Source organism: Ictidomys tridecemlineatus, chromosome 16 (assembly GCF_052094955.1).
Source record: "Ictidomys tridecemlineatus isolate mIctTri1 chromosome 16, mIctTri1.hap1, whole genome shotgun sequence".
Taxonomy (NCBI): Eukaryota; Metazoa; Chordata; class Mammalia; order Rodentia; family Sciuridae; genus Ictidomys; species Ictidomys tridecemlineatus.
The window spans coordinates 24,194,015-24,266,103 of NC_135492.1; the positions used below are offsets into that span (position 1 = coordinate 24,194,015).

The following is a 72,089-nucleotide window of genomic DNA, read 5'->3' on the forward strand; positions in this document are numbered from 1 at the left end:
ACCAGCAACTGCTCTAGGTCCTGTTGGAAGGTGACAGTCACACACCTACACACAGCATCCTAAGGGGAGACTGTGGAAACAGGAATTCTGACCCTTCATTGTTCATGAAGACTCACCAGTGTCAGAACTTTGAATATTTTATTTTGAGACAGGGTCTTGCTAAGAGGCCAACTGTGTCCTCTGACTTGAGATCCTCCTGAAGCAGCCTCCCAAATGCCTGGCCTTGCAGACATGTGCTACCAAACCTTGTACTTTCCTTATTAAACAAATGCATGGCTGCTGGTTACCTCCCTCCAGTGATGTGTGTGATATCACAACCCAAACAATAAAAACCCCACACAATTCCAAAGCTCAAGTCTGACTCTGGCTGTGAGAGGTCATGTGATGGGAAGGGATTCCAGGGAGAGAGAGAGACATCAGCTCAGAATAAGTAGGTTCCTTGGTTTTCATGGCAGAATAGAACTTGATTTGTCAGGTGCATGGATACACCTATTTAGAAAAGCAGATGCACATTCAGGAAAGAACGTGAGGAGCCGGGGATGAGGTCAGTAGTGAGGTCAGTAGTGTGCTTGCCCTGCATGCACAAGGTCCCAGGTTCAATCCCCAGCACCACAAGAAGAAAGAAAGGAAAAAATGTGAGATAACCCTAAAGAGAGAGACAGCAAATAAGTGGTCTGAGGTGTTGCTATTTGGAGAGGGACATTTAACTGGAGCTGGACTAAGGATGGGGCCAGATCAGACTTCTGCAATTTCTCACCCATTTTTCTAACCTTGCTTACATCATGGTAGTATTTGGGGGTACAGGAAGCTGGTCTAGGAGAAATGCTGCATTGCAGGGAGTTGCTTTTTCATAAATCTCATCTTTATTTTTAAAAATAGTTTTTAGTTGGACAGGATACCTTTATTTTACATATTTCTATTTAATGTGGTGCTGAGGATTGAACCCAGTGCCTCACAGGTGCTAGGCAGGTGCTCTGTCACTGAGCCCCAACCCCAGTACCTTGTTTTTAATTTCAAATATTTTGTGGGCATTCCTGCATTCTGGTGATTTATGAATCTTTTCCTTTGAGGTTCAGAGTAACTTTCTTTTTGGTATCTCAACATTTCTGCCCCAACCAGACGTGTTCCACAGTTCTTTATGGACCTCAAGTGTTGCTAGAGGAATGATTAAATGGTGATTTAGTTATCAAAGCAAATAGGGCAGTGTTTTCAAGAGAGAAGTTTTAAGAAAATGCTCATTATTAGATTTCTATTTTTACTTATGTATTTAGCCATGGACTCATATGGATTTGCAGTGATCCACAAACCAGCAGATTTCAGAAACTTTTCATGTTGACAACTCTTTTCAAATGGTTTCATTCGGATTGAGGCACATTTGACTGAGGGTAAATATGAAGATGCTTTTAAAGTGCTCATGAATTTTCCTGGCTAGAATATTGCAGAGGGTTTTGCCAGTTTTCTCACCACTTTGTTTATATCATTGGTGTTGAAAAACCTCCCAGATGCAAGGAATGCACCCAGAGGCAAGCTCCTGCAGCTGGACACCCACAGACCCCCACACCCACTGATCCAATTTTCCATCCCCCATTAATTGGGTGTCCGGTGCTGTTGGATTGTTAATTATTGGGTAAAACCCAGTGTTTTGTCCCCAAGGAGCCCAAGGTCTAGCTTGTTGGTTATTGGAACCACTGGGTTGGTTATTCACTTTTCCTTGCCTCTCAAGACAAATCTGAGCTCCATCCAGGAACCCAAATTTAGTGGAACCGGTAATTTAGGAAAATTTCACATTTTGGTGAAGAAAAGTAACAGCAATAATAATGAATCATTTCCCTCATGGAGGAAGAAGGGGTTCTGACCCCAGGGGTCCCTGGCTCTTTCCCTCTTCTCAGACACATAATCTTCTCCTCATTTTGGGGAAGACAACTGTGTACTGCTCATCCCTGGAATCCTGGGCATGTGCCTTGACCTTCTCAGTTTTCCTTCAAGAGAAATATTCCCATTTCATAAATGCAGCAAAACTCGTCCCCCAAATACCTGGGCTGCTGTTACTGAGAAGCAAATGTAAAAAATACTGAAAATGAGGGCTGGGGCTGAGGCTCGGCTGTAGAGTGCTTGCCAAGCACATGGGAGTCCCTGGGTTCCATCCTCAGCACCACAGAAAAAGGAATGGATAGAATAAAGTTATTGGGTCCAACTCTAATAGAAAAAACTATTTTAAAAAATAAATACTGAAAAGGCAACATATTCTAGCAATTAGCGAAATGCCAATTAAAACTGCACTGAGCTTCTCTTTCACTCCAGTTACTATAGCAATTATCAAGAATACAGTAACAATAAATTGGTGAGGATGTGGGGGACAGGGAATGCTCACACCTTGTTGGAGAAACTGCACATTGTTGCAACCCCTCTGGAAAGCAGGATGGAGATTCCTCAAGAAACTAGGACTGGAACCACCCTCTGACTCAATTATACCTCTCCACAGAATATGTCCAGAGGATTTAAAATCAGCATACTACAGGGACACAGCCACATTAATGTTCATGGTAGCACAACTCACACTAGCTAAGCTATGGAGCCAGCCTAAATGCCCACCAACAGATGAATAGATAGAGAAATTGTGGTGTGTATACACAGTGGAATATTACTCAGCTTTAAAAAAGGATGACTTCATAACACTGGCCAGTAAATGAATGGATCTGGAGATTATCATGCTAAAGTAAAATAAGGCAATCCCCCAAAACCAAAGGGCACATGTTTTCCCTGATATGTGTTATCCACGTCACAAGGAATGGGGGTCCAGAAGAGAAGTTCACTAGATGTGAGAAAGGGGGAGCAACAGGAATGGAGGGGACATAAGAACAGGAAAGAGAGTAGCATGAAGTGACCATAAAGTTTCTATTTAATTGTATGAAAATACCTAAGTGAATCCACCCATCCTGCCACCCACACAAATGGGGTCCTAAGGAGAATAAGGTATATTTTATGTTTGGAGAAGTTTACCACAATGGACTCTATGGTCATGTATATCTAAGATGAACCAATAGAACAGAAGAAGATAAACAGTACTGAAAAGGACCATGGGACCAAATTGATAGCATCATAGCCGGATGAGGAAATGTCTTTAGGTACATTCCAGAAATTTCTAAACCGCTCCCCCATTGGATGCTGTCAAAGGTGTTGGAGCCTGTGGGAAGGTGGAGGTTCAGGGCGCTGCATGGAGAAGAAAGGACCCCCCCCTTCATCTGCAGGTGTCCCAGGGGGCAGGTAACCTCGAGGCCTCCACGGTTAACTAAGGCAGAGAGGAGCAGGTTGCATTGAGTCCATAGAGTTATTTTCCAAATTAGGAAAATCTGGAGTTGTCTTTCCTGGACTCCCAGTAAAACGCAAATTGTTTTTCATTAAGAGAGAGACCCTTGCGCCCCTCTTAAGGAGAAGTCTTCTCTGTATTATGTGACTTTTTGCACCACTGAATTGGGGGGACAAGACCAGAGCTCTCTTTGGAAACACATCAGCTTTGTTTGCATAAGACAAGCAGGTAGGGTCTCTCTCTTTTTTTTTCTTGATAAGTGCAGCATATTCAGCTGATACTAAGGATGCACACCTGGACAGGGTGTCTCTGGTTTTGGGAGGAGGCAGGATCCCATTGCCTGGGAACCAGGGAGAGCACCCAGGATGGCCTTGATCTGTGCAAGGCTGTTATCCTGTGGCCACTGCAGGTATTTCTCTCAAAAAGAAAGAAAAAAAAAAGTGGCATACGCCTGTCATTGCAGCGGCTGGGGAGGCTGAGGCAGGAGGATGGGGAATTCAAAGCCAGCTTCAGCAAAAGCAAGGTGCTAAGCAACTCAGTGAGACCCTGTCTCTCTAAACAATATTCAAACTAGGGCTGGGGACGGGGCTCAGAGGTCAAGTCCTCTGAATTCAATGCCCAGTGTCCAGAGAGTGCGGGAGCCCGGGTGCAGCTGGGGTTTACCCAGGTCTGCGCTCTCAGGGTCTCTTCTGTGCTGATCTCCTTACTCTGCCTCCAGCCTCAACGTGGGCTCCAGATAGATTCAACTCAGCTGGAGGAACATCAGCGCTCATGCTGCCAACCTGGTCGGAGCCTCCTCCAGGGCGCCTGCCAGGCCCAGTCGAGAGCCTCCACCACTGGGCAGTTCCCAAGGGGCGAAAGGCCAGTTCTGCTTGGAGAATTTTGCACAGATGAACAGAGGACAAGTCAGCACCCGAAGACGCTCTGGGTGGTCTTATTATAGGAGGAGGCCCAGGTGGGGAAACTGTCAAGAAATGACTTCAATTTCCTAACATCAAAACCCAACAGAACTTAGAATTCTGGTCATTCTAACCCTGACCCAATGCCCAGACCTCAAAAGGAAAAGAAAAAAGTTGCACCCAAACCCTGCCATTCTTGTTTCCTCCTTGCCTGGAGCAGATATCACCCCCTGTCACTCAAAAAGAAGGCTCTCTGGGCTCAGGCTGTGGAGAGCGGAGACTGACTGGTTCCCTGTCCAATCGGAAGCCCCGTGCTGAGCGCTGTCCAATCCTGAGCGTAGCCAGCAGCAGGGGGCGGGCCTCCGCGCTCGGAATGGGATTTATTTCTCCGCGGTCCTGGGTTCCACTCAGATTCCTGCAGTTGGACTCAGGCTTCGCTCGTGCCCAGTATCCCGGGTGGCTCTGCCATGCAGGAGCCGAAGCTCCCCAGGGCAGGCTTGGGGGCTGGGCACCAGGGGATGGTGAGTGTGCAGTGGCACCTGGTGCCTGGACAGGGAGGCTCAGGAGGGAGGCGGGGCAGGGAGTCCATCTGGCGGGACCCACTGTGTAGGGAACCCGAGTTGGCGGACCCTGACTCCGAGGGCTCTCTGCAACCACAGGCCTGAGCCCATTGGGGACAGTGCCCCTCTGTCCCCCTGGCTAGCCGGGTGGAGAATTTGATAGTGGCGGAGACTCCTGGCAGCCTCCCATCCCCTGGGGCAGCCTCAGCCCCTGCTCAAGTCCTATCTCTGTGGCAGGTGAGGGAGGCAGCCTGGCGTCTTCCCGGGCTGTGGTGATTGACAGGTGGCAGCACTAGAAGAATCAAATCTCCAAGCCAGCGGATGGCACACACCTGTCATTCCCAGCAGCTGGGGGTGTGGGCTGATGCAGGAGGATTGCGAGGTGAAGGCCAGCCTCCCCAAGTTGGTGAGGCACTTAGAGACTCAGGGAGACCCTGCCTCAAAATCAAATGCAAACTAGGGCTGGGGATGTGGCTCAGTGGTGGAGTGCCCCTGAGTTCAATGCCCGGCACCCCCCCTCCCCCCAAAAAAAAATCATATTTCCAAACACCATTTTCCTGCAGGAGGGAAGCTGCGGTGAACAGGGACCTTGCCTATTCCTAAACTAGTTTTGTGGAGTTTATTTATTTATTATTATTATTTCTTTTGGTGGTTGTTGTGTTTTGGTAGTTAACAGAAGGGTGCTTTACCACTGAGCTTTCTCCCTGGTAGTTTTTAGTGTTTATTCTGCCCGCTGGTCTAGCTAAGTTGCTGAGATTGGCCTGGTTAGGGTTTGATTTATAATGACTTTTCCGTTGCAATTAAGTGCATGATTTTTACAACCACGTGGTTTCGTGGGTGGACTCTGTTGACGTGGTGATTCCGTGATGACAATTGTAACAGAACAGCTTCACAATGCACGCGTTAGGAAATAACTTCTTATTATTTTTTTCTCTTATAATTTTCTGCTCTTATACTTCAAAAGTTTCTTGGTTAAGTTTACATATATTTAACTTTGTGGATGAATTTTAGGATTGGGTGCTTCCATTAAGAGTAAAGCATGCTGGATTGTTTATTAGTGCATCAGAGTTACACATAACACCACCTGCATATGGCACCCGTGTAAAACTGATCCATGGTATTTAACACTATTTTTAAGCTGAATATTCCGTATTATCCTGGTCCTATGAACTGATTGCAGCAAGTCTCTGTGGACTGCATTTCCTAGGGGTCTGGTGCCCTCTGCGACATTTTTCTGGTCTTGGTTTGGCTCTGCCTGACACAGGGATCCCACACCTGGCTCATCTGAGGTCTCCTGAGCGTCTGGTACATATCAGCCACATGTGGACTTATGAGCAGGTGCATTTAGGGAAAGAAGTTTCTCAGGGGAACATGTGACTGCCCTGCGGCTGAGAGGAGTCTCCTTATCCAGAAGCCACTTCAGATGTTCCCTCATCCTGGCTCCTGTGGACCCTGGAACAGCGATGGGCATGCAGCCATTTATGAACACACTAGTTCAAGTTCCTTTGGAAATGCATCCAGAGTGGTTGTTAGCTTTTAAAGAACTCCATTCTATTTTTTAAAATGGCTGCACTAAACTGATATTCTAGCCCCATGTGAGGGGGTGTCTTTCTCCATACCCACGTCATTGGAGGACTAGTTCCTTTACCTATTTGATAGGAGCCTTTCCCACAGCTGGAGTCGGGCTGCAGAAGGTCTCCTACTTGGCTGGTGACTGAATTCCTGATGCAATTTGTTAGAAGCCAGGCTGCCTGTGCCCACTGCAGGAAGGTGGTGTGAGCCTGTTCTAGAAAGAAACAGGGTTTTGACCCCTTTTGCTGCACTCCTGGTGTGGATTGTAGCACAGGGAATACTCAGACATCAATGTGACGCCCCCTCCTTTGTGATCCAGGGAGATATGCACATGTGCAGTTGCCCTTGCTCACAAAGCTTCGTGGGTTAGGACAGAGTCCATTAGATGGGAAAAATGTTGGGACCCTGAGTGCCTGGAGATCCTTCTTCCAGAAAAAACTGGCTAGACCTGGAGTTATTGCTGAGGTTGGGGGGAGAGGGCTCAGGCTGGCTGCTGGGTGGACTGCATTTGTCCTGTCTACCCTTGGGGACTGGCTGGGGAGGAGCTCAACTGTTAGCAGCCACAGTTTGCAGATCATGCTGCAAATCCCTTCTAGGGATAAACTGGGACTTGACCTCACTCCCCTTCTGCCCTGGTCCCATGAAAGATAAAGATCATGACCCTCCACAGCCATTGAAAATCTCCCCCTTTCTCTCGTCCTGATACTTGTGTATATCCAGCTCTTTCTTCTATGAGCACCAGACAAATTGTGTTTCCAGCTACAAGTTATTTCGTGTCCCATGTGCTCCATTTGTGATGCCAATCAGTTTTCCTCTACTCTGGGTGCCACTGGATGGGGGTATTCTATCCCAATTATGTGGCACATGGCTCAAGGCAGGACTAATGCCCACGTGTCCCCCATCTTTGCCTGCCCTTTGGATGGTAGATTTTCTGAGTGGTCCAATGCATAGGTCTCTCCGTCCATGTATAACTTTATTTAAGAGGGACTCAGAACAGAAGTAGGTGTTTATTTGCTGTATCCATCTGTGAAGGGAATCCAGGAGCCTCCTATTCTGGTGTAATTTTGAAATATAATTCTACTCAATATTTGCTTCCTTGGGATGCTGGAGTGTAATCCAGTACCACACACGTCCTGCACCCAAGCCCTACCAGTGCTCTGCGCCTCCAGTTCCCACACCTCCCTTCACGTTGGGTTGTCTGTTCATTCATATCAAATCCTCTGCTGGAGATGGTGGCATTTAGCTAGGCCTTTTCAGTGCACTTCACAATAAAATTGACATTTACATACATATGCAGTCATCTATGAAATTTCTGCATTGTGATTTTTTTGGTCCTCAAATTACTGCAATATGATAATTTTATAACATGCATTAGTGCCTGGTAATGATAGCTCCTGCTTTTGCTCTTAGAGTTCAGAATTCCTGGCTAATTTCATATGGATTTAACCTTCCAGGAGAATTTTCAAACTGTTTGCTTTGGTCCCTTCTTCAATGGAAAGGAAACCATGGTGAAATTTTGATGGGGTGTTATCCTAGACGAACCTGAGGAAAGCCATTCTCTTTATAATGAGGAGTCCTATCATCTATACCCAGGATGTTCAATTCAGTCTTTTGCTGATCTGAATTTGTTTTTTTTTCAAATTCTGCAGATGTACTATTTAAGTATGCTTATATGTGAAATGTGACATTTATGTGACAGCTATATAAAACTGACATGGTGTTTCATAGTATTGGTCAAACTGTATGCAATATGGCAAACAAAATGTGGCTGATTGCCAGAAATGGTTATTTTCCATAGTTTATTATTTATCTATTACCAAATGGACATCCTCTGGAACCAGGCTATGGAGGAGTGTGCTGTGTCCCCATATGGACAGGTGTCCACATCTGTTTCTGTGGACCTTCATGATAACCCCACATGTTCTTCAACACTGTCTCCATTTGTGTTCAATGTGACTTTATGGTGCAGTCCCTCCTTTCTAAAGACGTTGATTGCTTTGTGATGAAGGGACATGTAGATACCTGCTATTTCAAGGGGCTGTTCACGGCTCTTGCCTGTGTTTCTCTCACAATCTCTGTTCTCCTTTCTTAGAAGAGTTGGGTTAAAGGTGAGGCAATTGGTTTCTTTCATCTGTCACTTCTCCTTGTTCTCTTTAATGGAGTCATTTGAGGAATAGAATTTTTTTTCACATATACAATGTATAAATTTAAAAATATTTTTTTCTGTAACTTTGGAAAGGACTTTTTTTCATTCTTTTTTTTCCTTTTGTGAAACTGGGGATTGGAAGCAGGGTGTCCTATTACTGAACACTATTCTCAGTCCTTTTAAAATTTTTATTTAAAAAAATTTAATTTTTTCTTAATTTTTAAAAATTACTACTGCCTATTTATTTTTAAATTTAGGCAGGGTTTCACTCGGTTGCTAGGGTAAGCTTTACAATTGTGATCCCCCTGCCTTAGCCTCCAGACCAATGAATATATCAGGTATGCAGCACCAAATGCATCCTATCTCAGTTAGTAGTTTGTTTGTTTGTTTTCTTTTTTTCTAGATGTTTTTTAGATCATGATTTTTTTGTTTTTTTTTATTATTTTTTTTAAATACACGACAACAGTGGAATGCATTATAATCCTTATTTCACATAGAGCACAATTTTTCATATTTCTGTATATAATGTATGTTCACATCAATTTATGCCATTCTACATGGACTTTTTTGCATTACAACTCTTAATACACATATATATCACAATTGTTCTTCTCTCTTTGTATATAAGGTATGTTGACACCCAATTCAAGTCTTCATACATGAACTTTGTATAAAGATGTCCATCACATTCCATCATCCTTGCTAATCCCCTGTGTCCTCCCTTTCCCCTCTGCCCTATTTAGAATTCATCTATTCCTCCCATGCTCCCCTCCCTAACCCACTATGAGTCAGCCTCCTTATATCAGAGAAAACATTCGGCATTTTTTTTGGGGGGGGATTGGCTGACTTCACCTAGATTTATCTTCTCCAACTCCATCCATTTACATGCAAGTGGCATGATTTTGTTCTTTTTTAATGATGAGTAATATTGCATTGTGTATATGAGCCACATTTTTTTATCCGGTATAGTGCTTTTGGTAGTATGGTCATTTTGATAATATTAATGCTGCCTATTCAAGATCAAGTTAAATCTTTCCATCTTCTAAGGTCTTTGATTACTCTTTAGTATTTCATAGTTTTCAGTGTATAGATCCTTCACCTCTTGTTGATTCCCAAGTATCCTTTTTAATTGAGGATATTGTGAATGGGGTAGGTTTTCTCTTTTCTCTCTCAGAGGATTTGTCACTGATATACAGAAATGCCTTTGATTTATGGGTGTTGATTTTATATCCTGCTACTTTGCTGAATTCTAGTTCTAGAAGTTTTCTAGTGGAGCTTTTTGAGTCTTCTAGGTACAGAATCATATCATCAGCATTGTTTTAAGAACTATATTGAATAGAAGTGTGAGAGAGGGCATCCCTGTCTTGTTTCCAATTATAGAGGATAATGCCTTCAGTTTTTCTCCATTTAGAATGATGTTGGCCTGAGACTTGGCATAGAGAGCCTTAAAATGTTGAGGGAAGTTCCTGTTATCCCTAGTTTTTCTAGTGTTTTGAACATGAAGGGGTGCTGTATTTTGTCAAATGCTTTTTATGCATTTGTGGAGATGATCATAAGGTTCTTATCTTTAAATCTGCTGATGTGCTGAATTACATTTATTGATATCTGTATGTAGAACCAACCTTGCAAACCTGGGATGAATCCCACTTGATCATGATGAACCATCTTTTTGATATGTTTTTGTATTTGATTTGCCAGAATTTTAACTCAGAATTTTTGCTTCTGCTTTTTAGAGGTATTGGTCTGAAGTACACTTTCTTTTCTGTGTTTGTCTGATTTTAGCATCAAGGAGATATTGGCCTCATAGAGTGAGTTTGGAAGTGGTCCCTCCTTTTCTATTTCATGGAATAATTTGAGTAGTATTGGTGTTAGTTCTTCTTTGAAGGTCTTGTATCCATTGAGTCCTGGGATTTATTTATTTTTGGTTGATAGACTTTTGTTGGTGTCTTCTATTTCATTGCTTGAAAATGATCTGTTTAACTTACTCAGTTTGTGTAAGTCACATGATTCTAGACATTTGTTGATGACTTCAATATTTTCTGTTTTATCGCAGTACAAATTTTCAAAATAATTTCTAATTATCTTCTGTATTTCTCTAGTGTTCAGGGTGATATTTCCTTTTTCATAATGGATTTAAGTAATTGGAGTATTTCTCTCCTCCTCTACAGTAGCATGGATAAGGTTTTATCAAATGTATTTGTTTTTCAAAGAGCCAACATTTCATTTTGAAAATTTTTTAAAAAATTGAAAATATATGGCAGCGGAATACATTGCAATTCTTATTACACATATACAGCACAATTTTTCCTATCTCTGTATATAAAGTAGGTTGACATCAATTCGTGTGTTCATATGTGTACTTTGGATAATGATGTATATTGTATTAAACCATCCTTGCTAATCCCTTTCCCCTCCCTATTCCTCCCACCCCTCTGCCCTAAATAGAATTCATCTATTCCTCCCTTGCTCCCCCTCCCTACCCCGCTATGAGTCAGCCTCCTTATATCAGAGAAAACATTCGGCATTTGTTATTTCTTATTTGTCTAACTTCACTTAGCATTATCTTCTCTAATGTCATCCATTTACCTTCAAATGCCATGATTTTATTTTCTTTTATTGGTGAGTAATTTTATTGGTGAATAATTTTATTGCTGAGTAAATATTCCATTGTGTACAACTGCCATGTTTTCTTTATCCATTCATCCACTGAAGGGCATCTATGTTGGCTCCACAGTTTAATTCTTGTGAATTTTGCTGCTAAAAACATCGTGACTGTGTCCCTGTAGTATGCTGTTTTTAAGTCCTTTAGGTATAGACCAGGGAGTGGGATAGCTGGGTCAAATGGTGGTACCATTCCCAGTCACTTTGTCAATTTTTATTTGCTTCTTTTGTTCCAATTTCATTGATCTCGCCTCTGATTTTAATTATTTTCTGTTCTTTACTGTTTTTGGTGTTGATTAATTGTTTTTCCAATGGCTTTGAAATATAATTTTAGGTCATTTATTTGACTTTTTCTTTTTTTAAGGAATGAACTCCATGCAATAAACTTTCCTCTTAGTAATGCCTTCATAGTGTCCCAGAGATTTGGATATATTGTATCTGTGTCCTCATTCACTTCTAAGAATTTTAAAATCTCCTCTTTGATGTTTTCTGCAACCCATTGTTCATTCACTAGCATATTATTTAGTCTCCAGGTGTTGGAGTAGGTTCTATTTTTATTATTGACTTCTAATGTCATTCCACTATGATCTGATAGAATGCAGGGTAGTTTCTTTACTTTTCTGTATTGCTTAGAGTTGCTTTTTGCATGACATATGGTCTATTTTAGAGAAGGATCCATTTGCTGCTGAGCAGAAAGTCTCTTCACCTGTTGAAGGATGAAATAGTCTATGTATGTCAGTTAAATCTAAGTTGTTGATTGTATCATTGAGTTCTATAGTTTCTGTCTGGATATTGTTTGGAAGATCAATCCAGTGGTAAAAGAGGTGTGTTAAAGTCACCCAGAATTATTGTCTTGTGGTCTACTTGGCCCTTAAACTTGAGAAGAGTCTGTTTGAACATAGATGCTCCATTGTTTTGGGGGTGTGTATATTTATAATTGTTCTGTCTTGTTGGTGTATGGTTCCTTTAAGCATAATGTAGTGTCCTTCTTTATCCCTTTTGATTAACTTTCACTTGAAGTCCACATTATTTGATATAAGAATGGAAACCCCTGCTTGCCTCCACAGTCCATGTGAGTGGTAGTATGTGATTTAATATTTATTTTTTGTATATGATCACAATACCTTTATTATTTAGTTTTATGTAGTGCTGAGGATCAAATACAGGGCCTCACATGTGCTAGGCCAGTGCTCTATCACTGAGCCCCAGCCCCTACCTGAGTGATATATTTTTTCCAACCTGTGACCTTCAGTGTGTAGGTGTCTTTTTCTATGATATGAATCTCTTGGAGGCAGCATATTGTTGGTGTTTTTTAAATCCAATCTGCCTGTCTTTTGATTGCTGAGTTGGAACTAAACTTTCAGGGTTATTATTGAGACAAGATTTGTATTCCCAGTTATTTTTGTGTATTTTTGGTATTTAACTAAGTCAGTTTCTCTTTGATAGGTTTTTCCTTTAGAGTGATACTACCCTTTTCTGATTTTTTATTGTTGTTTATTTTCTCCTCATGGAATATTTTGCCAAGGGTGTTCTGTAGTGCAGGTTTCTGGTTGTAAATTCTTTTAATTTTGTGTATGACAGAAGGTTTTTATTTTGTCATAAAATAACATCTTAATCAAAATCTAATTGCTAATCAAAATTTAATTTTGCTGGGTATGCTTCTTGGTTGGCATCCATTTCTTTCAGAGCTTGGTTTGTATTGTTGCAGGATCTTGTAGATTTCAGGGTCTCAGTTCAGAAATCTGAGATCCTGATTGGTTTTCCCCATATGTAATTTGATTTCATTCTCTTGTGGCTTTTGAAATGCTCTGCTCCTCCTGTATGCTAGGTGTTTTCATTATGATGTGCCTTGGTGTAGACCTGAGTGATCTTGTTCATTTGGTATCCTATACGATCCTTGTGTTTGATTTCCCAATTCACTCTACATGTTTGAAAATTTTTCTGGTATTATTTCATTGAATAGATTGTCCATTACTGTAGTTTAGACCTCTATGTCTTCATCTATCCCAATAGTTGTTAAATTTGGTCTTTTCTTTTTTTTTAATATTTATTTTTTAGTTTTTGGCAGACACAACATCTTTGTTGGTATGTGGTGCTGAGGATCAAACCCGGGCCGCACGCATGCCAGGTGAGCGTTCTACCGCTTGAGCCACATCCCCAGCCCTTGGTCTTTTCATATTATCTCACAATTCTTGAATCTTGTGCTCATGGTTTCTTACCATCTTCACTGGGGTCAACTTTATTTTTTCAAGATTATATATTTTGCCTTCAATGTCAGAGGTTCTGTCTTCCAAGTGATCTATTCTGTTGGAGATACTTCCTATTGAGTTCTTAATTTGGTTTACTGTTTCCTTCATTTCAAGGATCTCTGGGTTTTTTTTTTTCAAAATCTCTATCTCTTTATTGAAGGAATATTTTGCTTTCTGTATTTGCTTATGTAAGTATTTATCAAAATAATCCTTTGCTGCCTGTATTTGGTCTCATATCATCCTTTAATTCACAGAAAATTATGTACCTTCTCCCATTTATCCTGCTATTCTGACCATGGATTCTAATAATGTAGCATCTTTGTTTGGGGCACATTCTTTCTTGGTTTCTCATGTTGTTCATGCATCTTCCCTTCCAGCTCTAGTTTTTAAGATATATAGGCATATAGGCTTATAGTGTTCCCAATGGATTTCAACACATTTCTTTGTATAAAAAATTATTTATTTTTTTAAATACATGACAACAGTGGAATGCATTACAATTCTTATTACACACATAGAGCACAATTTTTCATATCTTTGTATAGAAAGTATATTCATGCTAATTTATGCCATTATATATGTACCTATTTCTTTATGCAATAAAACTCTTAATACACATATATATGACAATTTTTCATATCTCTGGTTGTATGTAAGGTATGTTGGCACCAATTTGGGTCTTCATACATGTACTTTGGATAATGGTGTCATCACATTCCACAATCACTGCTAATTCCCTGCGTCATCCCCTCCCCTGCAACCCCTCTGCCCTATGTACAATTCATCTATTCCTCCTAACCTCCCCCTCCCTACCCCACTATAGTCCGCCTTCTTATATCAGAGAAACCATTCAACATTTATTTTTTCGGTATGCCTCACTTCACTTCTCCAATAGCATCCATTTACCTGCAATTGCCATGATTTTATTATTGCTGAGTAAAATTGCATTGTGTATATATGCCCCATATTTTTATCCAATCATCCACTAAAGGGCATCTGGGTTGGCTCCACAGTTTGCTATTCTGCATTGTGCTGCTATAAACATTGACATGGCTGTGACCCTGTAGTATGCTGTTTTCAAGTCCTTTGAGAATAGTCTGAGAAGAGGAATACTGGGGTCAAATGCTGTTTTCAATCCCAAATTTCAAAGGAATCTCTATACAGTTTTCCATGTTGTTTGCACCAATTTGCAGTCCCACCAGCAGTGTATGAGTGTGCTGTTTCCCCCACATCCTTGCCAACACTTGTTGTTTGTCTTTATGGTAACTGCCATTCTGACTGGAGTGAGATGATATCTTAGAGTGGTTTTGATTTGCATTTCTCTACTTGCAAGAGATGATGAACTTTTTTTAAAAATATTTGTTGATTGATTCTACATCCTTTTCTGAGAAGTGTCTGTTCAGGACCTTGGCCAATTTGTTTTTTGGATTATTGGGTTTTTTCTTGCTTAGCAATTTTTAGTTCTTTATATACTAGATATTAGTTCTCTATGTGATGTGTGAGGGGTAAAAATCTACTCCCAGGATGTAGGATCTCTGTTCACCTCAGATTTTATTTTCTGAGAAGAAAATTTTTAGTTTGAATCCATCCCATTTGTTGGTTCTTGTTTTTAATTCTTGTGCTGTAGGCATCTTATTAAGAAAGTTGGGGTGGCCTAGCCCCATGTGATGAAGATTATGGCCTACTTTTTCGTCTATTAGATGCAGAGTCTCTGGTTTAAATCCTAGGTCCTTGATCCAATTTGAATTGAGTTTTGTGCATGGTGAGAGATAGGGTTTCATTTTTTTGGAAATGGATTTCCAGTTTTCCCAGCACCGTTTGTTGAAGAGGCAATCTTTTCTCCAATGCATGTTCTTGGCAACATTGTCTAATGTAAGATAATTGTAATTTTGTGAGTTAGTCTGTGTGTCCTCTATTCTGTACCATTGGTCTAGCAGCTTGTTTTACTGCCAATACCATGCTGCTTTTGTTATTATTGCTCTGTAGTATAGGTTAAGGTCTGGTATAGTCATACCACCTGCTTTGCTCTTCCTGCTTATAATTGCTTTAGCTATTCTGGGCTTCTTATTTTTCCAGATGAATTTCATGATTGCTTTTTCTATTTCTATGAGAAATGTCATTGGGATTTTGATCAGAATTGCATTAAATCTGTACAGTGCTTTTGTTTTGATAATATTTATCAAATATGGTCGTTTTGATAATATTTATTCTGCCTATGCAAGAGTAAGGTAGATCTTTCCATCTTCTAAGGTCTTCTTTGATATCTTTCTTTAGGGTTCTGTAGGTTTCATTGTATAGATCTTTCACCTCTTTCATTAAGTTGATTCCCAAGTATCTTATGTTTTCTTTTTTTGAAGTTACTGTAAATGAGGTAGGTTTTCTTATTTCCTTCTTGAGGCTTTGACACTGATATACAGAAAGGCCTTTTTAAAAATATGTGTTAATTTTATATTTTGTTGCTTTGCTGAATTCATTTTTAGTTCTATAAGTTTTCTGGTGGTGCTTTTAGGGTCTTCTAGTTATAGAATTATATTTTCAGCAAATAGTGCTAGTTTAAGTTCTTTTCCTGTAGTTATTCCTTTAATTTCTTTCATCTGTCTAATTGCTCTGTCCAGTGTTTCAAAAAATATGTTGAATAGAAATGGTGAGAGAGCGCACCCCTGACTTGTTCCAGTTTTTAGAGGGAATGCCTTTAGTTTTTCTCCCTTTAGAATGATGTTGTCCTTAGGCTTAATGTAGAGAGCCAGTGTGATGTTGAGGTATGTTCCTGTTATCTCTAGTTTTTTTAATTTTTTGAAAATGAAAGGGTGCTGTGTTTTGTCAAATGGTTTTTCTGTGTCTCTTGAGATGATCATATGATTCTTATTTTTAAGTCTATTGATGTGATGAATTACCTTTATTGATTTCTATATGTTGAACCAACCCTATATTCCTGGACAAACCCCACTTGATCTTGGTGCACGACTTTTTAATATGTTTTTGTGTTTAATTTGGCAGAATTTTATTCAGAATTTTTGCATCTATGTTCATTCGAGATATTGGCCTGAAGTTTTCTTTCTTTCATTTGTCCATGCCTGGTTTGGGGATCAGGGTGATATTGGCCTCATTGAACGAGTTTGGATGTGCTGCTTCTTTCTGTATTTTCTGAAATAAATTAAAGAATATTGGTATTTTGAATTTCTTCTTTAAAGGTCTTGTTTAAGTCGGCATTGTATCCTTCTGGGCCTGGGCTTTTCTTGGTTGATAAGCTTCTGATGACATCTTGTATTTCATCATTTAATATTGGTCTGTTTAAATTTTGTATGTCTTTCTGATTTAATCTGGCATATCATATGACTTAAGAAATTTGTAAAGCCTTGAATGTCTTCTATTTTATCGGGGTATACATTTTCAAGATAATTTCTAAATATCCTCTCTATTTCTGTAGTGTCTATTGGGATACTGCCTTTTTCATCATGTATGCTGGTAATTTGAATTTTCTCTCTCTTTGTCTTCATTAGCATAGGGTCTGTCAGAGAACCAACTTTTTGTCAAGGTTTAGTTGTTTCTTTTAATTCAATTTCAGTTCTAATTTCGATTATTTCTTGCCTTCTACTGCTTTTGCTGTTGATTTGTTTTTCTAGGGCATTGAAATAAAGTATCAGATTAATTATTGACTTTTTATTCTTTAAAGAATGAACTCCATGCAATGAAGTTTCCTCCTAGTACTGCTTCCATAGTGTCCAATAGATTTTGATATATTGTGTCTATGTTCTTGTTTTCCTCTAAGAATTTTTTAATCTCCTCCTTGAAATCTTCTGTAACCCATTGTTCATTCTATTGTACCAAATTGATTCACTCGTTGAACTGCTTATAGAACTTGAAATATTACAAGTTTGTCTTTTCACGAGGTGGAAGTGTCACTTTACCTGTCTCCAAACATTAATATTTTATGAATATTTTACACATTGGGAATGTGTCATGGATGATTCTTGAAACTAATTGAATTGGGGATCTCAATCTATCTCATGGATAGAAACCAGAGAGAATAGGAACAAGACTGTTTTCAAAAGCTATTTAACCAGTCTTTTTTCTCCCTTGTACACAATCACCTTATGAGAATATGTTTGAGAAGTCTGATTTGCATCTGGAATGTCTGCCAAATTTCACATTCACTGATGGCAGAAAAGTTAAAAGTTGGGCTTTTATTCAGTGCTTGGGTTATGGTATATATCCTTCACATCACTCTGATATGGTATAAATATACTGTATTTGGACTCATGTATTTTCCTCTGAATTAGATAATGGAAAGTATCTTATTACATAATTAAAGTCACTCTCCTACATGACAGTCGGTTCTACAAACTCTTAATTCCAATTAAAAACTGAATAGTGGTTTGGTCCATGTTCTATTGATCTAACAATTTTTATTTCAGGAGCCATTGACATTCGGGGATGTCGCTATTGATTTCTCTAAGGAGGAATGGGACTGCCTGGATCCTTCCCAGCAGAATTTATATAGAGAAGTGATGTTGGAGAACTACAGCAACCTAGTCTTTGTGGGTGAGCATAACTTTCCTTCAAAATTCCTAATTATCATTATTTAATTTTCTTCCCTTGAAGTATATCTTTTGGGAACTTCTCCACAAGAATGTGTTGCAGATTTATGCTTTCAATAAAGAAGATGGGGTAGTTCTTGGTGCTGACAAGAAAATGTTAATGATGTTTATTTTCACCATTAATGTTTTCTTTTGGTGGCAAGATATATATCTTTCACTTGAAATATGGTTGACTTAGAGGAATGCAGTGATGTCAACTCCTGTGGCCCACATATAGCAGAGGACATAGTTGAGGTATGGGAGGAAGCCTACAATCAAAAATGTTCATTGAGACATTATCCAGCAGAAAATATTTTAGAGAAGCTTTGAATTCTTTCTCTTGTTATCAGAAAAACCTGTCCTGTGTTTTGTGCTTTAAAATTATGTAGTATCCTGCTTTTCCTCCATACATTCAAATTAACAGCAAAACTCTCCCTTTGCCTTGTGAGTGTCAATATTATCTGACAGCTCTTCCATAATTTAAAAAATATTTTTAGTTTTTAATGAATTTCCTATTTATCCATATATGGTGCTGAGAATTGAACCCAGGGTCTCACACATGCTAGGCAAGCTCTCTAACACGACTCTACAACTCCAGCCCTTCTTCCATTATATGCAGGAAAGTTTTGCACATTTCTGGAGACCTCTAGGTGCACCCATTGTAATACATTACTATCATAAGTCAGTTTCTCTAATCTTAATTATACGTTTTTTCACTAAAATTTCCTTATCAGTGTTTATTCTGATGTGTGTAATGGATTTTCTGTGAAATTATCTGCCATGGAATGAATGTCAAGTTGGACAAAGACTGCTGTTTTGAGAGATGGTGTAAGTTTTATTTGAGTTAGAGGATTTGTAAAATAATACATTGGTAGATATTTACAAATTGCTTGGTTTTTTTTTTCTTTTTTTAATTGTATACTGTTGGTTCCCTGTTAAGGACTGGGTTTCCTCATATCAGTTAATTGCTTTACAATCTAAGATATGTATGATTCATGTTTGTATTGCCAATAATATTATATGTGCTTTTGCTTGTATAAATATTAAGCCTCTTTTGTCCATGACATTTGTATTTTATCTTGATTGGCTTTTCATTCTGTCCATGTACGTAGAAATTGAAGTTTTCTATGCATAAGTGTAATGGGGATTGATGGCAGTGATACTCTCATGCTGAACTACACCCCAAGCTCCTTTTCACTCATATTTGGAGAGAGGTTCTCACTGAGTTATTGAGGATGTCTTGAATTTGCAATTCACTTGCCTCAGACTTCCTAGTAGCTGAGGTTAAATGTATGCTCATCATTTGTACATGGATGAGCTTGTTCTTATTTATAGGATAAAGACCACATTATTTGAAACGTAGCTTTGAGAAATGTTGCAATTCTCTTTATCTTTTAATTTTCATTGTAACGAAAACCGCAAAATAAAACTTACTGTCTCCAACATTTTAAATATACATTTCAGTAAAATTAATTTAAATTTTTATTAATAGATCTCTACAAAGTTTACATCTCAAAAAAAAAAGAAAGAATGCCTAGAAAGCAAGGGCTCATTTCTGTCATCTCATCACAATACTATTCTCTTTTGTTCAGAAAGCTGCTTCTTTAGTTTACAGATGTTTTCACGTTCTAGAATTCTGCAGTATTCTCTCTGTGACATATCAGTTAACCTAGTATACATACATTTTGTAAAATATATAATTAGAATAAATTCTTTGACTTCAAAGTTCTATAGTTTGTATATTCCAATATTGCTCATCATTCTTCTCAAGGGATATTTGGTTTGCGTCCCCCATGATGGCTCTGTTGAATAACAATCTAACAACACTGGTGTGCGATGTTTTTAATTTGCTATTGATGTGAGGGCTTATTGCCACACTCACTAAGAACTCCGTTTACCTGACTCCATGTTTTCATTTACAGTTGAATGCTGTAACTTTTAGTATATTTTTTTAGCAGGGAAATAGTCTTATTTGTATTTTGGGGGATATTTATACAATTTAAAGAATAGATTTCTCTGCAAAAATTTTTTTTTAACAATAGTAGGTTGACGAATACTACATGGAGCCTCTAGTTAACTTTAAGTCATATAAACATCTTTAAATTTAATTTTTCAATTTTGAACAACAGCATGCCCAAGAGTGTTCAATCAACTGACACATATTTAGGGATTTTTGAATATCCCTACCACTTTTGATTCCAAATATTTATTCCATGTTGGTTACAAAATAACTATCACTTAAATATTTATTAACCTTTGTTTTAATATATAAAATTGATCTAACCAGCATAATATCCCACTTGTGATTATGAACACAGATTCTATAAGTCTATAGTAGTTTCAAAATATTTTCAAAATCTTATGCTTTGTGATTACCATTTTGCTTCACTGTATTTCCCTTTTCAGTAAGTGGGGATTAATGTCTCTTAGTATGTCAGTGATTCTTTGTTTTCACTCAACCCTCTCGGTGTTTTCTTTGTGTGTTTGGGAAGTATGAAGTACGTAGCAAATGTATTTATTCTTAATTCAGAACCTAGGGAAAGGGTCCTTTTCTCTCTTTTGCCTCTTTTCAAAGTTATTTTTAATTTAAAATGTCTTCTATTACCTATAACTGTCTTAAACTATGTTTTGTGTACTATAATTTAGACAGCCCAGGTTTTGTTTGATCACTTTTGTATGTGTTATTATTATATCCCTTTGTTTTCATTATGTGTGTGTTCTTAGATTTAGAGTATCCTTTAGACTATGTACAGTTGCAATATTTAGAGTTAATTCAGATATCCAAGTTTTGTTTTAATCAGAATTTTGTAATCTTGCATTTGCCAACAAAAAATTCTAAAAATGAAGAATCTCGTACTCATGCTTTGTATGAGTATCAACTCGACTTCACTGTATTAAAAAACTGAACATATTTATGTGTCCTTTTAAAATCATATTTTTGTTACAGGTATATATGCCTATTAACAGTATTGCTGGTTTGCTTTTTTCTTTCAAATTCTATTGCAAAATTACATGTTTGGAGACATGTCATTACAATAAAATAGAATTATTTTTGCCAAGAAATGTTTAAAATTTCATATGACTTATGATGTTGTGCACTTACATTTTATTATGAAGGATTACCGTTAGTACTTTTTGGAGAATAGATCCAGTGTTGATGAATAGTGTGTATATTTTTATATGTTTAAAGTCTTCATTTTCCTTCTCTTTTGAAAGGCAGTAGCTGTGAATATAATGTCTTGGTTGATAATTTTATTCTTTCATCCCTTGAATATTGATAGACTTGAATTCCTTCCTGTGTTGTGAAGATTCGACTAAGGATTTTGCAATTATATGGTTACACATTTCTAGGTGACCCGTCTTTTTCTCTTGGATGCTCTCAGTATCCTGAGTTTTTAAACTTGGATTAAAATTTACTTTGAGTCTTTACAACTTGGAGAAAACTGAGCTGCTTGAATGTTTCATATTTTCTATTTTCTGAGATGTGTTTATTAATACTGGAAAGAGAAATAAAGGGCGATTTAGCACTTTGCATTTTTTACTTTGGCCTTCAAATTTTGATGCTCTAGCTCAACCTCCTATGTTGCTATGTACAACTACCCCTGACTCTTTCAGACGTTTACTAAAGAAAGTCTTTCAACATACATTTTCTGATTATTACTATTATTAACAATTCTTGACTAATTTTTATTCTGTTTTTTGTGTGTTGGTTTAGTTCAGTAAACTTCTTTTAAATGATTATTGACTATTCCCTTTGAGTGATTCATAACTTTGCTTACAGTCGATTTAGCCATGTTTTCTTTCCTGTTGGTAAGCAGGAACCCCTTTTTGAACAGTCCCCAAATATTCACATATTTTATGTTTTTATATTTTAATGAAACAGAAGAAAGTTGGCAGATTTTTAAAATATATTCTAAAGGAGGAAAGTCTTTGAGTAACACAATGTATTTTTCTCTACTATATTACTCTCCATAATAATGTACTCATCTTGGATACTGTGAACACAAAGATGATTAGGAAAATCTTCAAAATAATTTTCTGTGTGTATTTTTATTTGATTTATATATTTCTACAGTAATGATGGACTTGGATTTAATAATCCACTCCCCTGCTGATGGTTTTTTTGCTGTAATTTCTTGGGTTTGAAAAATATACTCAGCCCAGTACAGTAAGTAAACATGTTTATTATTTTTATTTATTACAGCCATGACTTCTCATCATCCTCGACAAATTTCACCAGAGCAGGGAATAAAAGAGAGAGAGGGAAGATATGGAAAGTGTGACTTTGACTATATACAACCAAGAAAACAATGGGAAAATATAGGTGAGAGTAAAGTTCAAAAATTGTATTATAATAGACAAAATCAATCAGTAGTCCCTATTTATGATAAAAATTTTATGGTCAAAAGACACCAGAGACAATTAATATCTGAAACAAAAATTCAATGTATTCCAATGATTTTGAGGAGATTTATATGTCTTTAAGAATAAATCCACAGCCATTTTTGAACTGAAAGGAAAAGTGGAAAATTTGAAATCTAGTCCATGCATCAGTTTTCAACTTGGCCAATTATAAAAGTAGCACTGATTTAAAATTCCACTCAAACATTTGCATAGAAAAGTTGTTTCTAAAAGTGATCCTTTTGGGAGTTTCTTTATAAAATGTCCATTTTTCTGAAACAAAAGTTGAATTTCTCCTTGTGCCCAAATGGATAATATTAAGAATTGTAGAAATGTTTCTACTTCCCCACTATTGCTCAATGACAATTCTGATACAGATTTGTGGAAAGTGCACTATATAGATAATGCTATAAGTAACACAAAGAGCCATGTTTCTACCCTGAGTAATGACCAATATATTTATATTGGTGATAAAAATTATGAATATAGAGAAATCCTAGTCCTTGTCTAAAGGAAATTTACCAAGATGAAAAATGTAGGAAAGTCTTGCTTTAGTGATCAAAAACTAGTATTCATTAAAATATTCATAGCCAAGAGAAAACCTGCAAGTGTAAGATATGTGAAAGGGCTCTTAACCACAGTGCAGAGCTTGCTTAATACAAGAAAATTTATACAGAAAGAGAGCCCTCTATGTATAGAAGATAATGAGCAAGCAAATGCTTTGCTATATTTTTTAAACACAGCAGATACTATGACAGTGATAAATTCTACAAATTTAAAGAATGTGAAAAAACTTTTAGTGAAAAGTTACAACTTGTTAAGTATCAGAGGATTTAGACTGAAGGAGAGACCTGTAAATGTAAAAAGTGTGGGAAAGCCTTAAAAAGTTTTTCAACCCTTACTCATCACCAAAAAATTTATTCTGCAGAGAAAACCTACCAATGTGAAGAATGCAATGCACTCAAGAACTTTACTCAACATCACAGTGTTCATACAGAAGATATGCCATGCAAATGCAAAGAATGTGACAAAACTTCTAATAAATCTCAAATCTTATTTGTCACCAGTGGACAAACCCTGGAATGATGCCCCACATATGTAAACTATTTTGCCAAGGTTTCAGTCAACACGCAAGTCTTAAAAATTACCAGAGAATTCATACTGGAGAGAAGCCCTACAAATGTAAAGTGTGTGGCATGAGCTTTAATAGAAACTCAAATCTTGATCGCCACAACAGGATTCATACTGGAGAGAAACCCTACAAATGTAATGTGTGTGGCAAGAGTTTTAGTGAAAAATCATCATTTACTCAGCACCAGCGAATCCACACTGGAGAGAAGCCCTACAAATGTAAAGAGTGTGGCAAAGCTTTTAATAGCATCTCACAGCGTAATTGTCACAAAAGGATTCATACTGGAGAGAAGCCCTACGAATGTAAAGTGTGTGGCAAGAGTTTTAGTGAAAAATCATCACTTACTAAGCACCAGCGAATCCACACTGGAGAGAAGCCCTACAATTGTAAAGAATGTGGCAAAAGTTTTAATCAAAAAATAGATCTTATTCGGCACCTGAGAATGCACACTGGAGAGAAGCCCTACATGTGTACAGTGTGTGGCAAAATTTTCCGTCACAAATCATCACTTACTCGGCACCAGCGAATCCACACTGGAGAGAAGCCCTACAAATGTAAAGAGTGTGGCAAAGCTTTTAATACCATCTCACAGCTTAATTGTCACAAAAGGATTCATACTGGAGAGAAGCCCTACAAATGTAAAGTGTGTGGCATGAGCTTTAATAGAAACTCAAATCTTGATCGCCACAACAGGATTCATACTGGAGAGAAGCCCTATAAATGTAAAGTGTGTGGCAAGAGTTTTAATACAAACTCAAATCTTGATTGCCACAACAGTATTCATACTGGAGAGAAACCCTACAAATGTACTGTGTGTGGCAAGGGTTTTAGTGAAAAATCATCACTTACTCAGCACAAGCGAATCCACACTGGAGAGAAGCCCTACAAATGTAAAGAGTGTTGCAAAGCTTTTAATAGCATCTCACAGCGTAATTGTCACAAAAGGATTCATACTGGAGAGAAGCCCTACAAATGTAAAGTGTGTGGCAAGAGTTTTAATAAAAACTCAAATCTTGATTGCCACAACAGGATTCATACTGGAGAGAAACCCTACAAATATAATGTATGTGGCAAGAGTTTTAGTGAAAAATCATCACTTACTAAGCACCAGCGAATCCACACTGGAGAGAAGCCCTACAAATGTAAAGAATGTGGCAAAAGTTTTAATCAAAAAATAGATCTTATTCGGCACCTGAGAATGCACACTGGAGAGAAGCCCTACATGTGTACAGTGTGTGGCAAAATTTTTCGTCACAAATCATCACTTACTCAGCACCAGGGAATCCACACTGGAGAGAAGCCCTACAAATGTAAAGAATGTGGCAAAGCTTTTAATAGCATCTCACAGCTTAATTGTCACAAAAGGATTCATACTGGAGAGAAGCCCTACAAATGTAAATTGTGTGGCAAGAGTTTCAATCAAAAATCATCACTTACTAAGCACCAGCAAATCCACACTGGAGAGAAGCCCTACAGATGTAAAGAATGTGGCAATAGTTTTAATCAAAAAATAGTACTTACTCGGCACCTGAGAATCCACAGTGGAGAGAAGCCCTACAAACGTAGAGAATGTGGCAAAGATTCTAATCAACAATCATCACTTACTCGACATCAGAGAACCCATATTAGAGAGAAGTCCTATAAATGTGAAGAATGGCAAAGCTTTTAATATTGAAGATCACATCTTACTAAACATTATAGATTTTATACTGGAGAGAAGTTTTACAATGAAAACATTGCATCAATGTCTTTAAGGATGAATCAACCCTATTTCACAGTAGTTCAACACTATTTCACACCAGAGATATGATAGCACAGAAATCATATAAATACAAAATAGGTGACACAGTCTCCAATAGTTGTTCACACCCTACTCAGCACCTCAGAATTCATATGAGTGAGAAGATGTACGGAAAAATTTTTGCAAAGCTTTTGGCCATTGATCCATCATTTTTAGAACACTGGAGGATTTATAGCATATAGAAACCCAAAGAATGTGTCCAAGACTGTATTCAAATTTCCGACATTTTTTAATTACTGACCTCATATCTGTAGCAAATGTGGAGTAGCATCTGTTCAAAGTGTGTACCTTAGATAACAGCAAAATATTTACAAAAACACCTTGACAAATATAAAGATGGTAGTAAGTTTCATATCTATAGCCCATCCCTTGAAGTATTTGGGATTTAGGAGGGAAAAAAATCATTTAAATGTAGAAAATGGGTAATCGCTTTGGACATTTGCTGAAATTTTTCTTAACATCTTTAGGTGATATGATAGAAATAAGGAAATACAAGTATAGAATTGTGCATCCCTAAAAGGATATAATTTTAGTATAAATCAACAATTACTAAAGAGTCTCTTTTTTCACAACTGGAGAAATAATAATACTCAGAGTTGATTATTTCAGAAGTCTCTTAAGATTTATATGAAATTTAAAATTTAAAATTTTCAGAGCTCGTTTAAGTTAGGGGCACTTAATCAGTAAACCACATCCTCAGATTTTTTTCTTTTTTATTTAGAGATAGGGTTTGCTAAGTTGCATAGGTCCTCACTAAGTTATGGAGCCTGACTTTGAACTTGCAAAGCTTCTCACATCCCTATGGTCAAAGCATGGTCCACCATGCAAGTTTTACAGAGCGTTTTTACTTATATTTTATAACAGATGTAATTGGTTGCTAAATAAAGTGTGAATTTCTTAATGTTAACCTTGTCATGCATTTAATGATGTTATTATGTCACACATCTCCCACTATTCACTTTGCTAATGGATCGATGCAATAGTAAAACATTCTGTTGGGTAAATAATGCTATAACCTCTCCATTAATTATTTCATATGTTTAATCAAGTATCATTTGGATAATATTATTTATGTAAATTATATACTCTCTTGTTTGTATTTATGGGAAAATTAAGACACTTATAGGAAGGACCTAGGGATACTAAAATAATGCCCAGATATCCCTAGTTTGAATCATGAGTTTAACATTTCACCTTATAGAGTAGCAGTACACCCTAAGGGATCTACAACTCCGGAGAGGTATACAAGCTCCCAATCAGGGAGAGGAGAAAGACCCAAGAGAGTAGGAGCCAACATGCGTATTCAGGCAATAAAGCAGTTGCTTTTCTCAGGAGAAATTTAAAATAATAGTAATATAAATATCATAGCTGTAAGTGTTAACCCTGCGCTGTATTTTCAAACCCTGACAATTTACAAAAGCAACCTGTGGTTCTCATATCTACTTCTCACAAAGAACTGCCATTCATTCAGTCAAGTCTTGCCCAGGGTTTGCTCGTCATGTTACTGGAGGGTGTGTTTTGCAGCAGAGGCGCTGGGTGATGGTGTCGCCCTCTCTGAGGTGTCAGTCATTTCTCCCTAGTGCTCTTCATAGATTCCCAGCATACAAAGAGCCACATGTAAGAGGTTTCTGCATAGGCTGACATCAATCCCAAGCCCACTTGCTTGAAGCAAGACCAGTCTCAATTCTCCATCTCCCTTTTGTCTGTTAGTGAATACCAAGATGACATGGGGGGGGGGGTTGGCAGTAGTGGTGATACTCTCATGCTGAACTATACCCCAAGCTCCTTTTCACTCATATTTGGTAGAGGTTCTCACTAAGTTATTGAGGATGTCTTGAATTTGCAATTCTCCTGCCTAAGACTTCCTAGTAGCTGAGATTACATGCATGCCCATCATTTGTATACTGATGAGATTGTTATTATTTATAAAATTAAGACCACATTATTTTAAATGTAGCTTTGAGAGGTGTTGCAATTCTCTTTCTTTTAATTTTTATTGTAATCAAAACCACAAAATAAAACTTACTGTCTCTAAAATTTTAAATATACAGTTCAGTAACAGTAATTCAAATTGTTATGCAATATATATCTACAAAGTTTACATCTCAAAAAAATGCCTAGAAAGCAAGGGCTCATATCTGTCTCCTCATCACAAAACTATTCTCTTTTGTTCAGAAAGCTTCTTTTTTAGTTTAGAGATGTCATGTTCGTAGAATTCTGCAGTATTCTTTCAGTGACATTTCAGTTAACCTCTTGTACATACATTTTGTAAAATATATAATTAGAATAAATTCTTTCACTTCACAGTTCTATAGTTTCTATATTCCGATATGGCTCATAGTTCTTTTCAAGAAATATTTGGTTTGCGTCCCCCATGATGGCTCTGTTGAATAACAATGTAACAACACTGGTGTGCAATGTTTTTAATTTGCTATTGATGTGAGGGCTGATTGCCACACTCACTAAGAACTCCATCTACCTGACTCCATGTTTGCATTTACAATTGAATGCTGTAAATTTTAGTATAATTTTAGCAGGGAAATAGTCTTATTTGTATTTTGGGGTATATTCATACAATTTAAAGGATAGATTTCTCTGAAAAAATATTGTTTAACAATGGGAGGTTGATGAATACTACATGGAGCCTCTAGTTAAATTTAAGTAGTATAAACATCTTTAAATTTAATCTTTCAATTTTGAGCAACAGCATGCCCAAGAGTGTTCAATCAACTGACACATATTTAGGGATTTTTGAAAATCCCTACCACTTTTGATTCCAAATATTTATTCCATGTTGGTTACAAAATAACTATCACTTAAATATTTATTAACCTTTGTTTTAATATATAAAATTGATCTAACCAGCATAATGTCCCACTTGTGATTAAGAACAGGGATTCTATAAGTCTATAGTAGTTTCAAAATATTTTCAAAGTCTTATGCTTTGTGATTACCATTTTGCATCCCTGTATTTCCCTTTTCAGTAAGTGGGGATTGATGTCTCTTAGTATGACAGTGATTCTTTGTTTTCACTCAACCCTCTCAGTGTTTACTTTGTGTGTTTGGGAAGTATGAAGTACGTAGCAAATGTATTTACTCTTAATTCAGAACCTAAGGGAAAGGGTAGTTTTCACTCTTTTGCCTCTTTTCAAAGTTTTTTTTTTAATTTAAAATGCTTTCTATGTCCTATAACTGTCTTAAACTATGTTTTGTGTACTATAATTTAGACAGCCCAGGTTTTGTTCGATCACTTTTGTATGTGTCATTATTATATCCTTTTGCTTTCAGTGTGTGTGTGTGCTTAGATTTAGAGTATCCTGTAGACTACCAACAGTTGCAATATTTAGAGTTAATTCAGATATCCAAGTTTTGTTTAGATCAGAATTTTGTAATCTTGCATTTACCAACAAAAATTCTAAAACTGAAGAGTCTCCTATTCATACTTTGTATGAGTATCAACTTGACTTCACTTTATTAAAAAATTGAATATATTCATGTGTCCTTTTAAAATTATATTATTGTTACAGGTATATATGCTTATAAACAGTATTGTTGTTATGCTTTTTTTCTTTCAAATTCTATTGCAAAATTACATGTTTTATGACCCATCATTACAATAAAATAGAATTGTTTTTGCCAAGAAATGTTTAAAGTTTCATATGACTTATGATGCTGTGCACTTACATTTTATTATGAAAGATTACATTTAGTACTTTTTGGAGAACAGATCCAGTGTTGATGAATAGTGTGTGTATTTTTATATGTTTGAAGTCTTCATTTTCCTTCTCTTTTGAAAGGTAGTAGCTGTGAATATAATGTCTTGGCTGATAATTTTATTCTTTCATCCCTTAAATATAGATAGGCTCGAATTTCTTCCTGTGTTGTGAAGATTTGATTTCACATGATATAGTTACACATTTCTAGGTGACCCATATTTTTCTCTTGGATGATCTCAGTATTCTGAGTTTTAAAACTTGGATTAAAATCTACTTTAAGTCTTTACAACATGGAGAAAACTGAGCTGTTTGGATGTTCATTTTTTCTATTTTTCGAGATTTGTTTATTAGTATTGGAAAGAGAACTAAAGGGTAATTTAGCACTTTGCATTTTTTACTTTGTCTGGCCTTCAAATTTTGATACTCTAGCTCAACCTCCTATGTTGCTATGTACAACCACCCCTGACTCTTTCCGACATTTTCTAAAGAAAGTCTTTAAACATACATTTTCTGCTTATTACTATTAACAATTCTTGACTAATTTTTATTCTGTTTTTTTTGTGTGTTGGTTTAGTTCAGTAAACTTCTTTTAAATGATAATTGACTATTCCCTTTGAGTGATTCATAACTTTGCTTACAGTTGATTTAGCCATGTTTTTTTCTGTTGGTAAACAGGAACCCCTTTTTGAACAGTCCCCAAATATTCATATGTTTCATATTTTTATCTTTAATGAAACAGAAAGTTGGTAGATTTTGAAAATATATTCTAAAGGAGGAAAATCTTTGTGTAACATAATGTATATTTCTCTACTATATTACTCTCCATAGTAATGTACTCATCTTGGATACTGTGAACTCAAAGATGATTATGACAGTCTTCAAAGTAATTTTCTGTGTGTATTTTTATTTGATTTATATATTGCTACAGTAATGATGGACTTGGATTTAATAATCCACTCCCCTGCTGATGTTATTATTTACTGTAATTTCTTAGGTTTCCAAAATATACCCAGCCCAGTACAGTAAGTAAACATGTTTGTTATTTTTATTTATTTCAGCCATGACTTCTCATCATCCTCGACAAATTTTACCAGAGCAGGGAATAAATGAGAGAGAGGGAAGATATGTAAACTGTGACTTTGACTATCTACAAACAAGAAAACAATGGGAAAATATAGGTGAGAGTAAAGTTCAAATATTTGAAAATCAATCACTAGTCCCTATTTATGATAAAAATTTTTGATCAAAAGACACCAGAGACAATTAATATCTGAAACAAAAATTCAATGTATTCAAATTATTTTGAGGAGTTTTATATGTCTTTAAGAATAAATCCACAGCCATTTTTGAACTGAAAGGCAATGTGGAAAATTTGAAATCTAGTCCATGCATCAGTTTTTAACTTGGCCAATTATAAAAGTAGCACTGAGTTAATATTGAAGTCAAACATTTGTACAGAAAAGTTGTTTCTAAAAGTGATCCTTTTGGGAGTTTCTGTATGAAATGTCCATTTTTCTGAAACAAAAGATTAATTTCTCCTTGTGCCCAAATGGACAATATTAAGAATTGTAGAAAAGTTTCTACTTCCCCACTACTGCTCAATGACAATTCTGATACAGATTTGTGAAAAGTACACTATATAGATAATGCCATAAGTAACACAAAAAGCCATGTCTCTCCCCTGTGTAATGACCAGTAAATTTACATTGGTGATAAAAATTATGAATATAGAGAAATCCTAGTCCTTTTCTGAAGGAAATTTACCAAGATGAAAAATGTAGGAAAGTCTTGCTTTAGTGATCAAAAACTAGTATTCATTAAAATATTAATAGCCAAGCCAAAACTTGCATGTGTAAGATATGTGAAAGGGCTCTCAACCACAGTGCAGAGCTTGCTTAATACAAGAAAATTTATAGAGAAAGAGAGCCCTCTAAGTATAGAAGATATTGAGCAAGCAAATGCTTTGCTATTTTTTTTAACACAGCAGATACTATGACAGTGATAAATACTACAAATTTAAAGAATTTGAAAAAATTTTAGTGAAAAGTTTCAACTTGTTAAGTAACAGAGGATTTATACTGAAGGAGAGACCTGTAAATGTAAAAAGTGTGGGTAAGCCTTAAAAAGTTTTTCAAAACTTTCTGAACACCAAAAAATTTATTCTGCAGAGAAGACCTACCAATGTGAAGAATGCAATGCACTCAAGAACTTTACTCAACATCACAGTGTTCATACAGGAGATATGGCATGCAAATGGAAAGAATGTGACCAAACTTCTAATAAAAGCTCCAATCTTATTTGTCACCAGTGGAAACACCCTGGAGTGATGCCCTACATATATAAACAATTTTTCAAAGGTTTCAGTCAAAAACCAAGCCTTAAAAATTACCAGAGAATTCATATGGGAGAGAAGGCCTACAAATGTACAGTGTGTGGCAAGAGTTTCAGTCAAAAATCATCAGTTACTCAGCACCAGCGAATCCACACTGGAGAGAAGCCCTACAAATGTAAAGTGTGTGGCATGAGTTTTAATAGAAACTCAAATCTTGATCGCCACAACAGGATTCATACTGGAGAGAAGCCCTACAAATGTAAAGCGTGTGGAAAGAGTTTTAGTGAAAAATCATCACTTACTCAGAACCAGCGAATCCACACTGGAGAGAAGCCCTACAAATGTAAAGAGTGTGGCAAAGCTTTTAGTAGAATCTCACAGCGTAATTGTCACAAAAGGAGTCATACTGGAGAGAAGCCCTACAAATGTAAAGAGTGTGGCAAGAGTTTTAGTCACACATCATCACTTACTCACCACCAGCGAATTCACACTGGAGAGAAGCCCTACAGCTGTGAAGAATGTGGGAAAGCTTTTAATAGCATCTCACAGCGTAATTGGCACAAAAGTATTCATACTGGAGAGAAGCCCTACAAATGTAAAGTGTGTGGCAAAGTTTTAATACAAACTCACATCTCCATTACCACAACAGGATTCATACTGGAGAGAAGCCCTACAAATGTACAGGGTGTGGCAAAAGTTTCAGTCAAAAATCATCACTTACTAAGCACCAGAGAATCCACACTGGAGAGAAGCCCTACAAATGTAAAGAATGTGGCAAAAGTTTTAATCAAAAAATAGTACTTACTCGGCACCTGAGAACCCACACTGGAGAGAAGCCCTACAAATGTACAGTGTGTGGCAAAAGTTTCAGTCAAAAATCATCACATACTTATCACCAGCGAATCCACACTGGAGAGAAGCCCTACAAATGTAGAGAATGTGGCAAAGCTTTTAATCAACAATCATCACTTACTCGACACCAGAGAACCCTTACTAGAGAGAGGTCCTGTAAATGTGAAGAATGGCAAAGCTTTTAATATTGAAGATCACATCTTACTAAACATTATAGATGTTATACTGGAGAGAAGTTTTACAATGAAAACATTGCATCAGTGTCTTTAAGGATGAATCAACCCTATTTCTCAGTAGTTCAATACTATTTCACACCAGAGATATGATAGCACAGAAATCATATAAATATAAAATAGGTGACAGAGTCTCCAACAGTTGTTCATACCCTACTCAGCACCTCAGAATTCATACGAGTGAGAGGACATGTGGAAAATTTTTTGTAAAGGTTTTGGCCATTGATCCAACATTTTTAAAACACTGGAGGATTTATAGCATATAGAAACCCAAAGATTGTGTCCAAGTCTGTATTCAAATTTCACACATTTTTTAAATTACTGATCTCATATCTGTAGCAAATGTGGAGTAGCATCTGTCCAAAGTGTGTACCTTAGATAACAGCACAATATTTAGAAAAACACCTTGACAAATATAAAGATGGTAGTAAGTTTCATATCTATAGCCCATCCCTTGAAGTATTTGGGACCTAGGAGGGAAAAAATCATTTAAATGTAGAAAATGGGTAATCGCTTTCGACATTTGCTGAAAATTTTCTAGCATCTTTAGCTGATATTGTAGAAATAAGGAAATACAAGTATAGAATTGTGTAACCCTAAAAGGATATAATTTTAGTATAAATCAACAATTACTAAAGAGTCTCATTTTTCTGGAGAAATAATAATTCTCAGAGTTGATTATTTCAGACATTTCTTAAGATTTATATGAAATTTAAAATTTAAACATTTCAGAGCCCCTTAAAGTTAGGGGCACTTAATCAGTAAACCACATCCTCAGATTTTTTTTCTTTTTTATTTAGAGATAGGGTTTGCTACGTTGCATAGGTCCTCATTAATTATGGAGCCTGACTTTGAACTTGCAAAGCTTCTCACATCCCTAGGGTCGCAGCATGGTCCACCATGCAAGTTTTACAGAGCGTTTATACTTATATTTCATTACAGATGCAATTTGTTGCTAAATAAAGTGTGAATTTCTTAATGTAAACCTTGTCATGCATTTAATGATGTTATTAGGTCACACATCTTCCACTATTCACTTTGCTAATGGATCGATGCAATAGTAAAACATTCTGTTGGGTAAATAATGCTATAACCTCTCAATTAATTATTTCATATGTTTAATCAAGTATTATTTGGATAATATTATTTATGTAAATTATGTACTCTCTTGTTTTTTATTATGGGAAAATTAAGACAGTTATAGGAAGGACCTATGGATACTAAAATAATGCCCAGATATCCCTAGTTTGAATTATGAGTTTAATATTTCACCTTATAGATTACCAGTACACCCTAAGGGATCTACAACTCTGGAGAGTTATACAAGCTCCCAATCAGGGAGAGGAGAAAGACCCAAGAGACTAAGAGCCAATGTGCATAGTGTGTATTCAGGCAATAATGAAGGATTGCTGCAGGGGGAAATAGTCTTAATGTTTCCTGGGGAATCCACATGGTCCATAAGCCCATCCTGACTCTTGGACTGAAGAAACCATGCAGTTCCTCATGAATTCTATGACGTTCATCACTGAGGTGACTATACTCACCTCTAGTGTAGGAAAAACATCACAATTTGGGACCACCTCTTTAGTTTAGCATACCCAGTAAAAAAGTGTAGCTAGAAACATGTAACATGATGACTGTAAAAAGAAAAAGACATACCATAGGAGCATTTATGCCTCCAAATTTTTTATTTCATTATATATTTTGATTTTGTAGACCCTTTGTTTCTACTTAATAATTTACAATATAATGTTTGTTATACTTATTGAATTATACAGTAGATAGCATGTGTCATGGTCTCCCAGAATCCTCTGCAACCCAGTAATTATAAGATACTATAAACTAACCATGTCCCTCCTCAGATCTTATAGCTCCAAGAGCCCATGACACCACAGAGAGAGAAACACAATTTTGATTGAAATAAACCTTAGACTCTCATCTACAAGTCCTGTTCAAAAAGTAGAAACACAATATTCTCTGCATATGTGAGCCTTTTGGGTCAACAAAACACCACCCACCAACATTTCATTTAACTTTATTTGGGAAAATAACTCTTGAAATATAATGATAAGTTTTAGGTGAATAATATTCACACCATTCTTTATTCCAAAGGGTAAATCTCTAGGTTTCATGCTTATGTCCACATTATTTTATGCAGAAAACTGGCTTCATTTTACATATTAGAGTTTAAACTCTTTATAAGGCCAGGAGGGAAGATTCAGTCCTAGAGGTCTAAGGAAAATACTAAAGATCTTCCCTTTTCTTGTTTGAATAATGTCTGAAGTCCTTGATGAAACAGATAAAGAATGCTGGTTTCTCAATGCACCTGGCTGGGTGGCTCACTCATTGGAATCTCAATTTATTTAGTCATCTCAAGGCTATCACTCGCTCCTCTAGGATCTGACCTGCTCTTGGGAGGACTTGGTGTTCTTCAGGGAATCACCAGGTCATGCAAGATGTTAGAATGAAGTTTCTTTGTTCTAATTTGTATTTATTTGGCCTCACTTTCAATACAAGTTAGAACAAGACTTCAGACTCTCACCTGTGGAGAGGATGCTCTGCCCAGCACTTCCCAGTCAGGACCCTGAAAAGCTGTTTGGGACTCCCCAGTTCATAGGTTCAGAGTTGGGGTTTTCCTAGTCTGGGAATAGAGTTGCCTTTGTCTTTTACTTTTGCTTTCTCTCTTGTTTTCATAGTATTACTCAAGGAAACACTGTCTTGTGTGATTACTGTGTCTTCCTTATCTATTGAATCTGACTTGCCAAGTTGAGCAGCTGCCCACATACTGAATGTCACAAACACATGTATGTGTTATCTAATCAGTAACTAGTGTGTCTTTCAACTGCATGACTTTTTATTGCATGGGGGAGGAAATTGAGAATGCTTTCTTTGAGTGCACACAACACTATTTATAGTATTCATAACACTGCTATGTAATGCTTCCTCTCTGCTCAACTTGTAAGTATTGTTCTTGTGCTGCTTTGTAAAACAAATAGAAAGGAGTTGCAAACCAAAAAATTTGTGATAAATGATAGTTGCACAGACTGACTTGGGCAACTCTATTTACCATTGTTGTTTTGTAGGGGCTCAATACTTTTATTTCACCTTTGTAGGGGCTCAATACTTTTATTTCACCTTAATGACATTAGCATTCATTGAAGAGTTTTTTACGCACAAACCTTCTCAGTATACAAATTATCCCTTATCATTTCTAAAATTTCTTACTCTTTTTAGGTATACATGATAGTAGAGCAAATTTTGACATATTATACATGGTGTAAAACTCATTTTAGTTAGCATTCCATTCTTGAGGTGTACATGATGTGGACCTTCCCTGGTGGTGTATTTATATATAACCATTGAAAAGTTGTGTCTGATTCATTCTACTGTCATTTGTACTCCTATTTCCCTTTTCTTCCCTTCAATCCAACTTTGTCTAATCCACTGAATTTCTATTCTCTCCCCCTCCCTTGTTGAGTGCTTTAGCATCTCTATATATTATGTATTATATGTAATGTCTGTTTCATTCTACTATCATTTCTATCCCCATATTTTCTAGCCTCCCTGCAATTCTCTACTTAATCTAAATATCTATTCTTTCCCACCCCCATTGTGAATTAGCATACACTTATTGGAGGGAACATTTGGCCTTTGTGTTTGAGTGTGTGTGGGAGGGCGGCTTATTTCACTTAGCATGATATTCTTCAACTCTATCCTTTTACCACCAAATGGCATAGTTTCATTCATCTTTAAAGCTAAGTAATATTCCATTGGTGGGGGAAATTTTATATATATATCTTACATTTTATTTATCCATTCATCTGTTGAAGGAAACATAGTTTGGTTCTATTGTTTATCTATTGTGAATTGTGCTGCTATAAACATTGGTGCAGCTGTTTCCCTGTAGTATGCTGTTTTTAATTCCTTTAGGTATAGTCTGAAGAGAGGGATAGCTGGGTCAAATGATCTTTCCATTCTGGTTTTTCAAGTCGTCTCCATACTGCTTTCCATGGTGGTTGCACCAATTTGGAGTCGATCTCATGAGCAATGTGTGAGTGTTCCTTTTTCCCCCCAACCTCACCAACATTTATTGTTGCCTGTATTATTAATGATTGCCATTCTGACTGAAGTGAGATAAAATCTTAAAGTAATTTTGATTTACATTTTCCTAATTGCTAGATAGGTGGAATATTTTTTCATATATTTGTTGATGGCTTATATTTCTTCTGTGAAGTTGTCTGTTCAGTTAGTGAGTCAATTTGTTAATTGGTTTTTGTTGTTGTTGTTTGTGTTAATTTTGAGTTCTTTTTTTTATTGGTTGTAAATTTTGAGTTCTTTATATTCCCTAGACCTTAGTGCTTTTTCTGAATTATGTGTAGTAAATATTTGTATAAAATCTGTAGATTCTTTCTTCAATTATTGTTTCTTTTGCTGAGAAGCAGCTTTTTAGTTTGAATCTATCCCCTTTATTTATTCTTGATTTTTAATATTTGTGCTGTAGGGGTCTTGTTATGGAAGTCAGATTGTGAACCAACATTCACCTCAGATTTTTAAATGGTATCTCAAGTTCATTAATGTTTCAGTTTTATTGTTTCTCTCACTATCTTGCCTTATAGATCTACATGTTCTAAAGAATCATGAAATGAGCTAGCTTCACATACATGATTTTCTGATGACTATTATTTTTCAATATGTAGCTGTAGATGGTTTAAAATATATGTCTACTATTTCAGACTTTAACTAACGCAAATACATGCCTTCTGTAGAAAATATTCCATCAGTAGATCAACATCAACTCTATAATATATATAAATATACATAAAATCCTGGATTCAAATGCATGCACATCCACCCCAGAGCTTGGCCCATAACACTTATTCTATACTAGTTCTACATTTTAGATCTTCATGAAAGTTGTTATAAATCAAAAGCCTGAGACTCACTCCCCAGTCTTTTAGGGGGGTACGATGACGAAGATTGAACTCAGGGGCACTCAACCCCTGGGCCACTACCCTATCCCTATTTTATGTAGAGACAGGATCTCACTGATCTGCTTAGTAAATTTTTTTTCACTGAGGCTGGCTCTGAACTCATGATCCTCCTTCCTCAGCCTTCCAAGATGCTGAGATTAGAGGCAAATGCCACCATGCCCAGCTCCACAGAGAGCCTTCTTTAACTGGTTGGAATCCACTTGTTCAGTATGTTTTGGCCTAATCCTCACAATTAGAGATGAAATTATTTGCCTCTCTATGAAAAATCAGGGCTACAAAGAGATTGGACTCAACCACATCTAATTACACAGCATGTCCACATTACAACAAAGGTGTGGTGTGCAATTCTACACCTCTCCAAAGAGATCCTCTTGGCTCCACAAAGTTGGAAGTACTTGCCAACTCTCTGCCATGGCTCATTCAGAAGCCTCCCAGGAGGTGAGTGTGTATGAGGGACAGAATTCCAGGTGGCACCTTGGTGATTAATGGGCTATGCCAGGGAGTAAGGCAGAGTTCAATTCACCAAAGGCACAAAACTTTCATGTGGCTGGTCCAGGATGGGGGCTGCATGAGGGGACACTTTTCCTCCACCCTTGATGTGTCTTTCCTAACTGTTCATATGCTGAAATACTTGTTCAATGACTTGCACCCTTTTCCTGTTTTATGTTTCCCTCTCGTGTGGCTTTGGAGGTCTCATGCTTTGGCAATTGTAGAGACTTTATTCTTCAGTTTTCCAACCTCCCTCATCCCATCCATGTGAAATTTCTGTCTGTAGATATAAGTTTTCATTTTATATATTTCCATTTAGTCCAAGTTTACAATTACCTCTAGAAAAAATGAATGTTTCATTCATTATCATGCCTGTACTAACCGTTCACATGTTGATAATGGCAGTGTTCAAGAACTATCTTCTGATTTCTACAACTGGAACATAAGTGGGTCTGCTTGAAATGACTGTCCTTTCTTTTGACTCCAGATAATGGGGATCCTTTTTTAATATAGCATGTTAATGCTTCTATGTATATTTTTATACAGTACCCAGGAGACTGAGCCTGCTTTTTACATGGTTTTCTCTCAGAGAAGGTGGAGTTGATCCTGTAGTTTTATTAGAGTGGACTCCAGCTTGGACTCTGCCTCGGCTCTCACTAGATTCCATCTGCCTGTGATTTCTACAACATGTGACCTATAGCTCTTTCTCTTCTTTTCTTAATTTTATTATTTCACTTAGAGCTTGAGCCACGGGACTGTCACTTTCTAAAGATGACTTACCAAACCATCACTACCCCCAAGAAGGTGTGCTCCATCTGCAAACTAGGAACAGAGAGGCCCATCACACACTTCAGGGCTTCAGGGAAATTATGGGGGCACCAGGAGTCCCTCACATCAAAGTTTTGAGGGATTATAGGTTGTGGGACAGGGTTGGACTAATTTGATTTTAGGACCAGAATTAGAGTAATTTAAGTTTCCTTATCAACATGAGAAAATGATCTCAATCAAGATCCTTTTCCAGATGTGTCCAGGAAACTTTAAGAGTTGAAGCCTAGATTTCTTGGATTGCTGTTATCCATCAGAGAAGACAATAAAATTGAGAGAGATGACATGTCCCACTGGGGAAGCCACAGTTCTGTGTTCTCCTGTGGGAACTTCTTGCTTTTCTACAGACATTAAAATTACAAATCTGCAGAGATAGATCTGAAACACATCCTTTCCATAAAACTTACAAATGTTTGTGCTCTGCTAAGCTGATTCAGGTGACAAATTACCTCTGTGTCCTCAGATGCAGAGTTAGTGTGGCTTCTGAAAAGGGCATTGGAGGAGGAAATTCGGTCTACTAGTGAGCTTTTCCAGTAGCTTCTTTGCTTATTAAAGTAGTAAACATCTTCAGAAGACAATATCCTCATTGCACCATACACAAAATGGTCCTCTGACCTCATTAGAACTGTTGGAGCCCAGAGGACCATGTTCTGTATGGTGTAATGAGGATGTTGTCTTCTAAAGATGTTTGCTTCTTTGAGATCCTGCTAAAATGAGTCAATTTTTCTTATAAGGAATGTCAGTTTTACTTCTTCATTTTTCAATTTAATAACTTCATGGGACATAACTTACATATGGTATGTCATGTAGAGATTTTAAACAGTATTAATGTGTATAGTTATTACCAGGGAATTAATAAGTTTTAATATTTTGATTGATAATCTTGCTTTGGTCATCTTCATAACTCATAGAACCATTATGGTTTGAGTAATTGTACATTTTGAAATCTTTAGAGGGAAATGAGGTTCTATGTTCAAAACCTCATTTTATAGAATGGAATCTCACATGGTTAAGAATTTTCAGTTGGTAAATGTCAAACAAGGGACCGTGATCAGAAGGAAGTACATTAAATATTTTAGGAAATCAAATAAATGTGCTGGTAAGTTCCAATTCATGGTGCCAAATTAATTAATTAATATAATTCACAAGAATTTGGAAGAATATTTTTATGTATTAGTCCATTCTGTTTTAATCACTAAAAACCTTTTGAAATATCTAATAATGGAAATGTGTAAATTCAATTTTGCTTAGAGGAACATTCAGGACACTTGAAATCCATCCTGCCCTGGTCACTTTCAGATTTATTTCCAAAATTCAATTTTTTATGTCATTTGCATGCACAGATAAATGTGACCCCAAGACACAGAGAACAAGATAAAGCAGGAAAGCTGAAAGCAGAACTTGACTCTTCCATCGCAATATCAGTCTGGGAAAATGGACCCTCCTGCAGGATCCTGTGGATTTCCCAGTGATGAGAGCTTGGGGTCTGCAGAGAAGTGCTTGGGCTCTCTCATCCCTGAGGATGTCCACAGAACAGGGTTGAGGAGAGTGTGGCTGTGGAGTCTCTAATCAAGTCCTCCAGAGACCAAGCAGGAAGCAGGCCTGATTTTATTGTGCAGTTACCATGTATATGTACTCAGGCAGTGCCTAAGCAAAATATAGACAGCCACCAATGCAATGTCTGCTAACTGTCCTTGCAGTGAACAATTAAAGTGTGGGACTGCAACACATGGCCTCGTGCCCAGAGTTGTGCGATGGGAAAGCAGTTTGCCACTCACACGCCTAGCATAGGGGGTGGCCTGCCACACAGACACCCTTAACCTATGCCCTGTATGCAGTACTCCATGCACTTGTCCCCACAGAGAAGCCCCTCTGGGGCCTCTTCTTTCTTGACTTTAAAGAACAAGTTCGCTTCTAGTTCCTTTTCTCAGGAGAAATTTTAAATAATAGCAATATAAATATAATAGATGTAACTGTGAAACCTGAGCTGTATTTTCAAACCCTGACAATTTACAAAAGCAACCCATGGTTCTCACCTCTACTTCTCACAAAGAGCTGCAATTCAGTCAAGTCTTGCCCAGGGTTTGCTCGTCGTGTTACTGGAGGGTGTGTTTTGCAGCAGAGGGGCTGGGTGATGGTGTTGCCCTCTCTCAGGTGTCAGCCATTTCTCCCTAGTTCTCTTTGTAGATTCCCAGCACACAAAGAGCCACAAGTAAGAGTTTCTGCCAAGGCTGACATCAGTCCCAAGCCCTCTTTCTTGAAGCAAGACCAGTCTCAATTCTCCATCTCCCTTTTGTCTGTTTTTATGTTAGTGAACACCAAGAGGACATGGGGAGGGTTGGCAGTAGTGGTGAAGCTGAGCTGTGAGATGAGGACAACCTCAAGCTGTAGGTCTTCACGTGTGTTGTTAGGGGTGACAGATCCTATTTCCTCTCCCGTTGTGAACAGGATGGTGCTCACACTGCATATGGGAGAAGAGATGTTTCTTCCTCACTTTCACCCTGGAATGCGCCCACCCAGAGGGTCCAAATAACCCTGACTTGCAGTGGGGTGTCCTTCTCCTGTAATTCTCTCTACTTCTGTCCTGACCACCAGCTCGTGTCCACTGCCTGAGCAGTCCTCACTAGATGGTTGCAACACAGATGATGGTGCATGGATCACACAGCCTCCCCTGACATTAGTGACAGCACCATATGTCACATGACTCCTTCCTGGATCCAGATACTAGAGGGAGTCTTTACCATCAGCTCTAAAAAACAAAACTTCTGATGTTTTTTTGAAAATTTCTTTTTCATGTGTGATCTGTTTTTTCTCATCTCCTCACTTGGCCTTTCCTTCTTCTTACCATATGTGAATTCTTCAAATGTAACCTATTTCAGAAATCTGTGTTAGATTCCCTGTGATTTACATATCCTTCCACACAGAATGCCCACTCTAGGGGGCAGCTTGATTTCTCCAGTGCATAAAGGACATGAGTGCCCAGTACAATAGGGCAACCATGGACCAAGCTGGAAGTATCACTCCTTAGACCCTTGTTTGAGGGGTGTTTCTCAGATTACCTCCTTGATGTCAGAGAACTTGTATTGTGTCTCATGATCTCCTGGACTATGTTGTGCCAGGCATAATGTGCACAGCTGGGAAGGTACATAGCTCAGGATTTCAGTCATCTATGAATCATTCCCATCCCCCAGGATGCTTCCTAACAACGGAGCCTCAGCAGGGACATGACTATAGATATTTCTTCACAACACTACCATGGTGCATTTACACCATTTTAACCATATATAATTGATGCACATCATTTAGTGATGATTGTGGTTCAAAACTGGAGCTAGCAGAATGACCAGACTGTGCTTTCTCCTGGCCACTACCTGTATGAAGATTAGTTCTCCTCATTATTGCATGAAATTGTGTCCCTTTCTTTGAAGCATTCTATCAGGAAAGGGTCTAAGTTCTTCCCAATACTGATGCAGAAATTTACCATCAGAAAACAATTTTCCAACAGTTTCAAGGCAATGAACAACCCATCCATGAGTTCTTGACTATTAGTGCAAATTCATGGCACCTGCACACTCCAGTTTGTATGACTGCATTTTCCTCAGCTACACTGACCTTAAATTCATCCAATGGCCTTGAGACCCCCGTGATTAAAACTTGTCATTTATTGAGTGTTAGAAAACTTAGATTGTGAAAGATTCAAATGTTTAAAATGAATTAAAGCAGAGTCTGTGTGTCACAGAGAAGTGATAGAATGCAGTTTTTGGTTTTAAATTTCACATGTCTTTTTGTTGTTGAGATAAGGCAATTTTAAACCCTCCTCCTTTCCTTTGTACCCCATATTGAACCCAGGGCATTTAGTCATTAAACTATCTCACAAGCCATTTTATTAATATTGGGAGAAAATCTTGACTAGTTACTGAGCTTTGGCCTTGTAATCCTCTGACTCCTGAGCCAAGGGGATTGCAGGCATTCTGCCTCACCTAAAACATTTTTTAAATTATTTCTTTATATGCTAACATAGATCAATTTAATCTTATACTATCAAAATATTTATATAATATTTGACTTACATAAAAAACATTCATAAGAATTGGCATATGCCATTTATATATAGATCTCACCAAAAAATAACTAAGGCCTAATGATTAAATGTGAACCCTAAAATATTTGGGGGCGGGTACCAGGGTTTAAACTCATGGGCACTCAACCATTGAGCCACATCCCCACTGCTATTTTGTATTTTATTTAGAGACAGCATCTCACCAAGTTGCTCAGGGTCCTGCTGTTACTGGATTTGAACTCAGCATCCTCCTTTCTTAGCCTTACAAAGCACTGGGATTATAGTTTACTGTTTTTAAATTTATATTCTTTTTTCTGGATTTACCATAGGAGACTGTCTTTTTCTAGTGATTTTTCATATTTCACAAATCATGTGTGTTTGCACTCATATGTTGAAGCTGAGAAAGTTGATCACAAAGAACCAAAAAAGAGAAAATCTTTTTGTATCTGTTATAGGAGACAGTTGGCAAGGAGTGCCAAAAAGCAGTTAAGAGGGAAAAGTAACTCTTAGGTTTTATAGCCCATAATTTGAACTCTATAAGTAATTATTAGACTGTGGACATTCTAAAAAGAGTTCACAGGTTTCAAACATCAAAATGATATTTTAGAAGGTAGAAGTTGCACAGATTTGATCACTACACATGTTCAATTAAAATGCTGGATTCTATATGAAGATACAAATTAAAAATTAAACAATAACACAATAACAACACTTCAAGTAGCAAAAATAAACAAAGATGTCTAGAAATACAAATAATGACTCAATAATAGCCTTAAATGTTAGTGGCTTAAACACACCAATCAAAAGACATAGGCTAGTAGCCTGGATTAAAAAAAATCCAACCATATTCTGCCTCCAGGAGACTCTGGAAAAGACAGACTGAAGGTGAAATATTAGGAAAACACATACCACTCACATGAGCTTTGAAAGCAAGCAGGGGTCTCCATACTTATATTAAATAAAGTAGACTTCAAGCCAAAGTTAATCAAAATAGATAAATAAGAACATCTCATGCTGCTCAAGGGAACCATATGCCAACAAGACATAACAATCATAAATATATATGCCCCAAACAATGGCGCACCTATGTTCAAACAAACTCTTCTCAAGTTCAAGAGTCAAATTGACCACAACATGATCTGGGGTGACTTTAACACACCTCTCTCACCACTGGATAGATCTTCCAAGCAAAAGTTGAATAAAGAAACTATAGAGATCAATAACACAAGTAATAACTTAATTGACATATATAGAATATATATCAGACCAGAGGAGGAAGCTCGGCACCATGCCAGGCCAGAGGGAGGAGGAAGTCCAGCTCCACCCCATGCGCTAGTCTGGAGAAAGACTATCAACCCTTAAAACCCCAAATCAAACTTTTAATCATTGAATATTAACAGTTTTCCCATTTTGTTTCCATGATCTAATTTGCATTTTATTTTCACCTTTACATTTTACTTTGCAGTGAACAATTCTTTTAATACTTTCGTTTAGATTATTTTCCTATATTTGTGATTTTAACACTGCTCATTGCTACTGTACATAATTTAAATGATTTAATGTTGACCATGACATTATTGAACTTATTCTTATGTTTCATTAGTTTATGGAAATTGCTTAGAGACATTATAAAAATAATAGTATCATCTGCATCTGCTATTTGATTTTTGATGAAAATCCTGTTTAATATTCTCAAACGATATTTAGAAGCCACCAAAGCAAACATTTTTATCTTTTTCTAAAACTAAATTGTGAAACACTTCAGTTAACAACTTTAAATATGAAAACAGTTCATAGCTGCCCTTTAGTGGATTGAAAAAGAATTTTTCTCTGGTCATAATTGGCCATAAGTTTTACAGTAATTTGATAAGTGATTTGCCAGAAGGTTTGCTCTATCAAAATGATTTTTGGAAACTTCCCATATGACAATGTCCCTCTTGGTCATGAAGTCCAATCATTCTTTTTGTGGTTGTTCTCAGTTTGCTAGGGGTTTTGAAAATCTGCGTCAACATCTATAAAAAGATGGTCTGCAATTTCCATTCTTATGCTGTGTTAGCTGATATTTCTGGCCTTACAGAAAGAATTAGTCAATTTTCTTCTTCTACATTTAGACGTGATCATGAATTATTGTTACTGATCCTTATTACATGTTTCATAGAAATCACCTGTGAAGGCTCCTTTTTTAAAAATGTGATTACTGTTTGGTTTTTTGGTGAGTCAATTTTTAGAGCTGGGTTTTTGCCAGGTTAGCCTCAAATTCCTTAGCCTAAATCCTTCTCCTGCTGTGGCCTCCAGGTAGTAAAGACTAGTGGCATGTGCTCCCATATCAGCATAAGTGCAAGTATTTTTTGAGAAGTTGTAAAGTTAAATGTTGATTTGTAGGACTATTTTATATTTCTTCACATCTGGGTCTACTAATGTATTTATTGATTTCTGAAGTAATTTTCAACGTTGATGATTATCTAGCAATTTATCTCTATTTTTTTTGTTTTCCAGGCTTGAGATTTTCTTGGCAATTAAGATGGAATAATGAGGAAGCATAATGTGGGGAAATGAGAACCTGGCATTTTGCTAATTGATCTCAAATGCCCCGTGAAGGATGGAGAGTGTGCACCCATAATCCTGTGAGACAAATAAAGCAGAAAAGCTAAATTACCATTTTATGTAGCCTAATACGTGATCTTGAGTAACTTTCATATGTCTTTACACACTTGTTTAATTTTTAGGGCAGAATCCAAGTATTTTACCATATTTAAATTAGGTTATGAGGGGTTTATATTAAATTTTGGTGAGTCGTGTAAGTTTCTTATATTTTGGATGTTGAGCTTTTTCAGACATGGGGCTAGAACCGGTTTTCTTTAACCAAGTCTACTTTTACATTTCATTGATTGATTTCTTTGCTGTATAGAAGCATTTTTAGCTTTATATAGTGTCAGCCATTTTTCCTTGCCCAGGCTCTGCATATTCTATCTAAAACCATTGCCAATGCCAATGGAAAAAAAAATTTCTCATTTTCTTCTAAAATTTTTATGCTTTCAGGTTATATCAAAATGAGATATAACCACACACTTGTGGGCTCAATCCTCAAAATGTTGGTAGGTAGCACATACTGCAGAGGATATACAGAAAAAGAAACACTTGGACATCCTTGCCAGGAACATAAATTTTAATAGACATTAAAAAAACTATAAGGGGGGGTTCTCAAAAAAATTAGAACTAGAGATGCAATATGACCCAGACATTGAGAATATGCCTGTATATTTAGGATTCTTCATAAAAATAGAATACACAAAAATGTACATGTGTATACAGAAGGGAGCTTATTATATTTACTCACATAATCATGGATGTAATAGTCACCAAGTGTTTGCCTACAGGTTGGCAACACTGGGAAACTGGTAACAGCTCAGTCCAAGAAGCTGGAAGCTTCACAATATGAGGAAGCAAATGAAGCAGCTGTGGTCCAGGATAGAGGACTTAAATGATCCTGGTAGATGAAAAAATGAATAACCTGGTCAACAAGTGGGCTAAGGACCTGAACAGATACTTTTCAGGAGAGGATGGATATACAATCAATAAATATATGAAAAATGCTCATCATCTCTAGGAATCAGAGAAATGCAAATCAAAACTACTCTAAGATATCATCTCACTCCAGTCAGAATGGCAGCTATTATGAGGACAAAAAACAATAAGTGTTGGTGAGGATGTGGGGAAAAGGTACACTTACACACTGCTGGTGGGACTGCAAATTGATGAAGCCAATTTGGAAAGTAGAATGGAGATTCCTTGGAAATATGGGAATGGAAACTCCATTTGACCCACCTATCCCTCTCCTCAGTCTAAGGACAAAGGTTTAAAAACATCATACTACAGGGACACAGCCAGATCAATGTTTATGGCAGCATAACTCACAATAGCTAAACTATGGAGCCAACATAGATGCCCTTCAGTGGATGAATGGATAAAAAAATGTGGCATATATACACAATGGAATTTTACTCAGCAATAAAAGGATAAAATCATGGCATTTGCATGTAAATGGATGGAGTTGGAGAAGATAATGATAAGTGAAGCTACCAATGACTGCCCTCTAAAAAGAAATGCTGAATATTTCCTTGACATAAGGAGGTTGACTTACAGTGGAGTATGCAGGGGGAGCATAGGAGGAATAGATGAATCCTAGATAGGGCAGAGGGGTGGGAGGAAAAGGGAGGGGGACAGGAATTAGCAAGGTTGGTAGAATGTGTCATACATTCAAAATACATGTATGAAGACTTGAATTGTGTGTCAACATGCGTTGCATAAAAAAAGATACAAAAATTGTGGTATATATGTGTATTAAAATTGTAATGCAAAAGAAAAAAAAGAATCGCATTAACTTACATTAGGTAGAGGAAAGTGAAAGGAGGGGAAGGCAGGGGATGTGGGGATAAGAAAGAGAATGAAACAGACATGATTGCTTTATGTATGTATGTATGTGACTGTATGACCCATGTGATTCTACAATAAATATACTCAGAAAAATGAGAAATTATATCCCATCTATGTATGATATATCAAAGTATATAAATGCATTCTACTGTCATGGATAACTAATTAAAACAAATAAAAATTTTTAAAAAGACCCAGGTAGAGCCAATGGTGCAATTCCCCAAAGGGGACTTCAAGAAGCTTGGAGCATAAGCGAGTGACTGCTTCTCTTGCTCTTTTCCAAATCAAACCTATCGAACACCAATATGTATGTTCATTACAGGTATTCCCCAGGCTTTCTGACTCAGCCTTCTGGAAGCACACTCACAGACACCTGCAGAGATCTTCCACACCAATTCTCTGGGTATCTCCATCCATTCAAATGGACAGCTGACATTAACCACTTCAACAATTGAAGGAAATAAAATCCATCTTTAGGAATATCTACCCTCCCATGTTAACCACCATACTATCCACATCCTAAATTTCCAAAGAGTAACTCAGGAAGAAGAACCTATGGTATATTACAGATAATAGCGAAAGAGAGATTTATCACTGTGTTTACACACAAATGTGTCAACATACATATATAACCTTTTCAGTTTTTCTACCATTATTTTGAGACAAGGTCTTTTAAGGTGCAGTGGGTGTCACCAAGATGTGAAGCTTGCTCCAAGATCATGATTCTCCTCCCTCAGCCTATCGAGTCCCTAGCATGACAAAAGAAATGTGCCTCCACACCTCACTTATTACTCAAATTTAAAATAAGGATGGTGTATATGGCAGTGTTGCCAAAATTTGAAAGCCAGCCTTAGTAGTTTGGTAACATTCTGTCTTAAAACTGAAGAAGATAATGATGGTGGATCTCTGTCACAGTTAAGGCAACCCTGGGTCCAAACCCCAGAAACAAAAGAATATTCTCCAATAACACAGACAAGCTGGAGGACTTTAGGCTAAGTGAGATGATCCAGATGCAGAAATACATTGTATACTCTATGTTCAGAGCCTGGCAGAAAATAGAATGGATGTGTAGAGAGAGCCTGGTGGTTATCAGAGAGCATCATCAATAATATCGCACCATATACTGCAAATTCCAAAAGACAGCAGGATTCTATTCTTAGTGCAAAATGGATAATTATGAAAGATGATGGGTTTTATCATCACATAGCACTTGCACCTACTCATGGGATTCAGTGTGATGTTTATACATATGCAGATACATGTATTCATAATATCCAAACACCCTCTTCTGCCTTTCATGCCCCCACACACTCCTCAGCCGTACTAATCACTATTGTACTTGCACATGATATTATATTAGTTAACATATGAGATGTGACACTATTGTGTATTTCTTCCCTTAGCATGACATCATCCAATTTCATCCATTTTGCTGACCATTAGAGGAGTTTGTATTGATGGCTGAGTAATACACCATGGTGAATATACAATGTACTTTTTGGTGGATATGTTCAATTGCTTACCTACATCACTGGGTTTTCTCTATGTCTGTATTGTTAAACATACTGTTATTCAACTTGAGTTTATGTAACAAAAGAAAGCAACAACTACAAAAGAATGAAGAACCTGGGAGTGGGGGCACATCCCTGCAATCCCAACTGAGGCAGGAAATTCACGAGTTCAAAGACAGACTCAGCAAATTAATAGGGACCTATACAACTCAGTGAGACCCTGTTTCTAAAAAAAAATTAAAGATGACTGGGGAAGTGGCTTTGTGGTTGAGTGATACTGGGACCTATCCCTAGTATACCCCCCCCAAAAAAAAGAAACTAGAAAACTATGTCCTAACCTGATTTTATCAAGTAAAAAGAAGCCAAGGCATAAGAAAAATCACATTCTTTAAGTTTGTTAATATAAAGTTAATAAGCTATCTCTGAATCTTTCACAAAGTGCAATATTTTGAGAGCATTCAGTAGGTTATATTACATGAAAAACTGCTCTTGTGCAAATAATGAAATAAAACCTTAGCCAGGTGTGGTGGTGCATGACTGTAATCCCAGTGTCTCTGGAGGCTGATACAAAGCCAGCCTCAACAACTTGGAAAAGGACTAAGCAAGTCAGTGAAACCCTGTCTCTAACTAAGTTACAAAAAAAGATCAGGAATGTTGCTGAGAGGTTGAGTGCCCCTGGGCTCAATCCACAGCATTAAAAACAAAAACAAAGTTAAAAAAAGAAATAAGACATTAGGCTGCTGAACATTTATATTTTCAGTGTTCCAAATATTTGGCCCAATACTCCCAAGTTCACTTCATCCATCAATTTATAATTGAAATCTCTAGTTATTTGTTTGTGAGAGAAAGGAGACAGAGATGTTCCTGAACTCTGCCATTCCTTTGCTAGTTTCTGCCATAAGCTAGGCAAAGATGTGCCCATTGATATCCCCAGGGAACTGTGGCTCAGTCCTTTCTCTTCATGCAAGGATGCACCTTGAGGAGTGGATGTTGACTTGACTGCTAAAGTGGGGAAGAGGTAAAAGGGAAGTAATGTGTGTGGGCGTGTGGGTGGGGTGTGATAATGATGACTTCTGACCAAGTCCTACCCATGATCATCTTTTTAAAATGTACCCAGTAAATGGTTTATTTTCTTCTATATCTTCTGGGATCCTACAGTTAAATGTGAGGGACCCTATTCTCCATACCCAGCTACCTTAGCATTGCATTTCTCAATGTGATGCCTCACAATTTGAAATACCTAGTCCCCCTCCCTCAGAGCCTTGACCTCATGTCTCTTCTGCTTGTATTTGTAATATCTGGGCAATCCTCAAACACTAAGTTGCAGGTGAATCCACAGTTGATGTTCCTCTTTTAAGGATAAGGATAGACATTTTCTCTCATTGTGGCCTCTACCTTCTACTCACAAAATGGGGACATTATTCATGTTTGCAAACCTAGATATTATCCTGAGCCAACCTGTAATATGAAAGTCAAGAATTTAATCCCTGGGGTTGGGGCTCAGGGTTAGAGCAGCTGCCTAGCACATGTGAGGCACTGGGTTCAGTCCTCAGCACCACATAAAAATAAATATACAAAATAAGTTACTGAGTCCACTACAACTAAAGAAAACAAAAAAGGCTAATCCCTACCAGAGTTGTGATGGCACATGCATGTAACCCGAACTGACATGGAAGCCAAGCCTTGAGGGTCACAACTTTGAGTCTAGCCTCACTAACTTGGGAAGATCATATCTCAAAGAAAAATAAAAATGGGATGATGATAGAGCTCACTGGTATACCATACCTAAGTCCTCTCCTCAGGATCACAGGGGAAACTTTTAATTCCCATTTTTTTTCTGAGTTCAGGTCACCACAAAAAAGAAGGTGGCTTAGGGATAATGGTATATTGTATAAAAACAAGCCATGTTAAATGTGCAAGTGTTCACATTTCTTGAAAAATTCCCAAGTATTTTGCTTTTGATATTATGGTCATTAGAACTGTCTTTAATTTTATGTTTGCTACTTATTTTCATATGCACATAAATAACTGATGATATTAAATTTTATTACTGTACTGATCTCATCTGTTGCTTCTAATAGTAATTAGTGAACTTCTACATTAAAAATATCCACTTAAAATCCACTTCTACCTCATACCTCATATTGGAAAACCACAAAAGATAGACAGCAAGAAACACAAGTAAGTTGCAATGCCCCTTTGACAAAGGCAAAGATACTGGTGAGAATCTCAGAAAAACTCTATTCCCCAAAAGTCAGATACCAAGAGAAAAATACCATAATCTCCCCCACACACATGATTTTATTCTGTTATTGCTGAACAAAATTCCATTGCGTATATATAACACATATTTTTATCCATTCATCCACTGAAGGGCCTCTAGGTTGGCTCCACAGGATATCTGGGTAAAATGGTGGTTCCATTCTCAGATTTCCAATGAATATTCATACTGCTTTCCATATTGGCTGCACCAATTTGCAGTCCCACCAGCAGTGTATGAGTGCACAATTTTCCCCACATCCTCGCCAAAACTTGTTGTTGTTTGTCTTCATAACAGCTGCCATAGTAAAATTTTATTATAGTAAAATTCACAAAGAACACACACACACACACACACACACACACACACACACACACATACACACACGGGTTTTCCTTTGGCGCCTCTGGACAAGACCATGTGGAGTAGGAACCTACAAACACAGTGTCATTCCACTGCCAGTTAAGAGTAGGAATTGGTCCATGGGCAGAATTCTGGAATCACCCACAGCATCTCCCATAAACTTCAGGATCAAAGGGGTGTGAGGCCTAGAGATTTCAGAGAAGACTCACTGTTTTTCTCCCCATTTCCTGATAGTGATTTCTGGGCCAATGAGCTTTGCTCTACTTTGATTACATTTTATGTATTATCTAAAATCCACTCTTGCAAGAACACAAGAGCCAAGAAACACAACCTAACCTCCATATCCCTGGGTTCTCAACCAGCTACAGTGTCAAATCTATTATTGCTTTACTTATTTACTCACTTCATTTGATCTATTTATTAATACAGGTGGGCACCAGCAACCGCTCTAGGTCCTGTTGAAAGGTAACAGTCACACACCTACACACAGCATCCTAAGGGGAGACTGTTGAAACAGAAATTCTGACCCTTCATTGTTCATGAAGACTCACCAGTCAGAACTTTGAATATTTTACTTTGAGGCAGAGTCTTGCTAAGAGGCCAACTGTGGCCTCTGACTTGAGATCCTCCTGCAGCAGCCTTCCAAATCCCTGGCCTTAATGACATGTGCTGGCAAACCTTGTCCTTTGCTTATTAAAAAAAGTGCATGGCTGCTAGTTACCTCCCTCCAGTGATATATGTGATATCAGACCCCAAACAATAAAAAACCCCACACAATTACAAAGCTCAAGTCTGACTTTTGCTGTGTGAGGTTGTGTAATGGGAAGGGATTTCAGGGAAAGAGAAGGACATCAGCTCAGAAAAAGTAGATTCCTTGGTTTTCAAAGCAGAAAACAACTTCATCATTGTCAGGTGCATGAACAGACCTATTTAGAAAAGAGATGCACATTCAGGGAAGAATGTGAGGGGCTAGGGATTCAGTGAGGTTGGTAGTGTGCTTGCCCTGCATGCACAAGGTACTGGGTTCAATCCCCAGCACCACAAGAAGAAAGAAAGGAAAAAATGTGAGAAAGCGCTAAAGAGACAGACAGTAAATACGTGGTATGAGGTGTTGCTATTTGGAGAGGGACATTTAAGTGGGGCTGGACTAGAGATGGGGCCAGAGCAGAGTTCTGTAATTTCTCACCCATTTTTCTAACCTTGCTCACATCATGCTAGTATTTGGGGGTACAGGAAGCTGGTCTAGGAGAAATGCTGCATTGCAGGGAGTTGCTTTTTCATAAATCTCATCTTTATTTTTAAAAATAGTTTTTAGTTGGACAGGATACCTTTATTTTACATATTTCTATTTAATGTGGTGCTGAGTATCAAACCCAGTGCCTCACAGGTGCTAGGCAGGTGCTCTGTCACTGAGACCCAACCCCAGTCCCTTGTTTTTAATTTCAAATATTTTGTGGGCATTCCTGCATTCTGGTGATGTATGAATCTTTTCCTCTGAGGTTCCGAGTAACTTTCTTCTTGGTATCCCAGCATTTCTGTCCCAACCAGACGTGTTCCACAGTTCTTTATGGACCTCAAGTGTTGCTAGAGGAATGATTAAATGGTGATTTAGTTATCAAAGCAAATAGGGCAGTGTTTTCAAGAGAGAAGTTTTAAGAAAATGCTCATTATTAGATTTCTATTTTTACTTATGTATTTAGCCATGGACTCATATGGATTTGCAGTGATCCACAAACCAGCAGATTTCAGAAACTTTTCATGTTGACAACTCTTTTCAAATGGTTTCATTCAGATTGAGGCACATTTGACTGAGGGTAAACATTAAGATGCTTTTAAAGTGCTTATGTATTTTCCAGGCTAGAATATTGCAGAGGGTTTTTTCCAGTGTTCTCACCACTCTGTTTATCTCATTGGTGTTGAAAAACCTCCCAGATGCAAGGAATGCACCCCAGAGGCAAGCTCCTGCAGCTGGCCACCCACAGACCCCCACACCCACTGATCCAATTCTCCATCCCCCATTAATTGGGTGCTGGGTGCTGTTGGATTGTTAATTATTGGTTAAAACCCAGTGTTTTGTCTCCAAGGAGCCCAAGGTCTATCTTGTTGGTTATTGGAACCACTGGGTTGGTTATTCACTTTTCCTTGCCTCTCAAGACAAATCTGAGCTCCATCCAGGGACCTAAATTTAGTGGAACTGGTAGTTCAGGGAAATTTCACATTTTGGTGAAGAAAAGTAACATCAAGAATAATTAACCATTTCCCTCATGGTGGAAGGAAGGGTTCTGGCCTCAGGGTGTCCCCAGCTCTTTCCCTCTTCTCAGCCACATAATCTTCTCCTCATCCTGGACAAGACAACCATGTACTGCTCATCCCTGGAATCCTGGGCATGTGCCTTGACCTTCCCAGTCTTCCTTCAAGAGAAATGTTCCCATTTCACAAAAGCAGCAAAACTGGTCCCCCAAATACCTGGGCTGCTGTTACTGACAAGTAAAAGTAAAAAATACTGAAAATGAGGGCTGGGGCTGGGGCTCAGCTATAGAGTGCTCACCTAGCATGTGCAGGCACTGGGTTCCATCCTCAGCACCACAGAAAAAATAAACGGATAGAATAAATGTATTGTGTCCGACTCCAATAGAAAAGATTTTTAAAAAATACTGAAAAGGCATCATATTCTAGCAATTATAGAAATGCAAATTAAATTACACTGAGATTCTCTTTCACTCCAGTCAGAATGGCAATTATCAAGAATACAGTAACAATAAATTGGTGAGGATGTGGGGGACAGGGAATGCTCACACCTTGTTGGAGGCACTGCACATTGGTGCAACCCCTCTGGAAAGCAGGATGGAGATTCCTCAAGAAACTAGGACTGGAACCACCCTCTGACTCAGTTATACCTCTCCACAGAATATGTACAGAGGATTTAAAATCAGCATACTACAGGGACACAGTCACATCAATGTTCGTGATAGCACAGTTCACAATAGCTAAGCTATGGAGCCAGCCTAAATGCCCACCAACAGATGAATAGATAGAGAAATTGTGGTGTGTATACATGGTGGAATATTACTCAGCTTTAAAAAAGGATGACTTCATAACACTGGCCAGTAAATGAATGGATCTGGAGATTATCACGCTAAAGTAAAATAAGGCAATCCCCCAAAACCAAAGGGCACATGTTTTCCCTGATATGTGTTATCTACATCACAAGGAATGGGGGTCAAGAAGAGAAGTTCAGTAGATGTGAGAAAGGGGGAGCAACAGGAAGGGAGGGGACATAAGAACAGGAAAGAGAGTAGCATGAAGTGACCATAAAGTTTCTATTTAATTGTATGAAAATACCTAAGTGAATCCACCCATCCTGCCACCCACACGAATGGGGTCCTAAGGAGAATAAGGTATATTTTTATGTTTGGATAAGTTTACCACAATGGACTCTATGGTCATGTATATCTAAGATGAACCAATAAAACAGAAGAAGATAAACAGTACTGAAAAGGACCATGGGACCAAATTGATAGCATCATAGCCGGATGAGGAAATGTCTTTAGGTACATTCCAGAATTTTCTAAACCGCTCCCCCATTGGATGCTGTCAAAGGTGTTGGAGCCTGTGGGAAGGTGGAGGTTCAGGGCGCTGCAGGGAGAAGATAGCCCCCCCCTTCATCTTCAGGTGTCCCAAGGGGCAGGTAACCTCGAGGCCTCCATGATTAATTAAGGCAGAGGGGAGCAGGTTGCATTGAGTCTATAGAGTTATTTTCCAAATTAGGAAAATCTGGAGTTGTCTTTCCTGGACTCCCAGTCAAACGCAAATTGTTTTTCTTTAAGAGAGAGACCCTTGCGCCCCTCTTAAGTAGAAGTCTTCTCTGTATTATGTGACTTTTTGCACCACTGGACTGGTGGGACAAGACCAGAGCTCTCTTTGGAAACACATCAGCTTTGTTTGCATCAAGACAAGCAGGTAGGGTCTCTCTCTTTTTTTTCTTGATAAGTGCAGCATATTCAGCTGATACTAAGGATGCACACCTGGACAGGGTGTCTCTGGTTTTTGGAGGAGGCAGGATCCCATTGCCTAGGAACCAGGGAGAGCACCCAGGGTGGCCTTGATCTGTGCAAGGCTGTTATCCTGTGGCCACTGCAGGTATTTCTCTCAAAAAGAAAGAAAAAAAAAGTGGCATACGCCTGTCATTGCAGCGGCTGGGGAGGCTGAGGCAGGAGGATGGGGAATTCAAAGGCAGCCTCAGCAAAAGCAAGGTGCTAAGCAACTCAGTGAGACCCTGTCTCTCTAAACAATATTCAAACTAGGGCTGGGGACGGGGCTCAGAGGTCAAGTCCTCTGAATTCACCGCCCAGTTTTCAGAGAGCGGGGAGCCCGGGTGCAGCTGGGGTTTACCCAGGTCTGCGCTCTCAGGGTCTCTTCTGTGCTGATCTCTTTACTCTGCCTTTAGCCTCAACGTGGGCTCCAGATAGATTCAACTCAGCTGGAGGAACATCAGCGCTCATGCTGCCAACCTGGTCGGAGCCTCCTCCAGGGCGTCTGCCATGCCCAATTGAGAGCCTCCACAACTGGGCAGTTCCCAAGGGGCTAAAGGCCAGTTCTGCTTGGAGAATTTTGCACAGATGAACAGAGGACAAGTCAGCCTCCCAGGACGCTCTGGGAGGTCTTATTATAGGAGGAGGCCCAGGTGGTGAAACTTTCAAGAAATGACTTCAATTTCCTAACATCAAAACCCAACAGAACTTAGAATTCTGGTCACCCTGACCCTAACAAAATGCCCAGACCGCAAAAGGAAAAGAAAAATGTTGCACCCAAACCCTGCCATTCTTGGTTCCTCTGCCTGGAGCAGATATCACCCCTCTGTCACTCAAAAAGAAGGCTCTCTGGGCTCAGGCTGTAGAGAGCGGAGACTGACTGAATCCCTGTCCAATCAGAAGCCCCCGTGCTGAGCGCTGTCCAATCCTGAGCGTAGCCAGCAGCAGGGGGCGGGCCTCCGCGCTCGGAATGGGATTTATTTCTCCGCGGTCCGCGGTTCCACTCAGATTCCTGCAGTTGAACTCAGGCTTCGCTCGTGCCCAGGATCCCTTGTGGCTCTGCCATGCAGGAGCCGAAGCTCCTCAGGGCAGGCTTGGGGACTGGGCACCAGGGGATGGTGAGTTTGCAGTGGCACCTGGTGCCTGGACAGGGAGGCTCAGGAGGGAGGCGGGGCAGGGAGTCCATCTGGCGGGACCCGCTGGGGGAACCCGAGTTGGCTGACCCTGACTCCGGGGGCTCTCTGCAACCACAGGCCTGAGCCCATTGAGGACAGTGCCACTCTGTCCTCCTGGCCAGCCGGACGGAGAGCGTGACAGTGGCGGAGACTCCTGGCAGCCTCCCCATCCCCTGGGGCAGCCTCAGCCCCTGCTCAAGTCCTATCTCTCTGGCAGGTGAGGGAGGCAGCCTGGCATCTTCCCGGGCTGTGGTGATTGACAGGTGGCAGCACTAGAAGAATCCAATTCCAAGCCAGACAATGGCGCACACCTGTCATTCCCAGTGGCTGGGGGTGGGGGCTGATGCAGGAGGATTGCAAGGTCAAGGCCAGCCTCCACAAGTGGGTGAGGCACTTAGAGACTCAGGGAGACCCTGCCTCCAAAAAAATAGGGCTGGGGATAGGGCTCAGTGGTGGAGTGCCCCTGAGCTCAATGCCCAGCACCCCCCTCCCCCCAAAAAAAATCAATTTTCCAAACACCATTTTCCTCCAGGAGAAAAGCTGCGATGAACAGGGACCTTGCCTATTCCTAAACTAGTTTTGTGTAGTTTATTTATTTATTATTATTATTTCTTTTGGTGGTTGTTGTGTTTTGGTAGTTAACAGAAGGGTGCTTTACCACTGAGCTCTCTCCCTGGTAGTTTTTAGTGTTTATTCTGCCCGCTGCTCTAGCTAAGTTGCTGAGATTGGCCTGGTTAGGGTTGCATTGATAATGACTTTTCTGTTGCAATTAAGTGCATGATTTTTACAACCACGTGGCTTCGTGGGTGGACTCTGTTGACGTCGTGATTCCTTGATGACAATTGTAACAGAACAGATTCACAATGCACGCGTTAGCTAATAACTTCTTATTATATTTTTCTCTTATAATTTTTTGCTCTTATACTTCAAAAGTTTTTTGGTTAAGTTTACATAGATTTAACTTTGTGGATGAATTTTAGGATTGGGTGCTTCCATTAAGAGTAAAGCATGCTGGATTGTTTATTAGTGCATCAGAGTTACACATAACACCACCTGCATATGGCACGCGTGTAAAACTGACCCATGGTATTTTATACTATTTTTAAGCTGAATATCCCATGACAATTAATGTATTATCCTGGTCCTATGAACTGATTGCAGCAAGTCCCTGTGGACTGCATTTCCTAGGGGTCTCATGCCCTCTGTGATATTTTCCTGGTCCTGGTTTGGCTCTGCCTGACACAGGGATCCCACACCTGGCTCATCTGAGGTCTCCTGAGCATCTGGTACATATCAGCCACATGTGGACCTATGAGCAGGTGCATTTAGGGAAAGAAGTTTCTCAGGGGAGCAGGTGACTGCCCTGCGGCTGGGAGGAGTCTCCTTATCCAGAAGCCACTTCAGATGTTCCCTCCTCCTGGCTCCTGTGGATCCTGGAACAGCGATGGGCATGCAGCCATTTATGAACACACTAGTTCAAGTTCCTTTGGAAATGCATCCAGAGTGGTTGTTAGCTTTTAAAGAACTCCATTCTATTTTTTAAATGGCTGCACTAAACTGATATTCTAGCCCCATGTGAGGGGGTGTCTTTCTCCATACCCACGTCATTGGAGGACTAGTTCCTTTACCTATTTGATAGGAGCCTTTCCCACAGCTGGAGTCAAGCTGCAGAAGGTCTCCTACTTGGCTGGTGACTGAATTCCTGATGCAATTTGTTAGAACCCAGGCTTCCTGTGCTCACTGCAGGAAGGTGGTGTGAGCCTGTTCTAGAAAGAAACAGGGTTTTGACCCCTTTTGCTGCACTCCTGGTGTGGATTGTAGCACAGGGAATACTCAGACATCAATGTGACGCCCCTCCTTTGTGATCCAGGGAGATATGCACATGTGCAGTTGCCATTGCTCACAAAGCTTCGTGGGTTAGGACAGAGTCCATGAGATGGGAAAAATGTTGGGACCCTGAGTGCCTGGACATAGTCCTTCCAGAAAGAACTGGCTAGACCTGGAGTTATTACTGAGGTAGGGGGGAGAGGGCTCAGGCTGGGCTGCTGGGTGGACTGCATTTGTCCTGTCTACCCTTGGGGACTGGCTGGGGAGGAGCTCAGCTGTTAGCAGCCACAGTTTGCAGATCATGCTGCAAATCCCTTCTAGGGATAAACTGGGACTTGACCTCACTCCCCTTATGCCATCGTCCCATGGATAAAGCTCATGACCCTCCACAGCCATTGAAAATCACCCCCTTTCTTTCATTCTGATACTTGTGGATATCCAGCTCTTTCTTCTATGAGCACCAGATGAATTGCGTTTCCAGCTACAAGTCATTTAGTGTCCCATGTGCTGCATTTGTGACACCAATCAGTTTTCCTCTACTCTGGGTGCCACTGGAGGGGGGTATTCTGTCTCAATTATGTGGCACATGGCTCAAGGCAGGACTAATGCCCACGTGTCCCCCAACTTTGCCTGCCCTTTAGATGGTAGAGATTTTCTGAGTGGTCCAATGCATAGGTCTCTCCGTCCATTATAACTTTATTTAAGAGGGACTCAAAACAGAAGTAGGTGTTTATTTGGTGTATCCATGTGTGAAGAGAATCCAGGAGCCTCCTATTCTGGTATAATTTTGAAACATAATCCTCCTCTATGTGCTTCTTTGGGGATGCTGGAGTGTAATCCAGTACCACACACGTCCTGCCCCCAAGCCCTACCAGTGCTCTGCGCCTCCAGTTCCAACTCCTCCCTTCATGTTGGGTTGTCTTGTTCATTCATATCAAATCCTCTGCTGGAGATGGTTGCATTTATCTAGGCCTTTTCAATGCACTTCATAATAAAAATGACATTTACATACATATGGAGTCATCCATGAAATTTCTGCTTTGTAATTTTTTTAGTCCTCAAATTACTGCAATATGATAATTTTATAACATGCATTAGTGCCTGGTAATGATAGCTCCTGCTTTTGCTCTTAGAGTTCAGAATTCTTGGCTAATTTCATATGGATGTAATCTTCCAAAAGAATTTTCAAACTGTTTGCTTTGGTCCCTTCTTCAATGAAAAGGAAACCATGGTGAAATTTTGATGGGTGTTGTCATAGATGAACCTGAGGGAAGCTGTCCTCTTTATAATGAGGAGTCCAATCATCTATACCCAGGGTGTGTAATGCAGTCTTTTATGTGCTTATCTGAATTTGTATTTTTTTTCAAATTCTGCAGATATACTATTTAAGTATGGTTTTATGTGAAATGTGACATTTATGTGACAGCTATATAAAACTGACACAGTGTTTCATAGCATTTGTCAAACTGTATGCAATATGGCAAACAAAATGTGGCTGATTGCCAGAAATGGTTATTTTCCATAGTTTATTATTTATCTATTACCAAATGGACATCCTCTGTCACCAGGCCCTGGGTCTCAGCTCTGGAGGAGCGTGCTGTGTCCCCATATGGACAGGTGCTGTAGGGTCCACATCTGTTTCTGTGGACCTTCATGATAGCCCACATGTTCTTCAACACTGTCTCAATTTTTGTTCAATGTGACTTTATGGTGCAGTCCCTCCTTTCTTAAGACGTTGATTGCTTTGTGATGAAGGGACATTTAGATACCTGCTATTTGAAGGGGCTGTTCACGGCTCTTGCCTGTGTTTCTCTTGTAGTCTCTGTTCTCCTTTCTTAGAAGAGTTTGGTTAAAGGTGAGACAATTGGTTTCTTTCATCTGTCACTTTTCCTTGTTCTCTTTAATGGAGTCATTGGAGGAATAGAATTTTTGTTTTCATATATACAATGTATAAATTTAAAAATATTTTTTTTCTGTAACTTTGAAAAGGACTTTTTTTTCCTTCGTTTTTTCCTTTTGTGAAACTGGGGATTGGAACCAGGGTGCCCTGTTACTGAACACTATCCTCAGTCCTTTTAAAATTTTTATTTAAAAAAATTTAATTTTTTTCTTAATTTTTTAAAATTGCTACTGCCTATTTATTTTAAAATTTAGGCAGTGTTTCACTCGGTTGCTAGGGTAAGCTTCACAATTGTGATCCCCCTGCCTCAGCCTCCAGACCACTGGATATATCAGGTATGTAGCACCAAGTGCATCCTATCTCAGTTAGTTTGTTTCTTTGTTTCTTTGTTTCTCTCTTTTTTTCCTCTTTCTTTTTTCTAGATGTTTTTTAGATCATGATTTTTATGGTTTTTATTATTTTTTTAAATACATGACAATAGTGGAATGCATTACAATCCTTATTTCACATAGAGCACAATTTTTCATGTTTCAAATTTTCATGAACTTTGTATAAAGATGTCCATCACATTCCATCACCCTTGCTAATCCCCTGTGCCCTCCCTTTCCCTTCCACCCCTCTGCCCTATTTAGAATTCATCTATTCCTCCCATGCTCCCCCTCCCTACCCCACTATGATTCAGCCTCCTTATATCAGAGAAAACGTTTGGCATTTTTTGGGGGGGGGGATAGGCTGACTTCACTCAGTATTATCTTCTCCAACTCCATCCATTTACATGCAAGTGCCATGATTTTGTTCTTTTTTAATGATGAGTAATATTCCATTGTGTATATAAGCCACATTTTATTTTATCCATTCATCCACTGAAGGGCATCTAGGTTGACTCCATAGTTTAGCTATTGTGAATTGTGCTGCTATCAACATTGACCTGGCTGTGTCCCTGTAGTGTGCTCTTTTTGTTTCTTGGTATAGTCCAAGAAGAGAAATAGTTGGGTCAAATGGTGGTTCCATTCCCAGATTTCCAAGGAATCTCCATCCTGATTTCCAAATTGGCTGCACCAATTTGCAGTCCCACCAGCAGTGTATGAGTGTATGTTTCCCCACATCCTCACCAACACTTATTGTTGTTTGTCTTCATAATATCTGCCCTTCTGACTGGAGTGAGATGGTATCTTAGAGTGGTTTTAATTTGAATTTCTCTGATTGCTAGAGATTATGAACTTTTTTTATATAATTGTTGATTGATTGTATATCCTCTTCTCAGAAGTGTTTTTTTCAGGTTCTTGGCCCATTTATTGATTGGATTATTTTTTGGGTGTTAAGACGTTTGAGTTCTTTATATACCCTAGATATTAGTGCTCTATCTGATGTATGAGGGGTAAAAATTGCTCCCAGAAAGTAGGCTCTCTATTCTATTGGTTTTTTCTTTTGATAAAAATCTTTAGTTTCAATCCATCCCATGTGTTGATTTTTGGTTTTAATTCCTGTGCTATAGGAGTCTTATTAAGGAAGCTGTAGCCTAATCCCACATGATGGAGATAAGGCCTACTTTATCTTCTCTTGTAGAGTCTCTGGTTTAATTCCTAGATCCTTGATCCATGTTGAGTTAACTTTTATGCATGGTGAGAGAGAGGGATTAAATTTTATTTTGCTGCATATGGATTTCCAGTTTTCTTTTTTTCTTTTTTTTTTGAATTTTCTTTTTTTTTATTGATTGTTCAAAACATTACAGAGCTCAAGACATATCATCTTTCATACATTCGACTCAATTGGGTTTTGAACTCCCCAAATACATAATACAGACTCACTTCTGTTACATACTCATATTTTTCCATAATGGCATATTAGTGACTGTTGTATTCTGCTACCTTTCCTATCCCCTACTATCCCCCCTCCCCTTCCCTCCCATCTTCCCTCTCTACCTCCTCTGCTGTTGTTCAATTCTCTCCCCTTTTTCCCCCCACCCTCTTGCCCCTCATAACCTCTTATAATTTTGTGTATCACTGAAGGTCTCCTACCATTTCCATATGTTTTCCCTTCTCTCTTCCTTTCTCTCCCCCCATTCGTCTTAGTTTACTGTTAGTCTTTTCCTCATGCTCTTCCTTCCTGTTCTATTCTTAGTGGCTCTCTTTATATCAAAGAAGACATTTGACATTTGTTTTTTAGGGCTTGGCTAGCTTCACTTAGCATAATCTGCTCTAATGCCATCCATTTCCCTGCAAATTCTATGATTTTTCGTTTCTTAGTGCTGCATAATACTCCATTGTGTATAGCTGCCACAATTTTTTTATCCACTCATCTATTGAAGGGCATCTAGGTTGGTTCCACAGTCTAGCTATTGTGAATTGTGCTGCTATAATCATTGATGTGGCCGTATCCGTATAGTGTGCTCTTTTAAGGTCCTCAGGGAATAGTCCAAGAAGGGCAATAGCTGGGTCAAATGGTGGATCCATTCGCAGCTTTCCCAGGAATCTCCATACTGCTTTCCAAATTGGCCTCACCATTTTGCAGTCCCACCAGCAGTGAACAAGTGTGCCCTTTTCCCCACATCCTCGCCAACACTTATTGTTGTTTGACTTCATAATGGCTGCCAATCTTACAGGAGTGAAATGGTATCTTAGGGTGGTTTTGATTTGCATTTCTCTGATTGCTAGAGATGATGAACATTTTTTTAAATATTTGTTGATTGATTCTACATCCTTTTCTGAGAAGTGTCTGTTCAGGTCCTTGGCCAATTTGTTGGTTGGATTATTGGTTTTTTCTTGCTTAGCAATTTTTAGTTCTTTATATACTATATATTAGTTCTCTATGTGATGTGTGAGGGGTAAAAATCTACTCCCAGGATGTAGGCTCTCTGTTCACCTCAGATTTTATTTTCTGAGAAGAAATTTTTTAGTTTGAATCCATCCCATTTGTTGATTCTTGTTTTTAATTCTTGTGCTGTAGGCATCTTATTAAGAAAGTTGGGGTGGCCTAGCCCCATGTGATGAAGATTATGGCCTACTTTTTCTTCTATTAGATGCAGAGTCTCTGGTTTAAATCCTAGGTCCTTGATCCAATTTGAGTTGAGTTTTGTGCATGGTGAGAGATAGGGTTTTAATTTCATTTTTTTGGAAATGGATTTCCAGTTTTCCCAGCACCGTTTGTTGAAGAGGCAATCTTTTCTCCAATGCATGTTCTTGGCAACATTGTCTAATGTAAGATAATTGTAATTTTGTGAGTTAGTCTGTGTGTCCTCTATTCTGTACCATTGGTCTAGCAGCTTGTTTTACTGCCAATACCATGCTGTTTTTGTTACTATTGCTCTGTAGTATAGGTTAAGTTCTGGTATAGTGATACCACCTGCTTTGCTCTTCCTGCTTATAATTGCTTTAGCTATTCTGGGCTTCTTATTTTTCCAGATGAATTTCATGATTGCTTTTTCTATTTCTATGAGAAATGTCATTGGGATTTTGATCAGAATTGCATTAAATCTGTACAGTGCTTTTGTTTTGATAATATTTATCAAATATGGTCGTTTTGATAATATTTATTCTGCCTATGCAAGAGTAAGGTAGATCTTTCCATCTTCTAAGGTCTTCTTTGATATCTTTCTTTAGGGTTCTGTAGGTTTCATTGTATAGATCTTTCACCTCTTTCATTAAGTTGATTCCCAAGTATCTTATGTTTTCTTTTTTTGAAGTTACTGTAAATGAGGTAGGTTTTCTTATTTCCTTCTTGAGGCTTTGACACTGATATACAGAAAGGCCTTTTTTAAAATATGTGTTAATTTTATATTTTGTTGCTTTGCTGAATTCATTTTTAGTTCTATAAGTTTTCTGGTGGTGCTTTTAGGGTCTTCTAGTTATAGAATTATATTTTCAGCAAATAGTGCTAATTTAAGTTCTTTTCCTGTAGGTATTCCTTTAATTTCTTTCATCTGTCTAATTACTCTGTCCAGTGTTTCAAAAAATATGTTGAATAGAAATGGTGAGAGAGCGCACCCCTGACTTGTTCCAGTTTTTAGAGGGAATGCCTTTAGTTTTTCTCCCTTTAGAATGATGTTGTCCTTAGGCTTAATGTAGAGAGCCAGTGTGATGTTGAGGTATGTTCCTGTTATCTCAAGTTTTTCTAATTTTTTGAACATGAAAGGGTGCTGTGTGTTGTCAAATGGTTTTTCTTTGTCTCTTGAGATGATCATATGATTCTTATTTTTAAGTCTATTGATGTGATGAATTACCTTTATTGATTTCTATATGTTGAACCAACCCTATATTCCTGGACAAACCCCACTTGATCTTGGTGCACGACTTTTTAATATGTTTTTGTGTTTAATTTGGCAGAATTTTATTCAGAATTTTTGCATCTATGTTCATTCGAGATATTGGCCTGAAGTTTTCTTTCTTTCATTTGTCCCTGCCTGGTTTGAGGATCAGGGTGATATTGGCCTCATTGAATGAGTTTGGAAGTGCTGCTTCTTTCTGTATTTTCTGAAATAAATTGAAGAGTATTGGTATTTTTAATTTCTTCTTTAAAGGTCTTGTTTAACTTGGCAGTGTATCGATCTGGGCCTGGGCTTTTCTTGGTTGATAAGCTTCTGATGGCATCTTCTATTTCATCATTTAATATTGGTCTGTTTAAATTGTGTATGTCTTCCTGATTTAATCTGGGCATATCATATGACTTAAGAAATTTGTACATGCCTTGAATGACTTCTATTTTATTGGGGTATACATTTTTAAGATAATGTCTAAATATTCTCTCTATTTCTGTAGTGTCTATTGGGATACTGCCTTTTTCATCATGTATGCTGATAATTTGAATTTTCTCTCTCTTTGTCTTCATTAGCATAGGGTCTGTCAGAGAACCAACTTTTGTCAAGGTTTAATTATTTCTTTAATTCAATTTCAGTTCTAATTTCGATTATTTCTTGCCTTCTACTGCTTTTGTTGTTGATTTGTTTTTCTAGGGCATTGAGATAAAGTATGAGATTAATTATTGTCTTTTTCTTCTTTAAAGAATGAACTCCATGCAATGAAGTTTCCTCCTAGTACTGCTTTCATAGTGTCCAAGAGATTTTGATATGTTGTGTCTGTGTTCTTGTTTACCCCTTAGAATTTTTTAATCTCCTCCTTGAAGTCTTCTGTAACCCATTGTTCATTCTATTGTACCAAATTGATTCACTCGTTGAACTGCTTATAGAACTTGAAATATTTCAAGTTTGTCTTTTCACGAGGTGGAAGTGTCACTTTACCTGTCTCCAAACATTAATATTTTATGAATATTTTACACATTGGGAATGTTTCATGGATGATACTTGAAACTAATTGAATTGGGGATCTCAATCTATCTCATGGATAGAAAGCAGAGAGAATAGAAACCAGACTGTCTTCAAAAGCTTTTTTACCTTTCTTTTTGTCTCCCTTGTGCACAATCTCTTTATGAGAATATCTCTGAGAAGTCTGATTTGCATCTGGAATGTCTGCCAAATTTCACATTCACTGATGGCAGAAAAGTTAGGAGCTGGGCTTTTATTCAGTGCTTGGGTTATGGTATATATCCTTCACATCACTCTGATATGGTATATATATGCTGTTTTTAGACTTATGTATTTTCCTCTGAATTAGATAATGGAAAGTATCTTATTACATAATTAAAGTCACTCTCCTACATGACAGTCAGTTCTACAAACTCTTAATTCAAATTAAAAACTGAATAGTGGTTTGGTCCTTGTTCTATTTATGTAAAAATTTTTATTTCAGGAGCCATTGACATTCGGGGATGTCGCTATTGATTTCTCTAAGGAGGAATGGGAATACCTGGATCCTGCCCAGCAGAATTTATATAGAGAAGTGATGTTGGAGAACTACAGCAACCTAGTCTTTGTGGGTGAGCATAACTTTCCTTCAAAATTCCTAATTATCATTATTTAATTTTCTTCCCTTGAAGTAGATCTTTTGGGAACTTCTCCACAAGAATATGTGGCAGATTTATGCTTTCAATTAAGAAGATGGGGTAGTTCTTGGTGCTGACAAGAAAATGTTAATGATGTTTATTTTCACCATTAATATTTTCTTTTGGTGGCAAGATATATATCTTTCACTTGACATATGGTTGACTTAGAGGAATGCAGTGATGTCAAATCCTGTGGCCCGCATATAGCAGAGGACATAGTTGAGGTAGGGGAGGAAGCCTATAATCAAAAATGTTCATTGAGACATTATCCAGCAGAAAATATTTTTGAGAAGCTTTGAATTCTTTCTCTTGATATCAGAAAAACCTGTCCTGTGTTTTGTGCTTTAAAATTATGTAGTATCCTGCTTTTCCTCCATACATTCAAATTAACAACAAAACACTCCCTTTGCCCTGTGAGTGTCAATATTATCTGACAGCTCTTTTATAATTTAAAAAATATTTTTAGTTGTTAATGAATTTCCTATTTATCCATATATGGTGCTGAGAATTGAACCCAGGGCCTCACACATGCTAGGCAAGCTCTCTAACATGACTCTACAACTCCAGCCCTTCTTCCATTATTTGCAGGAAAGTTTTGCACATTTCTGGAGACCTCTAGGTCCACCCATTGTAATACATTACTATCATAAGTCACTTTCTCTAATCTTATTTGTACATTTTTTCACTAAAATTTCCTTATCAGTGTTTTTTCTGATGTGTGTAATGGATTTTCTGTGACATTATCTGCCATGGAATGAATTTCAAGTTGGACAAAGATTGCTGTTTCGAGAGATGGTGTAAGTTTTATTTGAGTTAGAGGATTTGTAAAATAATACATTGGTAGATATTTACAAATTGCTTGTTTTCTTTCTTTTTTTAATTGTATACAGTAGGTTCCCTTTTAAGGACTCGGTTTCCTCATATCAGTTAATTGCTTCACAAACTAAGATATGTATGATTCATGTTTTTATTGCCAATAATATTATATGTGCTTTTCCTTGTATAAATATTAAGCCTCTGTTGTCCATGACTTTTGTATTTTATCTTGATTGGCTTTTGATTCTGCCCATGTATGTAGAAATTGAAGTTTTCTATGCATAAGTGTAATGGGGATTGATGGCAGTGATACTCTCATGCTGAACTACACCCCAAGCTCGTTTTACCTCATATTTGGAGAGAGGTTCTCACTAAGTTATTGAGGATGTCTTGAATTTGCAATTCACTTGCCTCAGACTTCCTAGTAGCTGAGATTACATGCATGCCCATCATTTGTATATAGATGAGCTTGTTCTTATTTATAGGATAAAGACCACATTATTTGAAATGTAGCTTTGAGAAATGTTGCAATTCTCTTTATCTTTTAATTTTCATTGTAATCAAAACCACAAAATACAACTTACTGTCTCCAAAATTGTAAATATACAGTTCAGTAACATTAATTCCAATTTTTATAAATAGATCTCTACAAAGTTTACATCTCAAAAAAAAAAAAAGAATTCCAAGAAAGCAAGGGCTTATTTCTGTCATCTCATCACAATACTATTCTCTTTTGTTCAGAAAGCTGCTTTTTTAGTTTACAGATGTTTTCACGTTCTAGAATTCTGCAGTATTCTCTCTGTGACATATCAGTTAACCTAGTATACATACATTTTGTAAAATTTATAATTAGAATAAATTCTTTGACTTCAAAGTTCTATAGTTTCTATATTCCAATATTGCTCATCATTCTTCTCAAGGGATATTTGGTTTGTGTCCCTTATTGGCTCTGTTGAATAACAATCTAACAACACTGGTGTGTGATGTTTTTAATTTGCTATTGATGTGAGGGCTTATTGCCACACTCACTAAGAACTCCGTTTACCTGACTCCATGTTTGCATTTACAATTGAATGCTGTAACTTTTGGTATATTTTTTTTTAGCAGGGAAATAGTCTTATTTGTATTTTGGGGAATATTTATACAATTTAAAGGATAGATTTCTCTGCAAAATTTTTTTTTAACAATAGGAGGTTGATGAATACTACATGGAGCCTCTAGTTAACTTTAAGTCATATAAACATCTTTAAATTTAATCTTTCAATTTTGAACAACAGCATGCCCAAGAGTGTTCAATCAACTGACACATATTTAGGGATGTTTGAAAATCCCTACCACTTTTGATTCCAAATATTTATTCCATGTTGGTTACAAAATAACTATCACTTAAATATTTATTAACCTTTGTTTTAATATATAAAATTGATCTAACCAGCATAATATCCCACTTGTGATTATGAACACAGATTCTATAAGTCTATAGTAGTTTCAAAATATTTTCAAAGTCTTATGCTTTGTGATTACCATTTTGCTTCACTGTATTTCCCTTTTCAGTAAGTGGGGATTGATGTCTCTTAGTATGTCAGTGATTCTTTGTTTTCACTCAACCCTCTCGGTGTTTTCTTTGTGTGTTTGGGAAGTATGAAGTACGTAGCAAATGTATTTACTCTTAATTCAGAACCTAGGGAAAGGGTCCTTTTCTCTCTTTTGCCTCTTTTCAAAGTTATTTTTAATTTAAAATGTCTTCTATGTCCTATAACTGTCTTAAACTATGTTTTGTGTAATATAATTTAGACAGCCCAAGTTTTGTTTGATCACTTTTGTATGTGTCATTATTATTTCCCTTTGCTTTCATTATGTGTGTGTTCTTGGATTTAGAGTATCCTGTAGACTATGTACAATTGCAATATTTAATATTTAGAGTTAATTCAGATATCCAAGTTTTGTTTTAATCAGAATTTTGTAATCTTGCATTTGCCAACAAAAAACTCTAAAAATGAAGAATCTTGTACTCATACTTTGTATGAGTATCAACTCGACTTCACTGTATTAAAAAACTGAAAATATTTATGTGTCCTTTTAAAATCGTATTTTTGTTACAGGTATATATGCCTATTAACAGTATTGTTGGTATGCTTTTTTCTTTCAAATTCTATTGCAAAATTACATGTTTGGAGACCTGTCATTACATTAAAATAGAATTATTTTTGCCAAGAAATGTTTAAAATTTCATATGACTTATGAACGTGTGCACTTACATTTTATTATGAAGGATTACCATTAGTACTTTTTGGAGAACAGATCCAGTGTTGATGAATAGTGTGTATATTTTTATATGTTTAAAGTCTTCATTTTCCTTCTCTTGAAAGGTAGTAGCTGTGAATATAATGTCTTGGTTGATAATTTTATTCTTTCATCCCTTGAATATAGATAGACTTGAATTCCTTCCTGTGTTGTGAAGATTCAACTAACGATTTCGCAATTATATGGTTACACATTTCTAGGTGACCCGTCTTTTTCTCTTGGATGCTCTCAGTATCCTGAGTTTTTAAACTTGGATTAAAACCTACTTTGAGTCTTTACAACTTGGAGAAAACTGAGCTGCTTGAATGTTTCATATTTTCTATTTTCTGAGATGTGTTTATTAGTAATGGAAAGAGAAATAAAGGGCGATTTAGCACTTTGCATTTTTTACTTTGGCCTTCAAATTTTGATGCTCTAGCTCAACCTCTTATGTTGCTATGTACAACCACCCCTGACTCTTTCAGACGTTTACTGAAGAAAGTCTTTCAACATACATTTTCTGATTATTACTATTAACAATTCTTGACTAATTTTTATTCTGTTTTTTGTGTGTTGGTTTAGTTCAGTAAACTTCTTTTAAGTGATAATTAACTATTCCTTTTAGTGATTCATAACTTTGCTTACAGTCGATTTAGCCATGTTTTTTTCTGTTGGTAAGCAGGAACCCCTTTTTGAACAGTCCCCAAATATTCACATATTTTATGTTTTTATATTTTAATGAAACAGAAGAAAGTTGTATATTTTTAAAATATATTCTAAAAAAGGAAAGTCTTTGTGTAACACAATGTATTTTTCTCTACTCTATTACTCTCCATAATAATGTACTCATCTTGGATACTGTGAACACAAAGATGATTAGGAAAATCTTCAAAATAATTTTCTGTGTGTATTTTTATTTGATTTATATATTTCTACAGTATGATGGACTTGAATTTAATAATCCACTCCCCTGCTGATGGTATTTTTTGCTGTAATTTCTTAGGTTTGCAAAATATACTCAGCCCAGTACAGTAAGTAAACATGTTTGTTATTTTTATTTATTACAGCCATGACTTCTCATCATCCTCGACAAATTTTACCAGAGCAGGGAATAAAAGAGAGAGAGGGAAGATATGGAAAGTGTGACTTTGACTATATACAACCAAGAAAACAATGGGAAAATATTTGAGAGTAAAGATCAAAAATTGTATTATAATAGACAACATCAATCAGTAGTCCCTATTTATGATAAATATTTTATGGTCAAAAGACACCAGAGACAATTAATATCTGAAACAAAAATTCAATGTATTCCAATTATTTTGAGGAGATTTATATGTCTTTAAGAATAAATCCACAGCCATTTTTGAACTGAAAGGGAAAGTGGAAAATTTGAAATCTAGTCCATGCATCAGTTATCAACTTGGCCAATTATAAAAGTAGCACTGATTTAAAATTCCACTCAAACATTTGCACAGAAATGTTGTTTCTAAAAGTGATCCTTTTGGGAGTTTCTTTATAAAATGTCCATTTTTCTGAAACAAAAGTTGAATTTCTCCTTGTGCCCAAATGGATAATATTAAGAATTGTAGAAATGTTTCTACTTCCCCACTACTGCTCAATGACAATTCTGATACAGATTTGTGGAAAGTGCACTATATAGATAATGCTATAAGTAACACAAAAATCCATGTCTCTACCCTGAGTAATGACCAATATATTTATATTGGTGATAAAAATTATGAATATAGAGAAATCCTAGTCCTTGTTGAAAGGAAATTTACCAAGATGAAAAATGTAGGAAAGTCTTGCTTTAGTGATCAAAAACTAGTATTCATTAAAATATTCATAGCCAAGAGAAAACCTGCAAGTGTAAGATATGTGAAAGGGCTCTTAACCACAGTGCAGAGCTTGCTTAATACAAGAAAATTTATACAGAAAGAGAGCCCTCTATGTATAGAAGATAATGAGCAAGCAAATGCTTTGCTATATTTTTTAAACACAGCAGATAGTATGACAGTGATAAATTCTACAAATTTAAAGAATGTGAAAAAACTTTTAGTGAAAAGTTACAACTTGTTAAGTGACAGAGGATTTAGACTGAAGGAGAGACCTGTAAATGTAAAAAGTGTGGGAAAGCCTTAAAAAGTTTTTCAGCCCTTACTCAACACCAAAAAATTTATTCTGCAGAGAAGACCTACCAATGTGAAGAATGCAATGCACTCAAGAACTTTACTCAACATCACAGTGTTCATACAGGAGATATGCCATGCAAATGCAAAGAATGTGACAAAACTACTAATAAAAGCTCAAATCTTATTTGTCACCAGAGGACACACCCTGGAATGATGCCCCACTTATGTAAACTATTTTGCCAAGGTTTCAGTCAAAACCCAAGCCTTAAAAATTACCAGAGAATTCATACCGGAGAGAAGCCCTACAAATGTAAAGTGTGTGACATGAGCTTTAATAGAAACTCAAATCTTGATCGCCACAACAGGATTCATACTGGAGAGAAGGCCTACAAATGTAATGTGTGTGGCAAGAGTTTTAGTGAAAAATCATCATTTACTCAGCACCAGCGAATCCACACTGGAGAGAAGCCCTACAAATGTAAAGTGTGTGGCATGAGCTTTAATAGAAACTCAAATCTTGATCGCCACAACAGGATTCATACTGGAGAGAAACCCTACAAATGTAATGTTTGTGGCAAGAGTTTTAGTGAAAAATCATCATTTACTCAGCACCAGCG

The 72,089-nt window shown here is 37.6% G+C and overlaps 2 protein-coding genes across 2 annotated transcripts in view; both read left to right on the forward strand.

Annotated features, from left to right (window-relative positions):
• The first annotated feature begins 4,078 nt into the window (after positions 1 to 4,078).
• On the forward strand, positions 4,079 to 25,173 carry LOC144371258 (uncharacterized). Its single transcript, XM_078033667.1, has 3 exons — positions 4,079 to 4,172; positions 23,301 to 23,406; positions 23,490 to 25,173. Exons 1-3 carry the CDS (start codon positions 4,079 to 4,081, stop codon positions 25,171 to 25,173), a joined length of 1,884 nt encoding a protein of 627 aa, XP_077889793.1.
• A 46,512-nt stretch (positions 25,174 to 71,685) lies between these two features.
• Positions 71,686 to 72,089, forward strand: part of LOC144371259 (uncharacterized) — a 1,716-nt gene continuing 1,312 nt past the window's right edge. The window contains 1 exon segment of the mRNA XM_078033668.1: positions 71,686 to 72,089. This exon segment is cut by the window's right edge and continues 1,312 nt beyond it. Coding sequence (XP_077889794.1) covers positions 71,686 to 72,089 — 404 coding nt within the window.

Coding starts and splice junctions, on each gene's coding strand:
- LOC144371258 (XM_078033667.1), top strand. CDS start 4,079: ATGCTGCCAACCTGGTCGGAGCCTCCTCCAGGGCGCCTGCCAGGCCCA. Junction 4,173..23,300: donor TCCCAAGGGGCGAAAGGCCA/GTTCTGCTTGGA, acceptor TTTATTCTGCAG/AGAAAACCTACCAATGTGAA. Junction 23,407..23,489: donor TGCAAAGAATGTGACAAAAC/TTCTAATAAATC, acceptor ATTTTGCCAAGG/TTTCAGTCAACACGCAAGTC.